The 69,309-nt window shown below is 39.3% G+C and overlaps 9 protein-coding genes across 12 annotated transcripts; 5 read left to right on the top strand and 4 right to left on the bottom strand.

Moving 5' to 3' along the window:
- The first annotated feature begins 5,796 nt into the window (after positions 1-5,796).
- Positions 5,797-6,936, top strand: LOC142371830 (inward rectifier potassium channel 16-like). The gene is given in 1 exon segment (XM_075454579.1): positions 5,797-6,936. A coding segment is annotated over 1 exon segment (1,140 nt).
- Positions 6,937-7,550: 614 nt separating this feature from the next.
- On the top strand, positions 7,551-12,869 carry LOC142371775 (inward rectifier potassium channel 2-like). Its single transcript, XM_075454510.1, has 2 exons — positions 7,551-7,700; positions 9,509-12,869. The coding sequence occupies exon 2, from the start codon at positions 9,746-9,748 to the stop codon at positions 11,066-11,068; it is 1,323 nt and encodes a 440-aa protein (XP_075310625.1). The 5' UTR covers positions 7,551-7,700; positions 9,509-9,745; the 3' UTR covers positions 11,069-12,869.
- Positions 12,870-30,066: 17,197 nt separating this feature from the next.
- LOC142371108 (dual specificity mitogen-activated protein kinase kinase 6) lies at positions 30,067-39,639 on the bottom strand. The gene is made up of 12 exons (XM_075453713.1): positions 39,317-39,639; positions 35,889-35,958; positions 35,328-35,376; positions 35,139-35,252; positions 34,848-34,967; positions 34,641-34,757; positions 34,225-34,276; positions 34,002-34,129; positions 33,581-33,658; positions 32,603-32,742; positions 32,290-32,335; positions 30,067-32,066 (listed from the first exon to the last, which is right to left on the bottom strand). Exons 1-12 carry the CDS (start codon positions 39,333-39,335, stop codon positions 31,989-31,991), a joined length of 1,011 nt encoding a protein of 336 aa, XP_075309828.1. The 5' UTR covers positions 39,336-39,639; the 3' UTR covers positions 30,067-31,988.
- A 146-nt stretch (positions 39,640-39,785) lies between these two features.
- btbd17b (BTB (POZ) domain containing 17b) lies at positions 39,786-43,909 on the bottom strand. The gene is made up of 3 exons (XM_075454033.1): positions 43,648-43,909; positions 41,983-42,268; positions 39,786-41,673 (listed from the first exon to the last, which is right to left on the bottom strand). Exons 1-3 carry the CDS (start codon positions 43,739-43,741, stop codon positions 40,599-40,601), a joined length of 1,455 nt encoding a protein of 484 aa, XP_075310148.1. The 5' UTR covers positions 43,742-43,909; the 3' UTR covers positions 39,786-40,598.
- A 2,661-nt stretch (positions 43,910-46,570) lies between these two features.
- LOC142371365 (G-protein coupled receptor family C group 5 member C-like) lies at positions 46,571-50,074 on the top strand. Its single transcript, XM_075454013.1, has 4 exons — positions 46,571-46,933; positions 47,743-48,747; positions 49,182-49,285; positions 49,374-50,074. Exons 2-4 carry the CDS (start codon positions 47,772-47,774, stop codon positions 49,473-49,475), a joined length of 1,182 nt encoding a protein of 393 aa, XP_075310128.1. The 5' UTR covers positions 46,571-46,933; positions 47,743-47,771; the 3' UTR covers positions 49,476-50,074.
- A 1,919-nt stretch (positions 50,075-51,993) lies between these two features.
- Positions 51,994-55,022, bottom strand: ccdc137 (coiled-coil domain containing 137). 2 transcript variants are annotated; one of them, XM_075453526.1, is made up of 6 exons: positions 54,864-55,022; positions 54,518-54,660; positions 54,165-54,390; positions 53,624-53,706; positions 53,037-53,116; positions 51,994-52,939 (listed from the first exon to the last, which is right to left on the bottom strand). In XM_075453526.1, the coding sequence occupies exons 1-6, from the start codon at positions 54,932-54,934 to the stop codon at positions 52,739-52,741; spliced, it is 804 nt and encodes a 267-aa protein (XP_075309641.1). In that variant the 5' UTR covers positions 54,935-55,022; the 3' UTR covers positions 51,994-52,738. The 2 variants fall into 2 exon arrangements, with proteins under 2 accessions (XP_075309641.1, XP_075309642.1); XM_075453527.1 differs by having other exon boundaries at positions 54,165-54,369.
- A 2,878-nt stretch (positions 55,023-57,900) lies between these two features.
- Positions 57,901-58,497, top strand: LOC142371431 (retinal cone rhodopsin-sensitive cGMP 3',5'-cyclic phosphodiesterase subunit gamma-like). The gene is made up of 3 exons (XM_075454096.1): positions 57,901-58,055; positions 58,143-58,183; positions 58,273-58,497. Exons 1-3 carry the CDS (start codon positions 57,901-57,903, stop codon positions 58,347-58,349), a joined length of 273 nt encoding a protein of 90 aa, XP_075310211.1. The 3' UTR covers positions 58,350-58,497.
- Positions 58,498-59,875: 1,378 nt separating this feature from the next.
- On the bottom strand, positions 59,876-61,072 carry tspan10 (tetraspanin 10). Its single transcript, XM_075454578.1, has 3 exons — positions 60,983-61,072; positions 60,275-60,867; positions 59,876-60,182 (listed from the first exon to the last, which is right to left on the bottom strand). Exons 1-3 carry the CDS (start codon positions 61,070-61,072, stop codon positions 59,876-59,878), a joined length of 990 nt encoding a protein of 329 aa, XP_075310693.1.
- Positions 61,073-66,527: 5,455 nt separating this feature from the next.
- Positions 66,528-68,543, top strand: LOC142371496 (uncharacterized). 3 transcript variants are annotated; one of them, XM_075454172.1, is made up of 4 exons: positions 66,528-66,614; positions 66,920-67,017; positions 67,111-67,240; positions 67,881-68,543. In XM_075454172.1, exons 2-4 carry the CDS (start codon positions 66,924-66,926, stop codon positions 68,158-68,160), a joined length of 504 nt encoding a protein of 167 aa, XP_075310287.1. In that variant the 5' UTR covers positions 66,528-66,614; positions 66,920-66,923; the 3' UTR covers positions 68,161-68,543. The 3 variants fall into 3 exon arrangements, with proteins under 3 accessions (XP_075310287.1, XP_075310288.1, XP_075310286.1); XM_075454173.1 differs by having other exon boundaries at positions 66,916-67,017; positions 67,114-67,240; XM_075454171.1 differs by having other exon boundaries at positions 66,916-67,017.
- Positions 68,544-69,309: the final 766 nt, after the last annotated feature.

Below are 69,309 nucleotides of genomic sequence, written 5' to 3'. Positions count from 1 at the left end.
GATACCAGCAAATCTTGTGAACGGTGTGTCATGGTTGTAAGTATTCTACACTCAAAAGAGATAAGAGATGGCACAGGCTAAGTGTCTAAAGTTCCAGAAATTGAGTTTGTGATAATACTTGGAAGCTTATACTATATTTGACAAACTTACCCATTTGTTACATGAATTTCTGGGGTCCAGACTTTATTTATTGGTAGAACCACTTCATCATACTTGTAAACTGATGTGTCCCATGCCAACGCAGGATCTATCCATCTCTGTGAGTCAACATCAAAGTCACTATGAGTGAAACATATTCTTTGCTTTCTCATGTTTGTTGTCTGAAAGCACCTTCAAACTCACAATATTGGCCAACAGGCGACTAATCAGGCGGAGATTCTTTGTGTCCTGTTAAAATGATAATGGGTCAGACAAAACATACAGAATCTTATAATCATGATGAAAGTGTTAAAAGTTGATCTCTGTTTCAGTACTGTGTGGTTGAATACAATTTCTAAGACATGTTTTTTTCTTAGAATTCATTCTGAACACATTCTCCAGGTTTGCGTTAACAAAACTTGTTTGGCTATCTTGAACAAAGGGCAGCCACGCGCAGTGGGATTTGAGTAACCTTTGTCATATCCACAGTGAAATATTTAAGATTGAGGTACTTACAACTGCCAGAGTTTGATACTCAATGAATGGCACAAAAATTGGAAGAGTGCAGTTTTCACCCTGAGGCTGAGCTAAATAACCTTTGTTGATTAACTTTTCAGCCAGACATCTGCGATCTCTGCATGTGGATTCAGCAAATGCACCCCCTAAAATTGAAGACAAGTGGGATCCAATTATTTTGGAAATATTTCTTTACATCTTCCTTTTGCTTTATGAGGTTACTTTAACAACTGAAGTATGTTTTAAAAAAATACTTACCTATAGTGAGTAAAATCAGTAGGAAGACTGCTTTCTCCATACTGTCCAGCTTCTCGCCGCAGACTTGCTAACAATTAGACTTCACATATAACCAAGGACTGCATAAATGTCCAGTTATGGGCTTTTTCTTTCTGTTGGTTTCGGACTGACACGACTCTTAAATAAGCCAGTCTATGATGTTTATACAGCATAAACTCCAGGCACACTATAAGACAATGCGACTGACCCACAATAGCTGAAGAGTACCTATAGAATATCATAATTGATTACAGAGTGGCCTCAGTAAGCCTGTGTAAACAGTGAGAACATTTAGTGCAATTATGCCCATTGTCTGCTTACCTGCCAGCTCATACAGGTTGCTCCATTTATCATTTATCTTCCCCGTTTTACAATGGGACTATGGCTGCCTTACAGGAGAGCGAGCTGAATCAGAAAGTAATTGAGACATGATCTTACGTGACAAGATCTGGTTGACCTGTCATAAAAGCAGAATAAACACCTGAGGCCGCTGTGGATTCTGGCGTAGTTGAAGAAAGGAGTGACATTTAAAAAAAAACCTTTTGAATGGACAGTTGGATGATGAATTCAGGTTTTATTGTGTGTTGTGTTTGCCATATACATTCATTTCACTGGTGGGCTTATTAAGGTGTATGGGTTTTTTTTTCTAAATAATGCAACCCATTATAAATCTCAGTATGTGAAAAGGTGGAGTATAAATGGAGTATATATACCTTTCCATTATGACACACAAATGTAATATTCTTCTGTAGCAGAAAAGATAGGGACGCTATAAGAATGAAAACACTAGATTAATTAAATAGACTCCTGGAATTAAATGGAGTTCATGAAAATATTTTAAGTTCCTGCTTTGTGGTGAATATTTATTAGCTCCATGGCTGATTGCCCAGAATACAGTTCAGATTTTTCACTTACTTATTATGCAAAATCCCTTTTAATAGTTTTATCTTTACATTCTCTCCCCTCTGAGCATCATAGAGGCTCATTTCAAGTGTATTAGGTGTAAACAGCCATTTCTGTCTGCCTGGTGATGACGTTTTAAATCTACTCTCACTCTACGACTGCAGCAGTAGAGGGCAGATTTACTCCCAGTTTTGAACCTTTTCAGCCAGTGCTGAGATCCTTACAGATCCTTACACTCTTTCACCTACACCCATACAGTCACACACAAACACACAGGAATAACTCCACACTGCTGTGGTTTCATGTTGTTTTTCTGTGGAAAGCTTGAGTGTTTTTTTGCAACCTTTTGACCCCTCGTTTGCATTAATTACATGTAATTATACAAGAAGTCGGCTTGTTAAATCAAATCTTGAAGCATGGCTGTCAGTGCAGAATGTCATTGCTTGACATTTTAGAAAAATAGATGAATTTGCCTGAATTTATAGATCTGTACATCATTCATGAGATTGTTTCATTTCAGTGTGATGTCTTGCGAAGGTAATTGAAATCAATAAAAATAATCAATTTGGTACCTTTTCACCATATTTGTGCCTGTAAATGACACACTATTTCCTGTTATCTCTGACATGCTATCTCCCAGAAGAATGTCTCTCATCTCTGTTTTCACCTTACAAGTCAAATACTGAATCCGGTAGCTTTCAGTTGTCCTGCTTTTGGGGGGTGGGAGTATGGGGATGGCTGCTACCTGATTCATGATCTATTTTCAAAAAACACGATAAGGTTGTTTTGGTGTTATTGAACTCTTTGTTCAAGAACACCTTTGGACTATCCTACAGCTGTAATAATAGTGGTTTAAACGTCAGTGTGTCCTGGCGGTTCAGGTGTGATCTTGTGGATCTTATGGTCAATTGTGGCTGTGAAAATCCTTGAATCGAATCCAATGGAAATGCCGTCTGATTGAGCAAAGGTTAACTTCCTGTCTAATGAATCATAGAAGTTCGGAGAAAAATAACTGAAATGGACATCCTTGAAAAAATAGCCTGCTAAATAATCCATATTTCTTAGCTTTTTTATAATGCGAAAGACTACTTTGATTGCACAACTTCTGTTTTATCATTCTGGGACTAACAGCTGGAGGACGTTCGGTTGTTTTTGTCTTGAGGAACTTCCAAAATATTCCATAGGTCATAAATGCTTCAAGTTGGTCCAATGAGGTTTCAGAGTGAAGTAATTGCAGTGATATCAGAACAAAATGGGGCTTTGCCTCAGGACCAGGCCAGCCCCCAATAATGTCATGTTCTTCAAGCAAGTGAAGGTTACTTCAGCCTGGGCAACACTCCGTCTAATGCTTGGTGGAATTGATGGACTTTTGTTAACCCTGACCCAAATTAATTTCCACTCTGCAAGTAAGTTGACTGCTCAAATATTTGTTCCAGTTAAAGACAAGTTTACTTAATCAAGGATATTGATTACAATATCATTTAAAATTCTAATGATCTTAATTATAAGAAATGTATTGTTTATTTCATCCACTGCTTAATATATGGTACGCTTGTCTCTACTTTTAGAAATGGAAAAAAAAGCAATTATTACAACCAGTTTAAATGGCATCAAGCATAAACCTTTCCTCTGTTTTCTTTAACAAGAAATGCAGCAAACTCATTGCAATACATATAAACTAAATCATGTTTACATATGTTGGTAATTGCATGTATAAGGTTGAGATCGAGATTCTAGCTCACTTTGCTCACATACAGCACACAAAGTATTGTCTGAAGCTGTTATTGTAACTGAATGCAGCGCCAGGTAGAGGGATTAATAAAAGACAGTTTGGGTTATCATGCCAAAAATATATGTCATTAAAAGTAAAAAACAATACATCTGAAAAGAAAGAAAGAATGAAAAATGAAGCAAAGTTGATATCCCAAAATAACCATACCTTAGCAGGAAAGGCTATTCTTGGCAGACCAGCTCTAGGCTGGGCAGACCTTCCTTATTGACCTTTTTCCTAACCTGGATTGTCCTTGTCCTTGGACATGCAGTCTCTGATTGCTGCAGCTCATGGGTTACATATTATCTTACTTGTAATGCGGGTTAACCCTGTATCTTGCACTTCTATCGTATGTTTCTTTCTGTTTTTTAGACGCTAAACTGTTGCATCAATATAGGGAAATAACTTTCACTGGAAAAGGAATAAGGAGAGGGACGAGATATGTCACTTCAGATTTTAAGGTGTATCACATTGTTATGTTCTGAGCATTTATCAATATGCAGCAACCAGAAGCTTGATTAAGCGTTAGGGCAGTTTTGCCACTAGATGCCTCATGTGTGTATTTTTATTTACATATTCTGCTCATTTATCGCAGTGAACTAGAATAATATCTCATATGAACTCACATTTATTTGGCTGACAGGAACTGCACTTAGCATTATTACACTAACACTACCAAGACAGAAGGCAGTAACACATGGCTGTTTAATTATACAATTAAACCCCTGAAGCTGTAAAATTAGAACTCTTGATAAGCCATTTGTCATAAACTGAGATTAACATCAGCTACATGTTCTCACATCTGACTCAGTTTTGCAATGAAAACTCTGACTGACAGGAGGATCTGTGAGGGAGAGTGCTCAACACTGTAACATAAAGTCTGGTTAAAGTTTGACATTTCAGGTAACATTTAGAGGTGGAAGCTGTTGGTTGGAGTGTAATGATTTACCCTCATGAGGACAGAGCATAACAATAACTGCACTGCGCCGAGGTCAAGATTTTGCTTAATTAACCGAGAAGCACGCTCATAGGGCTTGCAATGTAAGACATGGATAACTTAAACATTTTTGTACTTTTCTCTATTTTTCTGAAATAGGTAATAGTCAATGTATTGTAGAAAAAAAGAAATAAGCCAAACTGATTAAAAAATAGGGCCCCAAGGTGGTAATGTGGTTAGCACCGTTACTTCAAAGAAAGATGGTTCCAGGTTGGAATACCAGCTGGGGCCTTTCTGTGAGGAGTTTGCATGTTCTCCCTGTGTATATTCAGGTTTTCTCTAGGTACTCTGGCACCCTCCCACTACCCAAAAACAGGTCAGGTTAATTGGTAACTCTAAATGATCCCTGGGAGTGAGTGTGAGTGTGGATGGTTGTTTGTCTTGTTTGTCTCTGTGTGGCCCTGTGATGGACTGGCGATCTGTCCAGGGTGAACCCTGCCTCTCACGCAATGAAAGCTGAGATAGGCTCCAGCCCCACCGTGACCCTGAGTTGGATTAATCAGGTATAGAAAACTGAAAACAAACATCCCCACTCACACTCACTCCTAGTGATAATTCACCAATGAACCTAACCTAACCTATGCATGTTTTTGGGCGTTGGGAGGAAGCCGGAGTACCCGGAGAGAACCCACGCATACACGGGGAGAACATGCAAACTCCACACAGAAAGACCCCAGCCGGGATTCAAGCCAGGAACCCTCTTGCTGTGAGGTGACGGTGCTAACCATCGCACCATTGCGCACCTTGAAGAAATGTCTTTTCTTAAAGAAATGATTTCTGTCAGTACAGTGTAACAGATGAACAAATGCTATGTGAGTATAAATGTGATTTCTATTAATGTTATAAAAATAGTTTTGGTGCTGAGTTGGTTCTGAAACCTCCAACTTTCAGCATACGTGTTCAAAGAGAAACTTCTGGTAAATAATTCACACCCTGAGCCAGGCACTGCTCTTGATGATGCCCTGAGGCATAGGCCTACTGTGATCTCTACTGGTTGCTCAAACATGAGTGCTCTTGCTGAAGAAACAGGTTTGAGGGACTTTTACATTTTAGTAACTTGTAATGAGTAAAATGCTGCCCCTCTTCTTTATGAACACACTGTCAGGGTATTCAACTTGAAAAATACATCTGAGATGCTAATCTTGTGTTTCCCCCTCATCTTTCAGCAGGAGACTGAACAGTGGTCATCGTCAGAATGAGCACAGAAAGGGATGAGCAGGTCATTGACACGTACAGCACCACAGTCCATACATTGGGCCGACAAAGTGGTAAAGAGAGGAGGTTGCTGCGCTTCATGAATAAAGATGGCAGGTTACTTGTGGCGTTCCGAAAGGCCCCAGGGGACTGGAGCACATATTTCATGGACATATTCACCACTCTTGTAGAGATCCGCTGGAGGGTGGTGTTACTCTTCTTTTTCCTTTCTTACATTCTCTCTTGGCTGTTTTTTGGTCTCTGTTATTGGCTCATCGCACACGCAAATGGAGACACTGACACATTAGATAATGAACCATGTGTGGAGAACGTGCGTGGCTTTACTGGAGCTTTTCTCTTCTCGATGGAGACCCAGGCAACCATTGGTTATGGCTTCAGGGTAATGACTGAGAACTGTATTATAGCTATCATTGTGGTTACAATCCAAGATGTATTTAGCTGTCTTCTTGACACAGTTGTAATTGGCATTGTTGTGGCTAAGATGGCATCTGCTCGTAAAAGAGCTCAGACAGTGGGTTTCAGCAGGTTTGCAGTGGTCAACTTGCGAAATGGGGTTCTGTGTCTTTCATGGCGCCTTGGGGACTTCAGAGGTAATCATATTCTCGAGGGGGTCGTAAGGGCCCAGTTAATCCGCTATGTGAAGCAGCCACTGGGTTCTGTTGTGATGTCATACCAGGACTTGGACATCGAGGAAAGGGACATTGTCCTTGCCACACCAATTACTATAATTCACAAGCTGGAGCTGGGGAGTCCCCTTTACAGTTTGAGCCCTGATGGCCTGCCGGACGAGGACTTTGAACTGGTGGTCTCTTTCACCTACACTGGGGACTCCACAGGGATGCTGCATCAAACTCGTATCTCCTACAAAGCAGCAGATATCCGCTGGGGCCAGCGTTTCCAGGACATGTTGAAAATAGGCAAGAAGCGCTACAAGGTGAACTATGCCCTGTTTAATGAGAGCACCTGAGTGCCGGTACCCATGCTCTGCGCAGAGGCTCACGACAGAGGGAGATTTCCTGCAGAGGGAAGTCCACCCTTCCCATCAGTGAAGAGAAACGGCCACGCTTGCCGGGTGACTTTTGACATCACAGAGGAGGTGATCGTGCAAACATTTCTGTAGAAAAATAAATAAATGTACACATCAAATCAACAATGGACTGCTCCCCAAAGGACATTTTTTTCAGGGATGACATGATAAGGTCTTGTAAATTTGTTAATTTATCTTGTTTTTTTTTAATTGTTTGGAAATAAACAAAATAAAGCTCGGGAATGTACTTTTTGTTCATTTTGAGAGGTCTTCTTCACATTAATTAATTACAATAATATTGGCTTCAACTGTAGGTAGCCTCCTCCACACTCAGTTTAATTGCTGAAGTCTTATAAATAGAAGAAAAATCCCTGTTTCGTTCTCCACGCGCATCTGTAGTTCATTAATTGAACTGCTTTGGACCATTTTAGTAATGCCTGCACCTCTGCGACTCTTATGCTTCAGTCGAGTTCTACCGTTAGGCTACTCATTTCCAATTCCAACATAAAATTTCCAAAACTACGCGGAATCAACCCGTCTCACTCACTCCGCAACTCAAAGTAAATTGACTATTTGGGGACTCAGATCCTCAAACAGGCGCTGCAGCTTTCCATTGGCGAGCCCAGTGTCAGGGGCGTGGCTGTGCACACGTGTTTTTAAAGTCTGTCTTTGCAACCGCAACTATCTTCTCCAGTATCGCTGCAGAGGGTTATGGCAGAATTTACAGCTCCAGACGGGACAACGGGAGAGTATAACAAAAGAGCCGAAAGTGTAAAAGAGAAGAATTGTGCAAATCTGGTGCAGATCGGACTTATCACGGCAAGAGAGGATCGGATTTCCACTGCAAGCGCCAACAGGTAGATGTAATGTGACCTCTATTTGGAAGTATAATGGTGCATTTCCAGATGTCTCGTCTCATTTAAAAAAGGTTAATAGATAAATTGTTTCCACCTCTGAAAAGTGCAGTTTTACATCCTATGTAAGCCTAAACATTTATTCGTATAGTTAATATTTATGTTATTAATATGAAAGTGAAATCTGATTTAAAGGCTACAGGATGTGGAACGGATGGTCTGCACATCCTCTGCCTAATCTTACAAAACTCTGCAGCTCATGATGAAATAAAACTATGAATGAGTAACATTAATTAAAAAAAAAAGTTATTCTCATAGATATTGACAATATATTAATATAATTTGATAAAAGAACAAATGTTTTGAAAGCTTTTAATCAAAGTTACTGCTGGATGATTGGCCATAGCTATTGATTTGTGAAATGAAAAATGGAGCAGCTTTATGTAACCACTTTCCATCTGCCTCAGCTGTTGACTCTAAGTGAGAACGCATGCAAAACAAACAATCACAGGCTGTGCAGACACTGCAAGCCCTCATGTGCCACCATGTAACAATCTTCAGTAGTGGATGTGACATAGTGCGTAAAAGTAGCAAACGATGCAAATTTGAGAGTGGTTGTGATTGATGCAGTGTGAATCTCAAAAGTTAGAGATCGGATTTGCACAGACCATGTTATGTCTACACTCGTTAGACAGCCACAGTACACTATACTGCAAAACAGAGAGGCTGACTGAATCATTAGTATGCTCAGTAGATAAACATGACAGTGTAGTTTGGCGAATAAGTAGGCAAGTCTTTGTGGTCTTTTTTTCATTTGGTGAATGTGGCCAAACATTCCTGGATGGAATTATTAGGAATGAAAAAAACAAAGCTGATGAAGGGACACCTGCACATCGTTTGAGACTTTTAAACATTTTCATAACTGTGTAATGGTCTAGAAATAGGAAAATAGCATTATATATAGATAAGATATATAGATAAGATTTTCATTTCTTTAGTCCACTGTGCCTTTAAGGTTTTAACCTGTATTAGAAATTGAGAGCAATGACCATAGTTAAAAAAAAAAACTTTAGATTTAGTTTATTAACCTTTTCCATTTGGACACAATAATTAAACTCAGATGAGATGAGTTAAAAATTGGAAGTGGGGTTATTTTGGCACTAGCACAGCATATCGGGCAGTCCATAGCCTTTTGTAGCCTGTGGTGTTGTATTTTAATGGACCTCTCATGCCACATACACCATGTCAATATGTTTTCTAATTCAGCTGTCCTTGTTGCTCAGTTACATATAATACAAGGTTACTGGTTCATTAATTGTGCTTCATTGTAACTCTAACAGAAATGGCGACAGAGATAAAGTGTTATAATTAGTGCATGTGGTGTAAGTTTGTAAAATATATGCAACATGTTGCTTACAGTGCATTTGTGTGAAATTTAGAGATACATTTGTTCAGAGCTGCTACTTATATTGCATCTTTGTTGCAGAGGCTAATTTGAATAATATGAACTTGAACTGTAAATTGATTCGGCTCTTCACAGACGGCAGAAAACATCGCTAATTAATATTTACAATAAGTCACTGAAGTGGTGCAATCAAATTTTTAATCTATTACTGAGAATTGTCACCTGATACATTCACTATGCTCTTTGGCTGCCCGAAGTACCCTGTGCAAGAATCATGCCACTAATACGGAGTGTATAATGCATTATTTAGACAGTATGTAACCATACACCCACATGCACTTGTTCTTAGTTCTTGTTCTGCTAATTACTTTAAAACAGGTTTTCTCTCTGTCTGTAATTTCCACAGCCCACTTCACTGATGAGGTTCAAATCAAGCGTCAGAGAGGAGTGAGCTGCCCTCACCAACGGTGAAAAGCACTGCCAGAAACACAGCCCCAGTGTTCCCTCCCTTCCACAGGATTGAGTCCTGTTGTCCACATTTTCTTCTTGAGTTTGTCCACGGGAGCATTCAAAACTGTTTCTTCAACGCTTCTACCAAAAACTTAGACTGTTTTCCAAAGCAGAAGCGGCCCAGCCCCCCCAGATGGAAGTGATGGGGAGTGTGCGAAGCCATCGTTACAGCATTGTGTCCTCCGAAGAAGATGGTATGAAGCTGGCAACCATTGCCGTCCCAAATGGCTACGGAAATGGCAATGTCAACAAGGGGCATGCAGAACACCAGCGTCAGAGCCGCTTTGTCAGTAAGGATGGCCACTGCAATGTGCAGTTTATCAATATGAGTGAGAAAGGCCAGCGTTACCTGGCAGATATCTTCACCACCTGTGTGGACATTCGCTGGCGCTGGATGCTGCTCGTATTCTGCTTGTCCTTCCTGTTGTCCTGGTTGTTTTTTGGCTTTGTCTTCTGGTTAGTGGCCCTCTCTTATGGGGACTTAGAAAATAATACTCAAATGTGCGTTTCCAATGTGGACAGCTTCACAGCTGCCTTTTTATTCTCAGTTGAGACCCAAACCACAATTGGCTATGGTTATCGCTATGTGACAGAGGACTGCCCCATTGCTGTTTTTATGGTGGTATTTCAGAGCATTGTGGGCTGCATCATTGATGCTTTTATTATCGGTGCTGTCATGGCTAAGATGGCAAAGCCCAAAAAGAGGAACGAGACCCTGGTGTTCAGCCATTTTGCCACAATGGCCATGAGGGACGGCAAACTTTGTCTGATGTGGCGAGTGGGGAACCTGAGGAAGAGTCACCTTGTGGAGGCCCATGTAAGGGCCCAGCTGCTCAAGTCCCGCACCACTGCAGAGGGAGAGTTCATCCCCCTGGATCAGGTAGACATCGATGTAGGCTTTGATAGTGGCATCGACAGAATCTTCCTGGTGTCTCCAATTACTATCGTACATGAAATAGATGAGGAAAGCCCTTTCTATGAGATGAACAAACAGGAGTTGGAAACATCAGAGTTTGAGATCGTGGTGATTCTCGAGGGCATGGTTGAGGCTACAGCCATGACCACTCAGTGTCGGAGCTCCTATGTCGCTGCTGAGATCCTCTGGGGACACCGCTTCGAGCAAGTGCTCTTTGAAGAGAAGAACTACTACAAAGTGGACTACTCTCGCTTTGACAACACCTATGAGGTGCCCAGCACGCCCAGCTGTAGTGCCAGGGAACTGGCAGAGAAGAAGTCCAATGCTTCAAGCTTGAGGAACTCCTTTTGTTATGAGAATGAAGTGGCTCTCGAAAAAGTTGAGATGGAGGAGTTTGAGGACGAGGAAAACAGGCTAATGAGAGATGATGAGGTTGGTGGACTTGAGGACAGAAACACAGATCTGGTGTCAGACTCCGAATGCAACCTGGACTCTTTGCCTTTAGAATCAATGCCTTTGACGGCAGAATCAGAAATTTGACAGCAGGTGTAAAGAACCACAGGGTATAATAAAGTTTGCTTTAACTTTTGTCCTGGTTGCTGTTTAATGATACATGACAGTTTGAAGAGGACTATGATTTGAGAGTGAAATTCTCATTCCTGAAACTCATGCACAATACACCACTGAAATTTATTGATTTTCTGGTAAAAGTGGTGATAAATAAACTATTTGCATTGAGCCACAAGGATAAAGAGGGTTATATGCCACAAAGTACACAGTGAAGTTTGTTTCTGTCAATACAAGATCTGATAGAATAATGTTTTAGTTTTTGATTGCCAGTTTGGTTTAAAATAAAATAACATTTGTTTATTCAACTGCATATTTCTAGTTTGCACTTTTAGGATTAAGCATCCTGAACCTGATGCTTTTTTTTCTCCATTTTTTGTGGGTTAGATCAGAAAAAAATCAGTTGAACTCAGCAATTTGGTTTTAAATGCCAATGTAAATGGAAGAAATTTCATGACAAGATGACATTCAATCTTGTTTAAAAGGCTACTAAGTAAAACCACCGGCACAAAAATAGGTGTTGTTTGTTAATGAGCTGGTCTCTTAGCAAAGTCTACTCAGTCATCTTCGCTGTATTGGTGTCATGGCATGAAAATATTTTGCACAGATTATGAGTGCAATACACTCTTCAACCTATCATCTTGTGTGAAGAAATCTTTTGCAACGTGTGCCTTAACAAAAGTCTCATTCCCTGTAGAGGCAATCAGGTGGTTTGGCTTTGATTTAGCACACACTGCATTAGATCTCACAGGAAGAAGAAGCATTATGATGTAAACCATTGTGCAGATTGCTGCCACCTCTTAAAGGTTTTTCTGTTTTAATGTGCAATACTGTTCAGTGGTAGGAAGATGCAGGAAGCTCGACCCTGAGCCAAGGCTATGAATGTTGATGATAAGTGCTGCTAAGTTACATATTGTATGTTTAGGCAGTAATTTTTGAGCCAAAATGTATTATTTGTCTTTTTGTTTTCATTTTGAAGATTACAAATGTAGCATGTAGTGTTATTTTTAGCTGTAGATGAGCATGATTCTATCCAAAACGTCTTTGCACTTTCTTCCTCACCTGAAATTTCCCTTTCCTGACAGGAATAGAATCTGTTTTACTACCCTAAGGCAGATGTATATATATATATATATATATATATATATATATATATATACATATATGAATATTTGTACTGCATATATATGACACAAGTCTAACTTATCTGTTAGTTGATTTGAAACCTGTTTATTTGTTTTCCTCATCTAACAGTGGTTGGTTGTTGAAATGCTGAGTTATTTTAATTGATTTTAACATAGTTTACTTGATATAAACAGCAGTGTTCTTTGCAAATGAGATTTGGACACATCCTCTCAGTTCACTCCAGCTCTGATGGTGTAATTTTAGAATGGACTCTTCCTTTTCTTGTTAAAGATCCGCAACACTACTTATTATTACACTGACAATCAGAAATCCTGTAGGGATGAAATACACATTACTTTAGTCTTATGCAAGCTTTAACTTTACCAACTCTTGGTGTTATTGGGTCACACTCAAGCTGGATGATGTCAGCTGATGCCAGAACACTGCAGTGCTTCTGTTTTAGGTTTTTATTTTTCTACGACTGTCTTCCCATTGTCCTTCAGAAACCAGACTGTACAGATTTTTTTAAATGATTTGCAAATACTGTATAGTGATACTGCAGTTATTCAAAACCGTTATGTCCTTATTTTCAATAAAACACTAAAACAAAATCATCATGACATTGATGCATAAATAAAACACCACTTCATGATGGTATTGTGTGTGCAACTCAGATAAATGATTGTTGATTCTTCCTTTTGTGGTAGTCTACCAACCCCCACAAAAAATCTAATAACATTAATGAAAAAAAAAATTCCAATAATGCATTTTGACCCAGATCGTTTGACATCTGGAGCTGCTGAGTGAAGGCTTGTGTGACACAGATGCCGGTACTCTAATTTGGATCTGTGGCCCAAATTCCAGGCTAGTTGTCAGAGCTCACACCATAATTTACTATCATTCACCAAACTGACTCACCAGTCGTGTGAAAGCCCACAAAGTCCCCATGTGTTATCAGTCCACTCCGCTGGAAGTAATTTTCAGTGACAGAAATGGAAAGAATGTTTACTATGCTTTTCTCAATCTCTTTGAGTAAACAGTGGAAAGGAAACGTATTCTGCACTGCAGAGTTTTTTCAAGGAAGGTGGCAATGTTTTGAATTAGCTGAAGTGTTCAGAGCTATTCTCACATCCTATCCTGATCATATTATGTTTCATACAAAATCAGAGATTTTCCTCAGAATTCATAGATTATAGATGGTTAATGTTTCTACATAGCCATCTGGACACATTGTATAACAAACCAATGAGGATATGCAGCCTGCATTATGTGTTCACCCACAAGCTCCTCTAATTCATCATTAACATGCGTAAAAATGTTATTAATCAATGCATGTGATCAATATAGTCATATCACACATGAACCGATATTTAAAGTAAAATACATCTGTTTTCAATTTGAGTTATTTTCCATCCACTGCTGCATTCTGCCTTCATAAACTGTATGTCAGAATGCAAGTGATTGATCAGACACATCCGCAGGGAGACAGCCTGCCGATTTTATTTGTTTCTGCATAGGAAGTGGGTGCTGCCTCTGGGCTTTTTCCACATTAGCCAATGAAAATGCCACAAAGCCTTAGTTTGGGAAGAAAAAGAATGGGGCGTGTCCATTTTTCCATTTAGAAAAATTTGGAAATTTCAACTAATTCTTAGTAAGAGCCACTCTGCCTTATTGGGGAGGGGTAGACTTGGTCTTTGTAGCTATTCCTGCAATGAAAGTTTTCTCCAGCTTCCTTAAACAAATAAATAAACAAACAAATAAATTATTTAATCAATAAAATCATTATTTGAGCAATTAATTTCTAACTTAAATTTCTGAAACAATGGCAGAAACATTTACATGAATGACACAGTGGCCATTCGTTGCGTGCTGGGTGCATTGTTTGAAAGAAATTGACTACCAGTGTTGGCCGCCGAGCTCCTGTCGATGATGTCGATGACGTCTCTTTGGTGTATTCCCTTGAACTGGCTCATTAACAATAGGCTGACCTGTGTGACCTTCAGATTAATTAGGTGAATTTAAACACGAGCAACTCACCATCAGACTAAAGTGACACACATACATATATACATATCTGCTTTGTGTTTAATCTGTCTCGTGTCAACATTTAGAGAAAAAGAAAAAAACTTCCTTCACATTTCAGACCTCAGCATAAACCAATAAAACAACATTATATGACCAATGCCTCTTAGAGCTCATGAAAGCAGAGAAAGCCCTGTTTTATCTCAGTAACAGGTATTTAGAGATCGTTTATATACATGATTTAGAGAGTATCAAAATCATAGGCACATTTACTGCCCAGGAGGAAGTGAGTGAAGTCTGGACAAAGTCGCTCCTGAGCATATTTACAAAGAGCATTATATCAGAAAAATGATTTAGCCTTTTCTCTTGTGAGCCACATCCGCAGCATGTCGCTTTATGAATAGCTGTATGTGTTTGGCCTGAATTTATGTCTTAAGTTTCCTTTATTTTTGTGAGGACACATTGTCAAGATTCAACATTGTGTTCTCTGTTTCTTAAGATGGATGCTACCATCTCATGTCTCACAGATGATTTGCTGCATTATGATTTATGGACATGTTTGAATGAACTTGTTTTAAAAGTGTATCTGTTCTCTTGCAGGTGCCTGCTCAGGCAGATACATCTAGTCAGAAAAAAACATATAAGTAGGATAGAAAAGTATTATGTCCCTCTGTGTGGAGATTATCTGCCGTCTAGGTCCATGTAGGTTGCAGGATATCAAGTCAGTAACTCAAACCTGGTTTCCAGTCATGTGGACATAATCCGTCTATTTTGTCTATGCAGTTATTGTAAAACAGGGCATGGTGGTTACACTAGTGCCTCACAGCTAAAAAACAAGTTACTGATTTAAATTGTGGCTGAAGTATCCCTATGTGTGAGATCTGGTTTCTTCCTGCATTCTTCAGATATGCATATTCGAGTAAGTTGGAGATATAGCTCGAAATGAGTGTACATATTTTTTTTATTTTCTTTTTTCCTATATCTGTGATGAATGGCCTGGCAATTTGTCAAAATTGTACTCCCTCTATTGCCATGTGTCAGCTGGGATAGGCTGCAGCCCCTGTGCAGGATAAAGTGGGTGAGGAGAATGGACGGAACATGGAAAACATTTATAAAGTGATGATAATAACTTTAATTCCAGCCCTCTGACAAATGTGACTTCTGTTACACATAGCTATTTAACTTTTTGTTGCTTCCAAGTAAGCTTTGTGATCATTTTGAAAGAAACTGCAGCAGTGGAAACACTCACAACTTTGAACCATTAAGTTAAAATAACTTATAGTAATAACATTTTGGCAAATTTTCTGAAGCTGAAACCAAAACAAATCGGAGGGATGTGGTTGCTGGTGGGTGTGAGCCTGGTTTTCACACACACAACACACAGCACGCAGCCTGTGATCTGGTGCTGTTGCTTAGACTGGGAAAGTCTAGGAATTCAACGTTAAAATCCTCTCTTTTTAAACGTTGTCATCTGAAGTTTGATTCAAAGATGTGCAATTAAACTAGTGTAAATCAAATACAAATAATGATTTTTAAAAAGATTACAATTGTGTAATAGGATTGAGTGAGATAATTATATAATTTTGATGACATAGGTATTGCATAAGTCATATGTTTGGTCTGACAATGCAGTGGAGATGTACTGTCCAGCAAGCAAGTAAACAATGGCAGCAGAATGACTGATGAGGGTTGGGGACATATAGAGCAAAATGGTGATACGCACTTATCGTCTTTAATCTGCAGAGTTACAGCTGATCGTGTTGCTAAAATTCTTCAGCAACCCTGCTGATGCAGAAAAACTTACCAATTCGAGAAAAAAATTGTGTCCTAATTGTGTGCCAGTGTGCTCTGTGTAGTGGAAGCAGACACAGATGCAATTACACACAAATATCCATCCATCCATTTTCTATATCGCTTAATCCAACTCAGGGTCGCGGGGAGACTGGAGCCTATCCCAGCTGTCCTTGGGCGACAGGTGGGGTACACCCTGGACAAGTCAATTACACACAAATATACAGTACTTAATTTCATCAGCAAATATTAAAACCTTTTCTTTCTTTTCTGGCATGTTCCAGCCTTTCGTGTAAGCCAATATGCTTCAGTCATACTAGATATTGATGCATAAAACAAAGTGAGATATCAGGATACCCTTATGTACATAATCACTGACTTGTTTTTGTTGGACCCACACTCTGGTGTTGGACTGCTGATAGATGGATGTCACCAAAAACCCGACAAACATACCAGAACCTTCTGTTGGTATTTGTGAGTGTGTGTGTTCATGAAGGGGGTTCCTGGCTGGTGCTAGATAAACACATGTAGTGATGTGTGCTTTTTTTAACCAGACCTGGGTATTCCAACTATAGTGTCTTATGTTGACTACTTGTTTAAATACTAAAACACTTTTGTTTCTACCACCTGCCACTTTAATTATTAGGCCAAATCTCATTCACTACTTTTGCATGTTTATCCCAGCTAACTCTTATTTCTTGGTTCAGATTTTGAACTATAATAACCTTAAACTGCACGTGCCCAAACACACACACCAACTGACACTCATTTTGGCGGCATCTTCAACAGCTGAACATCTCATCACACTCAGGAGAGGAGAATCAAGAAGGTACAATATGTTGGATAGGATTGAGCCTTTTTCCATCCCCCTGTCCTGCTGAAAGACAATATGTATATTCATTCACACTTCGTGAGTGTGGTCACAGAAAGAAAAACACAGAAAAAATCCGCTGCACTCAGCTCACATATAGACATGTTTTTGGGCTGCTCTTTGATTTACCTTACTGTTCTCATTGGGTTTGTCCTTGTCATACAAATATACTTATATTATACTTAGTCCATTTGCAAACATTGTCTTTTGGTCAGACACTTACAATCCTGAAGTCACTCTGCTATTTCTATGTCAGTAACTGTGTCTATTCGTGCCACTGACCTTTTTGCTTTTGGCTCTGGGTCCTTTGATATGAACAAACACACTCTGAGCCAAGAAGTGATACTCTATGCTTATTGTTGGCCCTTGACTGTGTTTGGCTGTGTATAGTGCTGTACTCTGTTGTCTGTAATGGAGGTGCATCCGCAAACAGCAACATTAGATATCACAAAATGAACATAATCACCATTTATTATATGGCCTACATCCTACATCTGGATTCACTTAAAGAGAAGTTACTATTCATTTTGCTGAGGTGAAAGTGATATATCAGTAACTGAGTGTACTTTTTCCTCTAATCCCTATTTGGTCTGTGATTGTAGTACGGCTAATATATAAGCAAAATCTTGCTCCAAAATTTTAATCTATTAATGAATCTATTAAAGTCCCCCTTTGCTAAAAAAATCTGTCTCAAACTTTGTTAACCTGTCCAATAAGATGTTTTTGTGTTTTGAAATACCTTTGGCAAAATCAGCCATCAATGCTGTGGGGCAGGACAGCCTGTATGTGTTATATAGAAGATTGGACGCACCGATACCAACTATTCTGCACGTGGTATGAAGACCTGATGAAAAGAGAAGCAGGCTATGAGGATGAGTTAGCCACAGAAGTAAAAGTAGCTTGGCCCGACCGAATGGCTAGGTGCTGACTGCTGGGACTCTGACTGGTTGAGGTATCAGGCGCTAATTCCATTTGACTGGCTGATGAGCAGAAGTGTGGTTGTGGGTGTTGATTAGCCTGTTTATTATTTTTATGTTTATGCATTTGGCAGACGCTTTTATCCAAAGCGACTTACACTGGTAGGCGGGTCGGGTAAGGGGGTCTTGCCTGAGGTACTACTGGAGGTAGTACCTTTCATAAAGGGGTGTCAGGATTTGAAACCAGGTCACCCACATGAAAGGTGACAATCTTACCAAGACTTTTTGGTGTTTTGTCCAAGCTTTTTGGTGTTAAGCTGTGGTACACAGATTTCTACTTTGAGATGAACAAAACTGTATTCAGAGGACTAACTCGTAAATCTGGACTTAAAACATCAGAAAAGCCTTCAAAGTAACAGTGACATAAAATAAAATCACATACTATATGTATGACAATTGGGTGATATCAATGTTGAAGAATTTTTAGGACGGGGGATACTTGAGAGGAGCTTGTTTATGGGAACAGCTGAGAAGACAAAGATACTTCTGAATTGTGTCCAGCCCTTCAGTCACAAAGGTTACCATCAGTTTAGTATTGCCAATGAGCCACTGTATTCAAACATTTAACACCACATAGCTGCTGTTGCCGCAACACTAGACAGCATGTTGCTTCTTTATGTCTATTGACATAAACTAAATTGCCAAACTATAGACCTTTATCAGAAAAACATTTAAATTGTTTTGGGTTTTTTTTCAAGACTTGAATGAATCAAACTTTTGAGCTAGAAGACTGTCATGTGTGTCAGGTAACAGGAGAGATGCTCACTCTTTTTTGGCATCAACATATTCCCAGCTCTCCGCCGGGGATGATTCACTTCCACAAGCTTGTTTCTTAAACCACACAACGGTTGGATCCATGTTCAAAGAACCAAACTGCTCACTGCTCATTTTTTTTGTTTTTGTGAATGGAGTTGTCATCTTTCCACTGAACATGTGTCACATCCTCACCCTGAGGACAAAGTAGTTTACACATTAAAAAGAGCCAAGAAAAGCCTATGGCCATAGTTACAATAACGATATCTGGGCAACCAGCTACGTCAGCACCACTGTGGATTACACCGGAGGATAGACAAACATGAAATACACAAAGAAAGGAAACGCTTTAAATCAAACTATAGTTGCTAGTTCAGCATCCTCAGATAGATGAAGGTGATGGTAGAAAACATGTTTGATTATCTTAGAGGACATATTCAGTTGGAAAATGCACAGCCTGATTCTAATTCTCTTTGTTATTCCTTTTAACTATAACAGATTTAATCTTATTTGTAGTCAACATGATATAATGCAAGAATATAGGCTTAATGTCTTTGTGTGACATTTCTAATCAGTTTGTTTTAGGAGCCTTTTATTATTTCTTCCAACACACTTAAATTGTGATAAGATGTGAGCTTCTACCTTTCTTCTTGTGTCACTGTAAGGTTTAATTGTGTCCATATAAATATCCTGGAAACTTGTCTACAGAGTACAATGAAATATAGTACACTCATTCATGATCCCCCCCTGGATGAGTTGGAATAACTTTAATTACCTGAGCTCCAATCTCAGGCCTCGTATGGATGGAAATATGTTGACAAATGAGGCATGTTGATTATACTTGCTAAACATCTACAATTCCAGTTCCAAAAAATTTGGGACACTCAATTTGTCAGACCACAAAACAGTTTTCCATTTTGCCACAGTCCATTTTAAAGGAGCTTCGGTTCATAGAAGATGGTGTTTACAAAGTGTCTTTTCTTCGCATGGTTGAGCTTTAACCTGCATTTGTGGGTGCCATTCGGACAGAGAAGTTCTAGGAACGCAGTTCTAAGAACTGTCCAACTCAAATTTCATTCTATGAACTGCTCTTCCCAAGGGGAACTATTTCATTTTATATTCGCACATTCGAGTACTCGAGTCAGGGACCTTGTAGGGACTGATGTGACGCAACCGTCTGCGACAGTGACGTGCTACTTTAGGGCCACATTCAACAACAAAACAAAACAAAACCCGCGAAAAGTAAGGAGAGAAGAAAACTTTGTAGCCGTCTTTGTAGCAGCAACAGTAGTTTTTTAAAATGGCAGGACCACAAGAAGTGGAAATGAAGAAGCGGAAATCTGACAAGGGGCATTGCTACCAACCACCAAACACCTACATCATATGTGTTCCTATGGAACCCAGAAAAGACTGCCTCGAAGAAGGAGCTAAAGTGGTTATAGAAACTGAGGGCCGTGGTCCCTAGGTCCTGTATGTCCGAATGCCCAAAAACGGCCCTATTCCCGAAAAGGTTATAGGAGCTGTAAAAAGTTCCTACAGTGTGAATGCGCCTATTATGTACTACAGGTGCTAGAATATTTAAAGTCTTTGCAATTCTACATTTAGGAACATTATTCTGACAGTGCTCTAAGCAGATGACTGAACATCCGCCTATCTTTACTTCTAAGAGACTCTGCCTTTCTAGAATGCTCTTTTTATACCCAATCATGTTACTGACCTGTTGCCAAATAACCTAATTAGTTGCAACATACACCTCAAACTGTTTCTGTTAGTACCACTTACTTTTCCCAGGCTATTGTTGAGCAGATACACATTTTTGAGATCTGTTGCAGCATCAATCTCAAGATGAGCTGACATTCTTCACGAAGTAGTAAAATGTCTCACTTTTAACATTTGATCAAATTTTTATGTTCATATGGGAAATGATATTGGTTTATGGGATTTAAACATTATTTAATTTAAATTGAGGCTGTAACATCGTAACTCTACAAGTCATTATGAGCATGTAGCCAAATGTACCACTCACAAATTCAATAGAAAAGCTCGATTTGAATCTGAGATTCTTAAACCATATAGCATTAACTTTTATCATGCATATGTACACACACATGTACATATATATACATATTTAACTTGATTTAACTTTATGGATTTTCAGGTTTAACATGTGCTGTTGTGCCTTCAGTCAAGAGTCCGCAGCCATATTGGCACACCGACACAGAGAAGCAGGGAAGAAGGCAAAGTGAATGCAATCATCCTCCTCCCTACTTTAGATTTCATTCAAACAAAACAAGATTAGAGGATCCAATCAGTGGTGACATTGAGCCTGGCACTCCGTGGAATGGGACACCGGGGAAGCCTAATCATCCACATGGCTCTGCTCTGCTGCAGCTAGCCAATCAAATCCCTTCTAGACAAAACAGATGGACGATATCATCTTCTTTCTTTTCCAGGTGAGATTATCTCCCCTGCTTCAGACCTAACAAGTGGATATTTACTGCAAATGTGGCTACTCCGCCATCCGGTTGAGGGATGCAGATGAATTTCTTATGATGTTAATAGGAGACCCAAAGCAAACAGAGAAAGGTTCAAGTTGTTCCCTGTAAACTTCCCATCTTCAAGTGTATTTCTATGAACACCACTGATGTGAAGATTATTAGGAGGATTATTTCAAGTTTGACAACTTTTTCTTTAATCTGGATATCACAAAACATTTCAACTTATAATGATAAGACATGCTCTCCATTCTAAAAAAAAGTGATTTCTTCATTCTGCACAGGGCACAATTTATCCTTCCAAGAAGATTATTCCTTACGTCACAGCATAATTTTCTCTCTTGTCCTGCCTGTGCTGAGATTATAGAGGTAGCTTAGGCTTGGTTTAAGCAGGACTACCATAAGGGGGAAAAAATGCAACAGCATCTCTGTAGAAAATGACATGTGCAGGAAGAGAGAACATTACATCAGGTTGAGGTTGACATGTTGGGAAATGATGGTTCTCTATGGTTCATTATTAAAATCAAACATAGGGGTTTGTGCCACATGTTGATGTTGTAAGTATTATCAATTTAAAGCCAGGCCAATGGCTAAGCAATAAACTAAACCAGGGCCTAAAATAGCCTGTTGTATTGTAAAATAGAACTATAACAACTTCAGGAACAACAAACCCCTTCAGTATTTCTGTCAGCATGGTGCCAAAGAAAAGATTGGTTTCCCTGTGGGATCTAATCAATGTGATGTTCAAGAACCACATGTGTAATAGAAGCCATCTCTGCTCTAGTGGGGCATTGAAAATAGGGCAAGTTTTCCATGTCTAATAAGAGTAAAAGGTAACAGGAGAGGAGCGTCACACCTCTTAAGGACAACGTTGCACTAAAGAGAGGGTTCAGTGTTACATCCGAGGGCTCGGTTTTGTGCTCTCATCTGGCGACTTTCATTGTCACTAACAACACTTTGGAAGTAGCACAAAGAACTGACCTTGAAATTCAACCTGCTTATATGAAAATAGGGACAATTAAACCAGAGACAGGGTGAAAGAGAAAATAAAAGTCTAAAATCATAGTTAAAACAGCACTCTTGCCATACTATGACTCTGAGTGAACTGGCACATGATGCACCGCTTTGCCAGTTTGAGAGATTAGTTCGAAAAGGAGACACATACAACATCATCCCTTTTTCCCAGAAGTCCGGATTATTTGTGTCATTTAAACATTGGCAGACTTGGAAATAATCTGAACAAAAGTCAAACACTTTACCAGGTCTGTTTCAGACACAATACATCATTTTCATTCATGAGAGACGATTACTTCTCATCGCTAATTTAAAAAGAAAAAAAAACAAGTCAATGGGGCACATTAACGGATGACAACAGTAATCAAAGGCCTGCGGAGCAGGACTGACAAGCTGGCTTTGTTCCTGCAACCGAATCATATGATTGGAAAGAAAGCCCTTCAAATTCTCCATTGTGGAACTTAATCCTCAAAGCACTATAAACTTAGCCCTTGTCACTGCAAGGGCCAAGTCTTTATTTTCTTATCTACCACTGATGTCTCTGAAAAAGAAGTTTAACACAAAATTTATTCCATCAGTGAATCATTCCATCAAATTTGATCAAGCTGAGAGTCTGACCTGACAGCACTGCCGCAGCGTCTCTTTCTACAGAATGATGCAAAGGTATGGTAACAGTCTATAAAAATACAAAGTCCTTAGAGGCACAAATTAAGACCATGAGCTTCTTGATTACACCCGGCCTAGACGTTTTCAGAAGACTATAAGAGGTTTAAATATAAAGTGATGCCTCAGCGATCCGGTTCTTTTTTCATCCTGGTTGTTTTGCATCAGCAGGCACAGACTTGCAGCGGGGCACCCTTGATGAGAAGCATCTCTCTGCACTCACTCTCACTGGGGACAGGCATGTTTCCATTAGACCAGCTGGGTTCTGAACACATAGACTCCTCTTCAGGAAAACAGTCTGGGCTATTCTTCACTTCCCACTATGAGAAATTAGAGGCTATGTGATGGCAACAAAGAACACAAATACTGATTTTATGAATGCAATACAGGTGTGCAGAAGTGGAAAATCAATCTGTCCTGGATTTTTTTATTTTTATTTTGATATAAAGTTTGGAACCAGGGGTAAAAACTCCAGAAATTTAAGCACTTGCAATAAGTCAATGATTGTATTCATTTGCATTGGCATTCCTTCCAGTTTTTGTCATATCAGAGGATTGACTTTATCACCTATACCAGGACTTAATTGTGACTCCCGTGTGACTCTGCATGGAGGTAACATAGCCTAAGAACCGCTGACCTAAATATTATCATCAGCACGCCAACATATCTGCATTACGATCTGCAAACGTAATTGAGATTTTGACAAACCTAAGGAAACACTTAGATGAGAGACAACTCATCCACAAAATGACAGGTACAAAATATTATGTCAGTCCATGAACAGGTTTCAGTCAGAACTTTGCTTTGCCACACTGCTAGCATGGCAAAGAATTAAAGCATTCTGTGTGGTTTTGTGTGTCAGACTGCGAAAACTGTCGCACCTTCACTCATGTTGTTCAGGAATACTCTAGCAATTTGAGCATACTGAGTCTCACATTTGACCGGCTGCCCACCACATCACAATTGGTAGATCAATAGCTGCTTGTCATGCTGGAGGTCATCAATGGAAACATGGAAACACACTTATGTAATCAGGCAAATGGGAGATGAGAGGTCAGACAAAAAAAATCATTTTCTCGTTCTTTAGGTTCAGATTAAATATTTCCTGTGTGTTTAACAGGTTACATGAACTGCACTGAATGAAAGTTAATCAGTGAGATTATTGTGACTGTAACCTAATGCAGGGTGCTCAGCCTTCAGCTGTGAGTTGACAGGAGAAAGTCGCTTGACTCCCTGCAGCTGTTCCACTTGTTGACATCAGTCCACAGCACTTCTGCTCCAGAATGGGAAGATATTAACTTTCACCTTCTTTGGCCGTCCCAGGTTTTAAAATAGTCCAAATGATATCAATCATGTAGTAAACAACACACGGCCTCTTTGTTACCTCCGCAGTGTAATCCTTCATAGCAGCATTGGTTCAGACCATCACTGCTATATTAATGTTTCATACTGTATATGGTGGCTCGAGTCTCTGTATTTCCCATGAGAACTTTGTCTAAACAAAACAGAGTGGAACCTCGGCTTAAACGAGCACACAAAAAAAAAGCTGAAATAAAACTGTGTGACGCACCGCCCAGTTAACACAGTTACATCTGTATCTGCAAAGATTACACAGAGCATACGTCAGCATTGCCAGTTTGATTAACTGTGATGTCATTGGTTCTTCAACGAGGAGCACTGATCACAAATATTTACCTTCACATGATTTCCGCCCATTCACACGAAATTCATCAGCCTGCGTAAATGAAACAGCACAGAGCTGACCTGTCTCTCAGGTTTTGCTTTGGCGGTGCTATTTGTCATGGATACTTGCCATTGCTGACCCTTGGTTTAATTACATACTTTAATCTAGGTGAGACTTTCAAATTGCTAATCTATTCAGATATCACCTTCAATACAAGAGAGCAAAAAATAACATTCACAAAGGGGACTTTTCCACCATATACCTTTACTATTAAGCTGCTGTCAGATTAAAATAATGTAATACAATATGACCAATAATACAATATCCACAGTCACAAAATGATGAACATATCAAAGATGGTATTACCCAAGGACATGTCACCATGGGGACATGCTTGGGGTCAAACCAACAACCAGTTAAAGGATGACCATTCTACCCACAGCTGCATTATCTGGGTGTGTTAAGCTTTGAGCAGGTTGATTTCAAACAGTTTTAGTCGGTCCACTGTGTTCAAATGCATTTTAAAAGTCTAGTTTTGGTCGGACTAACACAATTTTAAGACCTCCATCATTTTAGTCTATAAAGCTCATGTTTGTTTGCAATGCTACAATTAATATACAGGAAGTTGTATTATCAATACATTAGAAAATTATTTCAGAAAAAGCTGATTGCTCAGAAAACTATCAGAAAGTAATAATTCAATTAATAAGTGAACTGTTGGAAGTTCTGCTTGTGCCCAGAGGAAAAATGACACTGAAACAATAATTGTCAACAAATCCCTTTGGGAGGTGAATTCGGTCACAGTTGTATCATATATGTAATCCCTCCTGTCAAATAAGTTTATAAGTCTGAGAGGCTGAAAAAAATCTAGTACAGTACACATTCCCAAGTCGCTGGCTCTTTTTAGTCTCATAGATCTCAACAAAATGATATTATATAATTTCCTTATTCTGTAGAAGCCCCCCTGAGGCATAACCTTTTCTGTAGAACACATATTCAGGGATTGGCTTCGTAACCCTTTGAAACCACATAGCACAGAACTCCCCCAAAGGCTTGTGATAGAAGGATGGAACTTTACATCCTGCATTATATAAGTATATAAGATTAATTTTAGCATTCATTTGTATTCATTGTACTCATTATGTTTCAGCCCTCTTCACCAAGTAATCTGTGGTAAATCATTAAGGAGACTAATAACTTTTCTGGAAATTAATCTATTCACATACATCTCTGAGCAATTGCATGTTTTTTGTTTTTTTTCCCTATTTTCACATTTTTTTTTTGGTTTGTTTGTTTTAGCTTCATGCGACTCTACTCTTAAAAACGTTGAAAAATATTAGTTCAATTAGCTTGAATTTGATGAGAATATGGAGACATCTCTGTGCACGACACACACAGCCAAAAATCAATATTGTATGCCTGTGATGTTGGGCTTATAGCACTGCATTAAGTACAGAGGAACACTCCCAGAAATCATTGTCTGCGGACACAATTAACTGTGCCCTGCAAAAAAATCCAGGTTAAAGCTCTAGTATGCATAGAAGCCATTTGTCAAAATGATCCAAAAATAACATCGTTTTCTCTGGGAAAAGTTGATTTAAGGTGGACTGAGGCAAAGTGGAAACACTGAGTGTTTTGGAAATGGGGTTGTAGTAGTTGTAGTGCTTTATAATGAAAGGATTAAAAGTTATAATTCAAAGTCTCACTGTGAATTAGTCATTTATCATTTATCATAAATGCAGGATATGTGCATAAAAAGAATAATCTAATGATGCAATTAAATAAAGTAAAATACAGAAAAAACTTATTAGGCTGCTTGACTAGTTTCTCCATCAGTGCCCATATACTAAGAACTTTTATGTAGAACTTGCAGGAATTGTTTGGGGATTCTTCCCCACTATTAGAGGAACATACATTCTTCAAATCCAAAGCAGTCCTGCAGCTTGAAAACAAAAATCTAGGAAAATCAAATAAAAGTATGTTCCTAATTAGTTCATAGCTAATTTGAATTCGATCTCAGTCTTCTAAAAATTGCTGCTTTCTACTTGACTATGTAACAATGGGCTGGTTTTTACCTACAATTATAGTTCAAAATCAATCAGTTTGGTGCTGATTATTGAATACATGGGTAGCATGTATTTGGCTTCATGTGTCATTTCATTCATTTTAATTTGCAATCTGACTCACTATGTTTCAAGGTGGAGAAAACAACTAAACCACAGTGCATTGTGTGCTCTGACATGATTTCTTCTGTGTTTCTTGTGTCTTGTATAAAATTGTTTGAATATGTATTCATGGGCTAGTTAAGGATAGCCTATATTTATGACTATATAGTGGCATTTCACCATCCACCACCCTGCGGGTCATCCCTTTCACACCGAAAGACTTAGTGGAAAAGGAGCCCAAAGAGCACAGTATGTTGCATAAGGCTGTGCCATGTCCGCCCAGGGCCAAGAAATATCTTGTTCCTTAAAAGTTCTTTATATTCTCCTCAGTAAAACAAACCCACTCCAACTTTTCACCACAGGCGAGCCCCGTATCATTTCTGTGGTAGACAAATGTAAACACTGGCATCTGCTTTTTGTAAAGTCTGCAGCCTAAGAGCTTGGTGATAGAGACATTGAACTCAAGAAGGAATAGACACACATGGATTCATGGAAAATTTTAAAGAGGGGTGTTTTCCAAAGAAAAAAAAAAGAATATCAACAGTAACAATTCTACCTGTTTGAATAACAAGTTAGGATTGTTATAAACAGGTTCAGCACAGTCACAGCCCAGCTGATTATATGGACCAATGTATGTGTGTGTGTGCGCAGCACCCTATTGACTTGTTGGATGATTTGCAAAACACTGCAGCTGGATTTCCATCTCCTTGACATGGGAAGGTCAAGAGGTCGTGAGATCTGGCTAAAGATTAAGGAAACATTTCAAAAGTGGAGTACACATACTTACGATGTCTTACTGGCACTCCTGTGTCCAACTAGGTCCCTTGGGGCAAAAGCAAGAGTTCCCAAACTTTGCTTTACTGGGCAAAAAATACGCACAGATTTAATCACAAGTGCTTGTTTGCTGGATGAGACCTTTCAAACGATGATTAAACAAGAAAGGGAAAACAGAAAAAGAACACTAAAGGATGTCAAAACAGCGCTTGAATTCTGCTTCACTCACACCTGGATTGATAGGTCAGGGCAGTGGCTAAATAGTCAGAACTGTGTGAAACTATGTCAGCATATGTTTGATACTGGAAAAAGAGGTTTTGTTGATGTTGCACAGCTCATTTGGAATATATAGCTATCAGTTGGGATTTAATGACTGTTATCAATCGATATAATTGCACCTTTCCACAAATATTTTTTACGTCTAACGTTTCCAATTGAACTATTTACCTTGAGGACTGAGATTGTGCATAGTTTCTGAAAATAATCATGTTAATAATAGCGAAGAATCAGCTTTGACTGCTGCCCCGCTGGGCTCCCACAATGACCATTTACAGTTCAGACAAGTTGTAATTCACTTCTGCATCACAATCCACATTCATCTGAGCTCAGACAGCAATTCAGCTGGATACTAGCTCTTTTCCTTTACATGTTAATCTTTTTAGAAGCATTACTTTCCAAAAAGAATGTCCTTGATTTTGGCTGAGTTGCCCCTCTATTGCATAACACTAGGCCGCTGCCTGTAGTCTACTTCCATTGAGTTTACTCATTCTGGCATGAAGCCATTGGTCTTGACTGACACGCAGAGTAGTCTGCTCAAAGTGAGCTTTTGTGCTGTTTAACATTCACAGCAAAGACGTTTTCAACAAAAGAGCTCAGAAATAGCCATCAAAATGAAATTCTTTTATTCATCACAGAAGAATCATGACTCGCCAGAAAGTGTGCATTCACTGTGTACTTACATAAGGATGTTTACACAGTGTAAAAAGAGCCCAGAGCAAAAATCATCAGGGCCCACGTAATTCGGTAACATTTGGATTATTAGCACCCGTTGACCTCTCTGAGCTCTTAAAAAAACACTACGTATGTGATTTGCCATTTTATCGACACGTCGAATATTAGCAGCTGTGAATTAAAAACCCAGCAGCTTTGCATCCCCAGAGACAATGACTTGCAAACTGAGCAACTGATGAGACGTGGTTTTCCACACACCTTTAAATGCAATTTGATGATATCACATGTGTAAACCTGGAGTTTTAGTCTATCTAAAGAATTACCAACAGATTAAAGTTTTGCATCATAGCAATGATGTGCATGAAGGACAAATAAACAGTAAAATTGTGAATTTGATGATGATGAAGCATGAACATTTAAACACAACCTTTGAAACATGCAAATCTCAATTTTGGGAGCTGTAGAGACACACGTTAATTGATCTTTTTCTTTTTATGAATATGGAGTTATGGACTTCTGAATCAACCACAAGTTACACTGAGGCAAACAGTCTTCAGTCACTTTACATTAGCCTCTTTTTAGGACATGCACATAGAAACTCACTTTTGGTGTGTATAAAGTTTTCAAATTTGGATTAGAATCAAAATAATGGTGACATTAGAACATTTAGATTTGCTCTTACAGGCCATTTCTACTTTCATTAGTTATCGTTATAGAATCTACTTTGTCATAGCCTTGGACCATTTAAAATGAGCACAACTTCATGAAGCCAGTGATAAAACCAACTATATGCATTTTCTGCTTCAAATATCAGTGAGATGTCTAAAAAAAAAATCAGTTGGGCAGTAAAATCGAAACAGACTGACATATCAAAAGTTACTAAATGACTTAAGATAAGCTAAGTCTGTGATCTTGAGTCAATCTCTTAACAACCGGTCTAGTATTTCCCAAAAAAACAAAAAGAAAAGAAAAAGAAAAACATTATTACCGGCAACAATTATACGCTGTAAACAAATTAACAGCAACAGCAAAGTCTAAAAACTGACTGCAGTAAAAGCTGTGAAATATTTAATCCTGGTCTTTCTTTTCCACTTATTCTTAACTTTGTTTGGGGTATAGAGATTAAAAGAGTTCAGGCATAATATTGCATGAGACAAAGGCTTTAATTTGCTGAGTAAGTAGGTTTTAGTTAGTGAGACAGGGCGTGCATTAAGGCAGGGTGCACCACTTCCTTCTTGCATCAATCGCATTTTCATTACATTGAACCTTATTTAAATGATCTTTTCGATTGAAAACTAAGTCTCTCTGAAGGTTGTGTAAGAGAAAAGTCAGACGGAAACTTACCAATGTGTCTTTGTCAGCAGATCAATCTGTTTCAGTATCACTCGTCTCGTATAAGGTGTGCGGTTCCAGGAATAAGTCTTAATTGGAACGGTCGCTCACATGGGGGCAAGAATGAATTGCACTGTGGAAAATCTTGAAATGTGTACTGAAGCTCGCATATGGAATGAAATGCATTAAAAAGCATGACTTCAAACGTAATTCAAAGTAGATTTTACTACAACCCTTTAAAAAAAACAAAAAACTATTTGAAGTCTAAAGGATTGTCGTATTGACAGCACAAAAATACACAAATACTTTTTTTATTGCTACAGAAGCAGGAATAATAAAAGCACTGGACATACATACTGAACAACGAAGCCTTTATTTTTTGCCTTTCCATGGTTCAAGTTTGTCAGTCCCACCCAGTGAAAAGGTGGCGAATAGAGTGAAGGAGTAAGAGGTAGAGCAAGTGTTCCATTCTTATTGTGATAAGCGTAAAAACTTACTTTTACACACCAAGGGAACGGCCATGCAAAGAAGGCCCACTGGAGAGAAAAAAGAAAATAACAGCAGCTTCTTTGTGGTGTTGCTAGCTTTCCCTTATTATTCACAATCATAAAAACTCATGACTTTTGATAAAAGGTAGCACTACAGTGTAAACCAGAGGCAATGAGTGCTAGGCATGAACAGACACACCGCAGTCATCACACCATCATCATCAGTCTCTGAACACTTGGAGTGGGGCAACGGCCTCGAGACAAGGGCCTTTCACTGTGTGTCCAAGGGGCTCTGCATAGTATGGCCTGACAGAAGCGATAACTGCTGCCTGACATGGACTGAAAAAAGGATATTGGTCTAGCACTCAAAAAGAGCACAACCTGGGGGAGAAAATGATAAAAGAAAAAAAGAAAAAAGAAAAAAAGCGGGGGAAAAGGGAAAAGAAATGGGGCCGTCTCTGCATACTGTATTGGAGAGCACAGAAACCTGAGCAGAGAGCATGAGTCCAAAATAGGTGTCCGACGGTCATTCGGCCCTGTGCGCACAGTTTGTGTGCATATGTCACACTGCATTAAAACTATTACCAACCACTCTACCATTCAGCTGCACTGGGACAAGTTGGGACAGTGCAACGTTACATTAAAAAAGTAGATAATATTTACATCTTCACATAAATTATTTCCCAAACATACGGTCTCTGTAAGGCAAAATAAGCTCTCTTAAAAAAAGAAAAAAAAAAAATAGACGTGCCTCTTACAAAAAGACTATGCTGAATCCATATTGGAGAACATGGGCAAAGAGTGGAGAAAAATTAAATGGTGTTGAAACAAAATCATAATGCAGGGAAGAACAAGCCCAAGAGAGGAAAAACACAATTAATGCAGTAATAAATGAGAACAATTTTCAAAATGGCACATAGAAATAGATAAAGCTTTATGCTTGATTAGGCAACCCCTGAATACTTCCAGGTAGTAACAATCACAACACTGGAGCTGACTCTTTGATACTCAATAAAGAAGAATACAGAGTGGTCACGGCATGGAGGGCAACGCCTCTGATCACTAATGACATGGGACGCCTTACATTCCTGCCACACACCACCAACAGCTCTAGGAATGACTCCTCCTGCCCAGAAAGTGACCTTTGACATTTCTTACATGTTTTGTCTCAGTTCGAGAGCCTCCCACAGGCTGGCCTATGAAAACTACAGCTGCTGTACTGACCAATCACATTGGGGCAGAAGCAGGTCAATCCTGATGTGATCTGACAAAAAGGCTCTAGTCCAAAAAATATTCACACTCCATCTACGAAATACAGTATCAAAACTCTGTATAACGAGAAAACATACAAACAAATATGCAATAGCTTTCAGTACACATCAAAATACATGTTAACTGTTGGTTTCGCAGATGAAATTCAATGTATGCAAACAAAATGTGTCAAACAAACAATGGCTGACTCTTTCTATTCTGAAGAGAGACAGGAGGGGGTGAGGGCAAAAACAAAACAAGACAAACAGCTAATTAGGTTCAGTTCATATTTGTCATGTGGGATAACTGCTCGCACAGGAAGCATGGAGGAGTGAATAAAACCTCTCCAGTTGACCATACAAGTTCATATTATCATCACTCTCACACTCCAGTGCTGCTGTCAGTCTTTAGGTCATCCCCCTGTTGTGTGAGGGTGCATGAGAGTCTATCATTCCAGTGAGTTTTAAAAAAGGTAGGGCCATTGGTTGGTTTGCTGACAGGTCCTGTCCACACTGATGAGGTGGAGCCTGGAACCCATCAGTCATCCAAGATGACCTTGACAAAACTGGCCACGTCTGTGTCTTTGGAGTCATGCAGGGTGAAAAATGGATGTTCCTGCATGAAAAGAGGAATAAAAACGTTAGAAATGTGTCCCGGAGCATGAAATCATGATTTAAATTATACCTGTGTTGTTATTTACAAGATTGGTAAGCGGGATGACCCTGGCCTCTTGTGGTCAAAAACAAGAACCAGAGACAAGCACACAAAGCTTTGTAGACAAAGCAGATAAAATGCATTTTGGGTTTTTGGAAAGCAATGAAATGTAAAGAGAACAAACCATTAATTCTGTATATGCTGGTCTTTCATTTGGCTTCTTTCTTAAGCTGCAAAAAAAAAAGAAAAAAAAAAAGAAATAAAAATAAATAAAAAGATAAATGGGAAAGGGAAAAACAACAGCAAATACCAACATTTTTATGCATTGTAAATTAAATATCTTAAAGTAAATGTACACATTTGTTTTGTACCATAAAATACTGTGCTCAGGGAACCTCTTATTTAGTAGGGCAAACACTGACCCCTGCTGGGCTTCAGTGCTATTTCTCTTTAACAAATAAAATGATGAGCTTGAAATCGACTTGTGGGCGGCTCACCACTGGGAGATGAAGTCTACAAACTCAGGGGAGAAACGATCTGTGGGCAGCTGTGGAGACGGTTCATCCACCACCTGTTTAAGCTGCTGGAACGGGGTGCCCCATGAGTCGTAGGGGAACTTCAAAATGGCCAGCTCAATCTGCGAAGCAGAGGAAGGTAGACTTAATGAGGACTGTGTATGTTGAAGATGGATTTCAGGAATGTGATACATGGATTTTGGACTGTTTTACTGCAGGGCTTCTCATATACATTTCTATATTTGACGTAATCATAGATGATTTCATGCATCAATTTTAGGACAAACTGGAGGAATAAACACGATTTCACTTTCAAACAAATTCAAGCCAAGCTAAAAATGAACAAACAGAGATTCTGACCATCTGTAAGCCATGGTATGAATATTTGGAGGCAGCATGAGCTCCTAAAAACCTGGCATCCACGTGGCAGAGTAATGGAAATTGTCACAGGTCATCATGACTCAGCACAAGCAACGGCTTGGTAGTGCTTTAAATATGGATTATAGTATCTAATTAAATATACTTTGTCCAGAGGCAGACTGAGATTGTATTCCCTAAAACAAACATTGTAAGCAACATGGTGAACAAAAATGATCATGTCAATATTGTCTTTAAAGAATTACTAATGATTAATAGGATTATGGAAAAGCTGTGAGATTATATAAGATAAAACTAACATTTCCAGTTTGGCGTTAGCAATACCTGAGAACAACTCTAAGTAACAAAACACTGAAAACATAAAATGACTTGTTACGTAGAAGGCAAACTTTTATTGCATATTCTGCAAACTTCAGTTTTTATCTCCGTTTAAACTGTAACAGTGTTTGAGTGGATAACAAAATAATTACACAATATCACCTTGAATTCCTTCCAAATCAAAAATAGTGCTGACTTCCCCGAGTATTGTTTTGTCATTAGAGGGACCAAAGAACAAAAATATCTTTACACAACCTTACTCACCATAGTGATACCGAGACTCCATATGTCTGACTTGACACTGTAGCCTTTCTGGTTGAGGTCTGGGTTTATCCGCTCAGGCTGAAAGGTAAATCATTTGCAGAATGAGTTTTATAATTAGAGCAAAAAACTTGTGGTATTTGTTCTGCTCTCACTTATCAAGGCTTTCACTCCATCTGCTTATATTGGACCCAAAAAGGCTGTGAAAAATTGGAGCAACTTGATACAGTGGCCAGCCTTTGTCTACATTCAGGCAAAATGCTTGAAAGCTCAAGACCAAATTTGCATGTTTGAGATATCAAAATGGTTGTGGAGTTTGTGGCTTTCCTGCGACAGATGCACAGCTTATTAGGCACCTGATTCCTTCTTTCCCTACGATTAAGATAGCAGATTGCAAGGAATCTCTTCCCCGGCTCCAACTTACCGCCATGTAGGGCTTGCAGCCTGCATCCATTGTTTTGGCCACAGAGTCCACCAAATGGCCACTGATGCCAAAGTCACACATTTTCACTTGGCCCTGAGTGTTGATCAGGACATTGGAGGGCTTCACATCTGGAGACAAATAATATTGGAGATATGAGACCGAATACTGGAAGCATCACTGGCAAGCTGAAAAGTACATTGGCATGATTTGATCTTCTAATTACCTCTATGTATCACTGATAGGTTTCTGTGCAGATGCTCCAATGCCTTGACAATCTGTGGAATAAAAAGAGAACATAGAGGGCAAAATGCTGAGCTCACCAAGTGCCAAAAAGTTACACTTTTTTTCATTTGCAAGCTATGCTAGCAAACCAAAGAAACAGACCCAGAATTCAATTTGGCAGGATAAAACTCGTTTCAAAGAGAATGAGCAGGGAGAGCATTGATGCCTGAAACATGTCGGCTATATGTGAATACGGACAAATTTACTACCATTCTGCTACTAGAAATTAAATATCACAAATAAACAACAGTAACAAGCAACAAACTGATATTGTTCTTATCTTACAAAGAACAAAAAAATAAAAAATACATCGTCCATATCTTGCTTTTAGATAGAATTATAGGGGACAGGACGTACCGCTACTGTGATCTTGCCCAAGATGTCCTCGGGAATGGTTTTGCCTTTCTCAATAACCTTCTTATAGAACTTATCCAAAGATGTGTCCATCAGTTCCATGCAAATCCAAACATCGCCCTTAAAAAAAGAAAGACGATGATTAGTAACATGAGAACAAGGCTATAGTGGGAATAATTCCTTTGATGATCATCTGCATATTGGTCTTACCTCTCTAAAAAGGGCCCCATAGAAGGTCACAGTGTAGAAGCAGTCCACTGTCCTCATAGAAATGTCCAGGTCCATCAGAAGCCTCTTCTGCTCCAGAGTGTTGACCGTGGCACGAATCCTCTGGACGCACAAACATCACAGAATGGTGATCAGTCACAGAACCACCCACCTCATGTCATTATCTGGATGTAATCCAAAGGTTTGTGAGCTGAGATCACATACTGAATGCACGTATAACTTATACGGCTATTAAAGAAATGGAAGTCACACAATCGGAGCACCCCAGGCTACCTTGACAGCCATGATGACACCACTGGGCACATGTTTCATCTTGTCCACCACTCCATACGCTCCCCTCCCCAGCTCTTCAATCTGCTCCAAGTCATCTGCCTTTATCACAAAGTTCTGGACAGAGAAGGTAGAAGTTGTAATAATGTACTGCAGAAACCAGAAGAGCGTGACTTAGACAAACAACCTTACCTGATCGCCAATCGTGACACAAGCCTTAGAGTCAAGGTCTCGAGGGGGCCTGCGGGAAGAAAGCAACATTTGAAAAAGAAGTAAATAATTTATCAAAACACTGGTCACTTAGAATGACACAATTATCAGTCATAGCAATTACATTTATTTCACATAACACAAAAGCACCCATTGTGGTTTTAAGGGAGTTTATGCAACAGACAATATCTAAGATGGACTTTTTCACAAGCTGCTTCGATTTCCTGAGAACACACAGCAAACTATTTATGATCTGGGGTCTCTCTCCCTCATATATATATATATATATATATATATATATATATATATATATAACACACATTAATACATATATTACATATTTGTATTATAAATATACATATACATTTAATAAGCAAGATATTAAACCTGCTAATACTATTTGCTGGACAGGATATTTCCTATATTTCTTGTGTGTGTGCAGTAATTTATTGGAAGGAAAATACATCTATTCAAATAAACCAAACTAACTGATGTTACTGATGCTGTCACAGGTTCACAACCCCATTGAAAAATTAGGCTTACGCTGTAGCAGCTGGTGGGGGAGTACTAAACACTTCTTTGGGCAGCTTCAGCCCAGGGCTCTTCTTCTTCCCTTGAGACAAAAAAATAAAAAATAAAATAAAATGTTACCATCTCAGCTCTATGACCCATCCACAACGAATAACAAAGCCGCTCCCACAAGCTAGTTTATATCATTATACAAAAACCTGCTCACTAGACTTGCCGTCTACAGACTTGAGACAGTCTGCCCCATTACTTTGACTTCAAATCTGATTTCTGTTCACATTCAGATCACATACGCTTACCAGTATAGGATCTATTTATATCCCTTGGGAGTTCTTTGAAAGTCATGATAAATTTGCAGTTACAACTGAAACAAATGATAGGAAATTATAGTTTCCCTGTTGTCTGGAAATTAAATGTGGTCAATGCCAAAGCCCTGCAAGAAGAAGATGAACTAGCCTAAATGACTAATCGACCTTGGTATGATGACCAAAATGGAACAGGGGTGAGAGGGAAAGAGAATGATTTATTTTCTAAGTATTATAATCATTGCTAACATATAAGCCATCATATCCCCTTTATAATCCTGACTTTCAAGGTTTTAATATTGTTATAATATCTTGAATAATGTACTCTAAAGTGTGCATCTCTGGAACCTTTCTGTGTTAAAGCAGTCCTATCATAAACACGGTTTACCAGCAGACTCTGGGACTTCCCAAAAGGCACTGAAAGCCTCTGCCAAAATGACACAGCTACGAACAGCAACTCAGGAAAAATGGCTCAACTCTCTTTGGCATTCACACTCATATGCATGCTTGCTCTTGTTGAAAGGCTGAAAGCAAAAAGTGAACACTTTAGATGAGCTTTATCTGTGTGTGCTGGAACTGCTTGGCCTCAATTTCAATCACTAGGACATGATGAAAAAAAAGTTCAGACCTGGTTAGTTGCTACATACCAGCCCGATGAGGATATGTAACAACTCCAACATTTCAGACAAGTTTGTTCAATGTGCAGGCAAGACACAGGTCACTTTCGCTTTGACCAATTTGTTTTAAAACTAGGATTTTAACCGTCATCATAACTTTCCGTTTGCATTTGCCACCAAGTGAGTAACACCCCTCAACTACGGAGCAAGTTTGATATGGGTAAACCCCTCCTCGTCAGAGTTAGCTGGAAGGGAAGTGAACTTTTACAAAGATTTTAGAAACTGCAGTCTACCAATGAAACGTAGACACATCCTTTTTGTGTTGCAAGCCTAAAATAAGCCAACAGTGTCTGGACTGACGAGGGTAGTCTCATGTGGTAGGGAGAGATTGAGTGTGATTTACTCACACATGCTCAGGCAAAAATAGATTTTGCATTTCCACCGTGTGGGATAAAGCAAGCGCACTCAAAAACTTCTGATGACCTGACAAATAGACAGCCTTATGGCATGCTGCAACGTTATGGCAGCAGGCAAATGGAAGTGCAGCACTGCAATAAATTTCATGTTTGTTCTTTTTCTTTTACAGAGGAAATACCAAAAGTATACTATGTGCATGCAGTCACTCATAGTTTCACTAAAGCCTGAGTTACTGCTTCTGTGATGTAAAGTATCAATGGCCTCGAAATACTATCTTCTGTCAGCTAGCAGTCCCAGTGCTTGGTGTGTGCAGGGACCCTGTTAACTGGGATATGACTCACAGCCAGTTAGACTGGACACATCCGCTTAAAACACAACAACTGTCAGTACCCTTTGGGAAATATGATGTCACTTCACTTGGCTCACTTGCTGTCCCTGTTAGGGCAAACAGAGGCCAGCCTTCCAGCAGCTTTCTGCTGCAGAATCTCCCTCGTCTTCAAAACGAGCCTCATAGAACACAATAGAGCCATGACATCAGCCACAACTGCAGTCAAAGTTTATCAAAGCAGCACAGGAAAAATACATGACAGCAGATAACCATTTTCAAAGAAAAGATCAGTGTAGTGAAAATTTGCTTCGGAAAGGGTTAGGCTATGCAGAGTAGCTTCGCTGAGCTGGAATTCAATTGTCAGTAAAAGAAACAACGGGTCATAACAGACACAGGGCAGACGTTTTCTTTTCCCCTTACAGGGAAACAAGTTTATTAATCATGCAAGAAATGCATAAATTCTCGGTGAGGGGAAAATGTTTAGTGGAAAATTCCCAGCAGCCCGGCAATACATACGTAATGTGAACAAGAATTTCTGGATTGTGCATGGGATCAAAGTGTCAATAGCTGTGTGGCGAGTCACCATCAGGAAGCACCAGCCTTAGAAAAGGTCCATATACAGACAATGATGACTCATGCACAGATAATCTTCCACACCACCCTATCAGCCCTGTTAGGGAGAACCCAATCTCCAAACATGTTTAGCAATGCAATGATCAGCACTGCAAAGCACATGGGCCTATGGTGGCCAAAGAAAAAGTACACAAAAAAAAAAACCCACCTAAAACGTAATTTGTGCTTTATGATAACAGCAGTAAATAACTAGTGTAGCAGCTAGAATACCTGCTTGCAGCCAGTGCATTGTCAACAAAGGGCGGCTGCACTTGGTATTGGTGCAACAAGTCAAAACATGCCAATGTAGGCCAAAGATTGCCCGAGCAGCATCCAGCCAACCTACACAGCCCTCTCAAAACAGCGTGTACTCTCGACCATGGTAACGCTAATGATTGTGTAACTGCACAACCGGTGAACTTGAAATGTAAATTGACATCATCATCATCATGTGCGTGTGACGCAGAGGAAGAACCTTGATTTTTTTTCCAAGAAGTGCATTTTATTCGGCAGCGTAAAGTAATTATACAGAACAATCTGGTAGCCAAGTGTGTGTTTGAGATAGTGGCGCGGTTCCTTATCATTGCCGCCCGTTTCAAAAATGAAGAAATTTCCGCCGTGGAAACTGTTGCCTTTTAATGAACATGGGGCTAAAAATACGTTTGTGCTAACACTGTGCGCAGCAATAGCAGCCAAACACCTGTGGTCCCAATGTGCTTTACTTTATCGTGAGGCATAAACTAAACTCAGCGCAGAGGTTTTCAGCGGAGGGCAAGTTGGTTGATAATTACAGCTTGGCAAAAGTCTTTTATTGTCGTGAGAATGATGTTAGCTAACCTCTAGACGGGAACCTAAAACGAGGCGCTGTGAGTGCACTCTTTTAGCTCAAATATTAATAAAAACTATCAATAAAGCACAACACAGGTGGGTCTGTGATGAATAAGTTGTGTATCAGGTTGTCTACAGACTTTGTGTTCTCATAAAAAGCAGGGAAGGCATGCTGGCTAGCTTCGTTTTCCTCTTCCCATACGTGCAGGTTTCCACCTGGCAAGGTTACATTTCTTACACAAAGCTAGCTAAATTACTTCCACTCACATTGCATCTCGGTAATAACAATATATGCACGATTTTTTTTTTAAAGAAAATGGATGAAAAGATACTTACCTCCTTTGGATAGAGACATTTCCCCTTTGCTTTGATGAGGGGGAAGGGAAGCACAAAGACTTTTGCCTTTTTTTACTCCCTCCCTCCCTGCATCTACCCTTACAACCCGCTCAGGATCGCTGGCTTGCGGTGCAAGATCTAGCAGCGATTAAAATCAAGTAGTGTGTCCTCGTGCAGCCTTAGTTCACCAATAACCAGCTCACGCGCTCAAAAATCGACCAGAAGATGAATGCACAACTTTAAGTAAGGCTAAACAGTTCGCTTTAGTTTGCTAACAAAACCTGCACTGGGGTGGTCAAAGTCTGACAGCTGAAGGTTCCAGCGACGTGATGATGTATTTCCTGCCTCGCTAAGCCTTATTGGAGATGTAGTTTCCGTCGTGTGAGCAATTTCACTGCAAACAAAGAAAGCTTACTGTAAGACAAGAAAAATAGCACTCACGTGCCGTCACACATTTGTTTTTGCACTATCAAAGTTTATTTTGTAAATATTTTACAGGTCACCTCTGACATTTTTTTCCTGTATCCTACCGTATTTTATCATACTTTATTCTTATACTTAATTTGATTTTGTAGAATCACCTAGTGAGTTTAAATAAAGGTTAGATAAAATGCATTTCCAAAAAGAAAGATAAAAGAGAAAAAATACACTAAGGAAGAGTAAAAGCAAAATGTGGGGGGCTGCAAATAGCCTACAATTGCAAAGTCTTGCAACACAATCATATTATACGAAGTAACGCAAAATAATGAGATACACTTTTATATATTTTTATATGCAAGATTACAAAGTGTGTATGTCACAGGGTATAAATGCCATAAACTAATAATCTATATTTGACTGCTGGATGGAAAAATGTAATTGCAATACAATTAAATTTAAAGCAAATGCAAAGTAAAGCAAATATGGCACCTATTCAAATAACATTAACCATTATATAGATTTATAAATAAAATATAATAACAACTAAACTATAAAATACCTGAACAAACACAGTAAACTCAAGTATTTAGTACACTCTTAGTACACATGTAATATTAAAAAATACCATTAATGTCATGATAACAGTGCTGAGCTGTCATGTTATTTTCATTTTATTTACTTTTTACAGATACCACCTTGCTTAACAGCTGGAAGACATAAAAATGCACAAACCGATGACCATATCACAGACCTGACACACACACACACACACATGTGCTGTGATATGAGTGTACTTTGGAATATGTGCATGGAATTGTGTGGTTGGATAACCAATTAGTGAAGTTGAAGCAATCTCCTGCTTTTACTTCCTGGCAACAAGAAGGGTATGGTAGAGAGGTTTGATTACGATGTGCAGATAGAGTGAGCTGTCAATTAGATACTCTGATACACGGCGCTGAAGGTCAGCATCCACTAAGAAATCCCCAGCCTCCTCTGTACTTTGGTGGAAGTTGTAGACATGGCGTACAACCACTTTTCCTTGCTGTCTTGCCATCACAATTACCGTTTTCTGGAAGCTTACACCAGCAAAATCTGGGCTCGAGGTCGCTGGTGTTACAATGATGCGAGGTCTACCTCCCTCTGTGCGAGTGGGCTGCATGGCACCCAGTTCAGTGTAAGTGGACCTGGCACTGAGTGGGATCCAGCGAGGGGAGAACAAGGCATTCCATGTCACTCTCTTGCTGGAGTCATGGCCACTGGGCCCAAGCTGGGTCTGGAAGCTGAAACTGCGGTCATCACGTGTGGGGTTATTGATGATCCACGGAGAACCCCAGGAGGAAGACAGGTAGTTGCGGGGAGTGAAAATACTGCAGTTGACATCAAAGTACTTGGCCAGTTGAATAGGCGAGGCAGAGTGAAACTGGAAAGCTAGATAGAGGAGATCACGGATTGACTCATAATACTTCACCATGAGGGGTGATTGCTTCTGAAGGCGGAAGAGATGCTGAGGGGGGATCATGCCATATCGAACAGCCCTTAGGGCACTCTCCACTGTCATGCTGACAGGCTGGTTCTGGTTAATCCAGCCCTCCAGGGCCTCATAGAGCTCGAGCTCACTTTGTAGAATGAGGTCCGAACGCTGGAGCAAGGAGAGGAGCAGGTCTTCGCTGATGGAGACCCATTCTCCGCTCTGCAGCACAGAGGACAGGTTCCAGGAGAGGTACTGCAGACAGCAGTCCCGCAGGGTCGTGTCCCCAATTTGTAGTGCATAGTTGTACCAACTAACCACATGGCCTGTGGGTGAATCACTGGAAAGATGCTGAGTCATATATTGGGTCAGACCTTGCTGCAAGCCCCACACGTGGTACTTGCTGGCAAGCTTATGTAGAGATATAGCCTGATCTAGCCGTACTGAGATGTCACCACAATACAGGTATCTGCAAAAGATATTTTTGAAAGCACTGTTAGAAGGAAAAGGAGGCGTATCATATTATGAGATTTTTTTTTACTTCACATCTGAGTCACTGACACAAAAAAACAACCAAAAAAATCACACACTCTGACTGTGTGCCTCACACAGCAGGTGTAATTTTAGAATATTTTATAGATGGATAAGTCCACTTCTCCAAATAGAAAGGAAAGAAGTAAAATGGTGAGTGCAGAGCTACAGATTTTTATATAACTGCATCTGCAAATAGCTCCACAGCTTCTTGAGAAGTTTAGTGTTAAGTAACAAATTAACTCACCTGACAAATTTATCAAAGACAGCTGCACAGTGAGGGGTCTCTGTTAAAACCAGAGCACTGTTGTTGCGGTTAAGCAGCATTTCCTCAAATACGTCACTTTGTAGGGTGAGAACCAAGCTGTGGGCTTGGATCACCTTCACCTCGTCTGTGTTGATGGTCTGCACCCGCAAAGTGACATCACTACTGTTACCCATGGACAACAGGGTCTCCATACGCTGAACCAAACTCATGGAGTGATTCAGCACTGTGGCACCATTGTCCAGTGCTGCCTCCTGCTTCAGTGGAGCTGTGGAAACAATTATGATATTTGTCTCAGAAAAATAATCGTACAAGAAATTTTGTGCAAAAATTGATAGACTCTATTAATTCACCTCTGAATTCACATAGTCCCTCACATTTGTTTAGCTTTCATAACTGTTACCTGCTTTTAGAGATCCTATAGCAGGATTTTTCATTTGCATTTTTTTTTCTTCTGCTGAAATCATATTTGACACAGCGAGAACTGGAAAAGCACATCTGAACCCTTCAACAAAACCACATCTGATAGCCTGTGCCTAAGGGAAAAGCAGACTTGCATTTCTTTTCTCTTCTTCTGCTCTCAATTGATAGAAAAGGAGAGCAGCAAACCAGGTGGCTGACTCAGAAAACCTCAGATTGCCAGGTGCACAGAAAAGAATCCTGAGTTTGCACTACCATTGCAGATGGTTGCTTCTATGTGCCCTCTTGAGCATAAGTACAAGTGGCACATACTGGAGAATCCCACATGAAAGACTCAACACAGAAAGTCGCTGTTTCCATTCTGCTCTTCCACAGCCATCAGCAGCCTTGTTGGTCTGCTATTGAGGGTTTAATGAGACACAGAGGGAGCACACTTGGCTCCACGGGACGGCTCACAGTCTTCATTTCTCCACCACAATCAAGTGCCCTCACTTCAAAGTAATGTTTCTCCAATTAGCTAGCCAGCGGAGAATAGCAGTGTGTTAGGACGTGTACGGCAGATGTTTCCGACAGTGTGCCTAGTTGAAAAATCACCAAACTCATTTTGGGGGATACAGTATAGTCTGTATGTTACATAATTAATCATTGTTTTACATTATGAGGACAAAAAAAAATCTGAGGAATTCAATTTATAGCAGACATATGAACACTTACACACTATGCACACACACAAACTACAATACGGAATGTTCCATTGTCTCTTCCACTCCAGCTGAGAGGAGCTGGAAACATTGAATAAAACATTCATATACATTCCTAAATATCTTGGATTTGATGAGTCTGTATTAAAAAAAATTATCTGACAACAGTGTAATGTGGTCTTTGAAAGCTTCACTCAGGTCTTCTTTTCAAGATAAGGTTTCCCTCTGCACTTGTACAGTATTACTGAGATGGCACAAAGCTGGGTGACAAATGGACTTGCTTGTCTTTCCCTGAACCCAAACAAACAGATGAGAACATGATGAGTAGAATAAATAAATATCCATCTCTTGCCCTGAGGTTCGGCACGAGCCACACATTCCTGCTCTACAACTAACGGTATGGGGGAGGCTGGATTGAAATAGAACAATACATCTTCCCCCAACAACATAAGATAAAATAATAAATAAATAAAATGAGTAGACTTTTTAGAAGCAAAAAAGTAGCTGATAGCATTTATTATCTTACCTCCGCTAACTGTGACAGAATGGAAGTGGATAAAGGGAAGCAGGATGCCCACAGAGAGCCAGGCAAGAATCTCGTGTTGACATGAGCGTACCATATCTTCTCAATTTTTCACTGCTTCTCTTCCTTTGTCCTCTCCCTCTGTGTTCCTCTCTCAGTGCCACTCCTCTTCTGATCGTTTGCAAGCAGAAAGGTGTGCTGCCCTGTGTGCTGCCCGGCTCCCTGTCCTGGACTCTTTATGTAGGACGCTGGCCTTTCCCTGGCGCATCTCACAACCCCACGGACTCCATTGATTGGTGGAATCTGGCAGGGGCGTTGCTATAGCGACAGCTTTGATTTTGAATTTCTCTCTTTCGATGTTACATGGCATTGATCAGTGGCACTGGGCCAGCCAAGGACTCAGCTAAATGTTTTTCAGTTTAAAAGTCAGTGGGGGTTTGATGCTACCAAGAATCAATAATAACACACTTTTCCATTTTAATGGCACTCAAAATGCTGCAGATCTCTGGGCCACCAAAGAACTTTGAGTATGATGCATAAGTTAAACATGATCAGTGCCTTAATTAGTCAGGTAATTACAACAGTTGCCATGGAGACTATGAGCCAAAAGTAATTAGGGCTTTACATTTGTGACCAACTGCAGTCAGTCAAAGTTCACAGATGGCATGTTAATCTCACTAATGTGAGGATAATTTAATTGGTTCTGGGCTCTCTCATCAATTTGAGGCTAGCCTTGTCCATCAAACTTACGTGCACATCAAGCATTTATGAAGTTTTACAGAATTTGATGACATTAAAACACATTTTTTATTTAATATTCACTTAAAACACTAGACTTTTGAGACTTCTGCATCATTATGGACGTTATGAAATCTTTTCTTAAGTACACTTTTATATCACAAACCATGCAGAGTTTGGACGACTAAATGAATGTGTGCAATACAAACTGCAGCTGGATATGGAGTTAATGGTTGTAAGGAACACACTTAACTCCAGAGTATAACAATCATTAAAACCCTATGACGATTCAAAGTAAGCTGTACAGTAAGAAGATCCTACATTTTGGAGTACCATGTCGGAAGTGGACTGCATAAAAAGTATGTTACAGTATGAATAGCCTTGACAACAATACATAATGCCTCAGGTCATGGTCTCAGAGCTCAAAAAGATGTTTACAATATCTGTTGAATTAACCTCCAATCACCACAAACTTCATTGATCTGTCATTCAGAGATACACGATTCAATTATGAGATTCCTGTTAAAATCTTTATGATAGGTTAAAGGCATGGATCAGATATCTTTTTTTTTTTTTTTATCAATGCATCTAACTGTGCCATCAACTCACTGACTATACTGTTCTTATACTAACATGCAGCAACCTGATACATGATACAATCTACCTACTTTGAAAGAGGCAAGAGATATATTTTCAGGGAGATTTAGGTTGTGGCAAAACCCTGAGGGCTGCCAGCCTGCAGTAGAAATGCAGGAGAAGAAATGTCCTTCGAGACCCCAACCTGAGCTACTGCTATGAATAACCCGGCATCTTCTCAAAAGAGAGCAGTGCTGCTGAGGTGCCCTGATAAATCTGGCTGCAACAAACTGGACCAGACAACACAGACAAGGCACAAAATCATATTTGGTAGTATCCTCAGGCTGTCTTAATTTTAGATGCACATAAATAACATTTCTGTGGCAATGCAGATACAAACGATGAGACTTATCCAAAACTGTCTCCCCACATCTGAACAGGACAAATCAGTCATTTAGGTCATATTGCTTTCTTCTTTGATTTACCCACCTAATAGGAATCTAACAAGACCATAATGCAAGGGAAGTGATTGACAAGCTGCTGGATTTTTTAGACCACGCCTCCGGATGAGATCCATTGAGGGATCAATGCACCACAGGGGGCCCCATCATGCAGTATAAACAGCACGTTAAGTACGGGCTGAGTGCCAGAGTTATGCTGGATGAGCTTTCTGTAGTGCTGAGCCCTGAGGGAATGCATCAGTTGACCTGAACTCCAAAACATACATGGCTTTTGACTAAATACTTTTGTCAAATGTTCAGATGCTTGTAATAAAAAACGGTATGAAATATGCAGAAATGCAAAATTCTGTTATGTCCAAGAGTGAATTATTTCTGCGCAAACCAACTGTGGAGACAATAGCGTCTTTGAATATCAAAGACTCACTCGCAAATTCCACTCAGCAATTGTATTGCTACAACAACATGTACAACATTTCTGGGTTAAAACTATCAATGTTACAGAAATTGTTAGAAAAGGAGGGCTAAAGGTGACTTTATTGAGAGACAAATCAGAAAAAAACGAGTTTGAGTGTAATATTTTTTGCAGCAGTTTTCAGATTTGGAAATATCTATTGATAAATGGCCTGCTGTAAAACAAATCAATACAAATATCTATTTTGTTGTGTAATCCAATTTGACTGTGTTCCACTGAGGAAAAACAAACAAACAGAATAATAATATTTCCACCAGGTGGCTCTGCTCTAACACACATCCCCCTCTGATTGATGATGGTTGTGATGTACATATTCTTTGGCAAGGTGGCGGCAACAGTGATTAGATTACAGACACTTGATGTTTATAGCCTATTTAGTTCTTAAGGGAGCACTTAATGGTATTAAAACGTAATTACCCCCGTAGACTAAGAAATAAGCAACAAATTATTTCTGAAAACACACATCAAAGACCAAATCAAATCAGTAGAAAACTCTCGAATGTCCAAAAAGTCCCATTTCAATTCATAGGCTTAAACCTGCATGCAAGTGCAAATATATTTCATGAGAGGTGAGTGGTCCCATTGTTTGCTGTAAACTCTCTCAGACAAAAAAGTAGGCCGAGCGCTAATCTCACCGAATATTCAAAGCTGCAGAAGCCACAGTGGCTGGTAAGAGTAGGTGAAATGCAGCATTGAGACAAAGTATTAGGCGCAGGCCTACATTTACAGAACATAGACTACTAATATTAAACGTTTTCCGCTACTTTAACGGCACAGGCGGTGAGTCAATTATGAGATGGATGTATAATTGAGGAGGAGTGGCGGATGGATCGAGCGGAGTTTTTAATCCCGCCCGGAAAACCAAGTAAAAGAAAGCTTTAACTCACCGAAACATTTCGAACCCTAGGTGAATGTGGACCTTAAAAGGACAACTATAGACTTCGGTACAAACAAGTTTGTTCTCAAAAGTTTCTCTCACGGGAGTGAATCTACCTGAAGCACCTGTTGGAGAGGCGGCCAGTTGCTCTCACTGTCAGTCCTGGTAAGAGTTGGAAGGCTTTGAGTTACACTCTATAAGTGTTATAATGCCATTGTTTAATTGAAATGTAACCTTTTCATCTGTTAAAGTGTTTTCCTGAAGTATTTCTATGAACAGAATTTAGAAGTGAGTTTTTTTTTCTCATCTGTAAACATTGTTACAAAGCTCGGAAACACTCCATACAGCATGCTTAATGCTGGACAATACGTATCCGATGTCGACATAACGTCGTAATGTTATCACTTTTTTTTGCGATAAAACAAACAAAAAACTCATAAACACGAGGTTTCCACTGTACATACTCTCGGTGTGCTGTGGTACCGAACAATAATTGGGTTTAAAGCGTTATATGTGAACCAATTCAACAATAAAACTGTAGGCCTATGAATGCAGAATGAAGGTGCTTGGGAAAGAATGTTGGATGAAATAGGATTAACATGCTTAAAAATATTCTAATAAGAAGGTAGCTGTAAGTAAAAGTAATTGTAGAATGCCTCCAGCTTACAGCCTAATTAAAGCCTTTGGGAAACATTGTGTATTTTCTAGATTCTTCAGAGACGTCATTGGATTTATGTTAATAGACACTAACTATGACACTAAGATTTCACTGGGTTGGTACAGTATGTGCATATTCTGGCTTTTTAGTGCATTATGACACAATAGTGGTGTATAGAATTATGTTTAGCCTTCAGATGCTTGTAAAGTCAGTCATTTGTCTTTAAGTGTCCATTTTAATAATCAGGGACGCAAATAAAGTTTGCATCTTGAGAATTTGCATGCATGTTTAAGTGATCAGGATATTTGTGTTGCAGCGTTCAAAGAAAAAATCTGCAGTGAAGCAATGGATCCAACTCTTGCTCCGAAAGGATGTGGTTCCACCATCAGCTCCATATATTACAACCTGTGTGACCTGACCATACTGTGGGGGGTTGTGGTGGAGGCTGTTGCCGCTACTGGTGTGGTGACTTCCATTGTCCTGTTTTTGATTCTCATGGCCTCCTTACCTTTTGTGACGGACAAGAAGAGAAAAGGCATGGTGGCTCTACAGGCCAGCATTTTAGTCTTCACATTGGGGCTCTTTGGACTTACTTTTGCCTTTGTTGTGGGCCAGTACTCCACAAGCTGTGCTGCTCGGAGTTTCCTGTTTGGAGTGCTGTTCTCTGGCTGCCTGGCCTGCTTGGTGATGCATGGGCTATGGCTTGCCCTGCTTCAACGGAGAGGCCGTGGGCCAAGGAGCTGGATGTTATGGCTGGGAGCTCTTGGTCTCTGGCTCGTCGAGGTAATCATCAACACAGAGTGGCTTGTCATTACTATCAGGAGTCCACCCATAGGAGTCATTTTACCTGACCTTTCCTGCAGCATTGCTAACCAGGACTTTGTTCTGGCTCTCATCTATGTAATGGTTCTGGTGCTAGCTGTTGTGGTGATACCTTTTCCCTCACTAACGCACAAGCAAAAGCAGTGGCGCCGAGATGGAGCTTTCATCTTGGTGACAGGGCTCTTTACCTTAACTATCTGGGTAGCTTGGATTGTCATGTACACCTACGGAAACCGAGTGGCTGGGACTCCGAGTTGGGACGATCCTACTCTAGCTGTGGCCGTTGTGTCAAATGCCTGGGTATTCCTCTTCTTCTACACAATTCCAGAAATTTGCTTACTGACACAAGAGGACCCAGACCAAGAGCAGCCCAATGATGGGGAGAATGTTTATCCTGCAAGGAGCATGGTGTACGACACCATCCTGAAGGAGCCAGAGCCTACACAACAGAATATGTACATGGAGAATAAAGCATTCTCTATGGATGAGCCCCCAACAGGTACGATATTTAACATAATAAACTATTGTTGATCGATTGTTATTTTTTTCAGTCTATTGGCAATAGTTTTTACCAAGCATAGGTTACCTTTATGACATGATCATGTGCAACAACGTAGCCAAAAGAAGGGGCTATTTGTTTTATAATCGGGGTACTCCCTATTATTGCTTTTGCATCAAATGCATTGATATTTCCGTTTTGGACAAACAAGCACAAATATCAAATATTTGCTGTTTGTCATACTCTAGCTTAAAGTTTTAAGAAATCCAGCTTGTCTCACGAGTTTGACTTTATGATTATATCAGCTACAGAATATATGGCTTGAAGGACTGTTTTCCAAGTATCCAAAGGTGTTAAAAGTGTGTTGTTTCTGTGTTAGTGTATATCTGACCAAACACCATTCTTTCATTTCACCTTTACCTTGTGTTAACCAGAACCCACAAAGCCTGCATCTATATATGGAGCTTATAATGGTCAGCTACGAAGTTGTGTATACCAGCCAACCGAACTTGCCTTAATTGCCAAAGGTCTGACAATGGTGAGTGTGTTAACATTATTTTATGGTACAAAACATGTCTTTAGCTTCATCACATCTACAGCCGTCACTTCTGTGCGTCTTTCCACAGATGGACCAAAGCAGGATGATTCCCAGAGCGTCAGTCCCATCTTTGAACCCAGGAAGTGGCAGAAGCTCCCTGTCTCGTTCACTGGAGTCGTTAGCATCTTAAGGACTGTCATAGGTTGGCAATCTGTCACCAACACAACTGTGTGATACAGCTATGAAATAAATCTCCACCATGGGTTTTGTTACAACACTTCCTGTACTATACATAATCAATCCCCTTTCTTCCTTCAAATCAAGTTATAACTCTCCAGCAATACTATTTACAACTTCTCTCACAGAGCTTTTCTTACACTTATTAAAGGCCAAGTGTAACAAGTAAGGTTATTAGTAAGGCTCCGATAACACCGAAGACTTTCATGAAACAAAAGTTGTTACTCAGCTTTTCTATTTCTGTTTGATTAAAACCAGCTCTTTCTAACATCTACTGTATAACATAAACAACCTGTGATCACTTGTTGCTTCACAGGCTTAGGTAATGACTTTACCTACTTGCTAAAACAGTGCCCTTTTTGTTCTGACTTCTTTGAAAATCTAAAGTGGAGCAATAAGTAAAATGTTAGGATTAGAAATTAGGTTTCTCCACCATCAACATACACTTTAAGTCGGCTGAGAGAGCTCAGAGTGTAATGCAGAGTGTTTGAAGACTTAAGTTGTTTGCTGTGATGTTTGTAATTTACTAAAAGTTCAGATATATACAACCAATACCATTTTTCTTGTCATAAATCTGTGGCCTGCAGTTTGTTGCTCTGTTCACTACTCCCTAACATACTATGTTCACGTGACACTGCTTTTTTGACCTCTGAAGGCCATGATTATGTAGAGCTTTGGATTCTTAAAAAGCCATTTAACATAAAGGTGGCAATTCTAAGTTATTAAACCTATAAAGTTAACTTAAATCCTGTGAGCAAGCTGATTTTGTTCACTGGTAAAGGCAACAGCTCAAAGGGGACCGGGAATACAGGATGAGGAAATTACTGCCAGTGCAGATATTTACATGTTGCTCAGATAAATCTGACCTGGCACCACAAGCCGAGACTCGCTGTCACATTGTGGTGAGGGGTTTTACACTGCAGCAAGGAAGGTACCTATTTTCGATGGCCTTAAGATTCATATCGGCGATTATGCCATACTTAAATGATAAAATCTTTGAGTAACTCCGACTAATGTGCTTTCAATGTAATGAATATAAGGCTGTAATATTCTTAGAACCACTAAATGGACAGTAATGTATTCACATTTGGTCTGTTGCTATGTTTAAAAAATGCTTTAAGAAAATAAGCATTTACAACTGCTTTGACTAAGAATGAGTTGTACACTTTCTCTGTAGGGACAAGTACAATTGTTTATGTATAATTAGTTTTTCTCACTCTCAGGCACACATGCATACACTTCACAGGGAGCTGTGGCTGCCTAGCAGCATGATGAATCGGCTCTCGACCAATTACTCCCACCAGCTTGTATTGTCAGCAATCATGAGCACTTGCTTGGAAGAGATATGGATCATGAACTGGAAAGCATGCAGAATTGCAAAAGAGAACATAGGTGGAAATGTCTGGGTGTATTGTCGAATGCGCCCCTTGATCCAAGAGATGATTCAAACGTCAGCAAGTCATGTGCAAAAGCAGTAAACAGTTGTCTATCAATTCCAAAATTGGAAAAAAGTGTGTAGGCATTCAGAAATGAGTTATAGTTTTCTTTGAGTTTCAAAAGAAACTACCTCTTCTCAAGTTGCTCTCTTGACTTTCAGTCGATGGACAACATTGCAGGGTGTCTAAGAGGAGCTTTATCTAGACATTACCCATCTTATACAGGAGCAACTGGTGAGAGTTCACTCTATAAATGCATTAAACAGTGCCAGCAAGGTTTTGGGTGTATTGGATGTTAATGCCTGGTTACTTACAAGAGCTGAAATCCAAAACAGTACAGGCAGCAACAGTAAAACCGTTGATAACATAAGTAGCTGTCTTGCACACATGACCGGTGGTGGATGTGCTCTGCTCTTGGGAGTCAGCCCTTCCAATCACGAGCAGCTGTCCCCACTTAGTACGTTTTTTTGTCACCGTGACAACACTCAGTGGACAAACGGATAAAAAAAAAACCAGCCAACTTATTAAACAGACTCAACCTGCAGACCGGACAAAAGATATTTAGAATAAAATGGTAACACTATTTGGAAATTTTAAATCGGCTGATCACGTCTGTAATAATTTCAAGACAGTGTTTGTTTTCAGACCTAAGGTGATATAAATGATCACTAAGTCAAACAACACATCTGAATTTGCATCCAGGCCAGTATTTAGACAAAGGTCGTGTTCATGAGAATTCCTTTAAAGGATTATAAATGCAAATGCCTGTTGTACCAGGCTCACATAGGAGGTCGGCATTTGGAAAGGCTAAAGTGACTTAGTTATTACAACACTTAGGTTCTCAGAGAGGAAAACAACATCAGTGCGTACTTTACTTGTCAAATATATCAATGTTAATTGTAATTATTATTAATAATAATATTCTCATTATTGAGGTTCAAACAGCTTGGAAAACAAGCCACATGATCATAAAATATTTGAGCCATAAAACTAAAAACAAAAGAAAAACAACTAATAGAATCTCAGCTTGTGAAGGAAAATTGTGGAGACTTTTATTTATCCAAAGAAAAAAAATGATGAGAATCCCCTCTGCTGATAGAGGACGAGTGGAATAAATCTGTGTTTCTAACCTTATATCTAATCATTTGATAAAATGTAATCCTTTCCACTCATTGAATACAAACCGAGACCATATCAAAGACTATACAAATGAGCTAAAGATGCATTGACATAACACTGTGTGATGTTCAACCAGTGCTACACCTTTACCTGTTCTGTCAGCTCCATACAAACAGTATGAAACCGGCTTTCAACGGGGTGACTGCCATCTAGTGGGACCTCGGAACCAGAAAAGTACCGCCTTCACTGGAAAGAAACTTCAAAATTTTATGATCCACTTTTCACAGATGGTGCCTCTGTGTTTACCTGAACATGCAAAACATCCAGCATGACAACAGTGAGAATCCGACAAAGGCTCCCTGTGTGCATGTTATGCAGTAGTTAAACAAATCTGTCCCTTTACAAGACACTTTCGCTGTGTCATATTTAAAAATAAATGTGGTCATGAAGGTGAAAGGAGAATGTTTTTAGTACTCATGACATATGGGGGCCTATGGATGGAAAAACCTGCATTTTCCCTTGAAAGTAATCATAACTGTGGCAATCTTCCCACCCGAGACATCAGCTTCAGAATTGGTCTGGAGGTTAACTGTTAGTCACTGTTAATAGTGAATGTAGTTGAGCCATCAGATGTCTTTCGATTGAGTGAGATCTTGTGAGATCAATCAAAGTCCATGGGTTTTCCCCGTCTTGCAGTCCTGGCTTCATGTTGCTGCTGTTTCTGTTTCTTCAGCTGACGGTAGGCCTCCACTGCTCGCTGCCTCTCCTCCTCCATGAGTCTCTGTCTGGCCATGGAGGGCTTGGCTGTGGAGGCTACGGTGTGGCCAAGCAGAGAGTTGAGAAGTAGCTCCTTTGATGGCTTCTGTATAGAAGAGTTAGAAGCAAAATAGCACAATTAATCGCCTTCTCGAGCATCACGTATGGTAAGGCAACAGGTAGTCACTGCATAGGAGGGTTACCTGAGATTTGACCAGAGCCTTCTTTGGTTTGCTGCTCAGTGATGGTGGGGCCAATGCAACTTCACCAAAGGGAACATGATCTACAAATCAAAAACAATCATTTACGTATATGTAAAATTACTGAACTTAGGCATGTTTAGCTGCCTTTATCAAACACACTTTGAGGCAGCCCAACAAGACAGAAATAAGAGTATGTGACATATTATCATCTTTTAGAACAGTGATGGGGATTTGGGTTATCCAATAATGACGAGTTGTCTAAAAAGCAAAAAACTAAAACAGCAATTCAAAAAGAGCCTGTGTAGTCTGCAAAGTGACTTTCACTAGCCTATATTAGATAGATATATATAATATATCTATATAGATATAGAGATATATATTATTCTCAAACTGATAGCATGTAAATTACTGAAAGGCTCAGAGACATAATTCTTTAAAGCAGCACTCGGTGGGCCTAAACAAAGAGAACATACAGAGATGTAAAGATGATCAAATCCATCACAATGCTGGCCAATGCACCCTTCAGCTGAACTTCTTTGAAACTGGCTACTAGTTCTAGAAAAAAACAAAAGACATTTGTTTCTCACCTACAAACATTTCTTTCTCTAATTTGGCCTCTTGTCTGTGGAGCTTTTTCAGCTGCAGCCTGTTCAGTCTCATTTTATCATACCTGTAGTAAGACAAAAAACAATTAACACGAACCAAAAGCAAGTGGAAAGAAATAATTTTTCCATTCAACAGTATAAAAGAAAATTTTGAAAAATGTACTTCAAATAAAGGTTAAAAGTTTCATGGAAGGAACTTTACCTAAATACTTAAACAATCAACAATTAAGCGGAGAGAGACCAGTTTCACATGCATTACCATGCAAATTATGGACCCAAATCCAAAGTGGACAGCTCTACTTTAGATTTCTAGAAATATGAATGCACTTTGCTGCATTCGGATCTAACTCCTCAAGTCACAAAGAGATGGCTGATGTGTGTGATGTAGCATACATGTTCATTTTAATACAATGCAGACTGATGTGGATATCGGGAGAATAAATCCTTTCCTCAATGGTAGATTCAGCGACTCATTAATAATTAAATTTTGGGCTTAGCTATTTACAAACCACGACATACTCACTCCTTCTTCTTGTCAGACTTGCCCTGGTCTGCAGACCTCTCCTGTTTGTCAGCATTTAGTTCAGGCTTTCTGTCCACTTGGTTCTTGGTGAGGAAGAGGACGTGGTTTGTCTCGTTCTCCATGCGCCGAAGATATGCTTTCTCACTTTCCTGCTTCCCCCTCTTAAAATGTGGGACGGGTATGTCTCCATCCGGGGTATCCTCTGCTTTAGAATGAGGGGAAATGTCTGTAAATATAGAATCACAGTAGATTTTTCACTAGTTATAGACAAAGTCAAAATAATATAAACTAGCTATAACAAAGTATTTCACTCTTTAAAAAAAAAAAGCCATGTGGAAACCATCTTTACTCACCCTTTTTGAGCTTTTTTGCAACAGATCCTTTTTTCATTCTGTTCTTGCTCTTCATTATCTCTCTAAGTCTGAATGGGATGTGTTGAATGTGGTCCTCTTGTGTTGCTCTCTTGGGTTTGCCATCTTCTTTGAACTTATTTTTGCTGAGATATTACGATACAGAAAAGATGCAGGATAATAAAGGAAGGCATTTGATTGCAGACACATATCCTCGCGTATGTACAACGGTTTCAACAAATCATTTTGGTGACTCGCCTCTTACTTACAGAGCTAATGCCAACTAGCTGAAGTTGCTAGCTAGCTTAACAACCGTTTTTTGTATTACACAGTAGCTTCTGTATCTTACCTCGGGTGCTGTCCAGCTTTACCCGCTTGTTTTTCTGATTTATTAATTTTGTTCTTCTTACTCTTTCCCATGACACGACGTTTAAAATTAATGCGTAACAAAAATCACACGTGGGACATCATCTAGCCATCACTGTGGACATCAACCTGAGCCTTAAGGAAGCAGAATCCTCACTCTGTGTTTTTTTTCAAGTACCAAATAACTTGTTGATGTGTACTCCTTTTCTTCATTAAACCATATAGTTTAAAAGTTAAAAAAATGGTTTTGATATATTCTAAAGCAGCTGACTGTTTGCAATTAATTTATTTAATACATATGCATAGAAGGCATAACTTGTTCCGGATTCCTCAAATATATGCAATGATTTTACATTGAGATTACATCTTAGAAAGAGACGATCTTTGCAGACCTTCCCCCTTCCCTTTGCTAGAAAGATGGTCACGCCCAGTGTCTTACGCCTACCTTGCGCCGCTAGAGGGCGACAACACGTAACCTTTGAGACCGTGACTTTCCTGGGTTGTTCTGATGCAATTGCGAATTTAATTTAAAACACGTAGTTTCAGTTTGCAAATTAGCCTCTGGTTAATTATTTCAAAATCAAACTAAAATATGAGATAAACATCTAATTATTGATAAACATGTAATTTCTCATATCAGATAATATGTTTCCTATAATTCTCTGCTGGATATCTTTGAGTTTTGAATAAGAGCCTGACAAAATAAGCTCTACTACTACTACTTCTACGACTAATGATAATAATTATTCTTATAACCCATGACACATTTTACGCTATGATGGGGTCCAGCTTATGGGAGGAACCTCACTAAAATACTGCCTGAAACTATGACTCCCAGTCTAAAAGTTCGACAGAAGAGGAAAATTTTTGTCATGCCAGCATTTTTACTGAGGAAGAAAAGTACAAATAATGATCTGGCCAAGTATGTGGCCTGATTTAACCCAGTTCAACACCTTTGAAGAAAAAAAGTAGAGCCACAATCAAGAGAAACTGAAAAATCTCTGTAGAGCAGCAGAAATTCTCTTCATGTGTGGCGAGGACAACTGAGTCTGTAACTATGAACATAAAATATTGAAAGGAGGACATATTATGATGACAGGTGTACTGATTTTTCACTGCAATAAATTTCTACGTTAGGGTCTGTAGTTTTAACATCTGAATTGAATTATCTGACATTCAAGCGATACTACACTGTGAGATTCTCTTTTCTGCTGTAAAAGGTCATTCATTCAGCATCTTGCTTCCATGTAGTTTTCAGCTTGTGTTATGAACCATTATGAGTGGGAATATATGCATCAAATGCATCTTGTAACCTGACACAGGCTTTTTTTGGGGTACAGAATATCAGCTGAATCTGCCTTTTAGGGAGAGAAATAGGAAGTGAGTGTCCACACATGTGCCAAATACGTGCGCATGAGTATGAGTAGGACAGATTACAGAGAGAAGCTGAAGTCTGCTATCACATGAATGGACCAGGCGTGTGTTTATCTGTGTGTGGGAAGATGGAATGGATTACCAGCTATAATGCAACTCAAGCTGAGAGAATTGCTGATGAAAGGAGAATGTCCACAGATCACACACTCATGTTCCCTGCTGCAGGTGTTACATAACATTTGTAGCTACTGTAGCTGGAAGATACTGAGGATCAAGGCTCAAATTTTGGAGAAAAACACACCATTAGTACCAACACAACACTTCTGGAAGGTTGTAGAAATTTGCAAATGACTTAATGTTGCTCCTCTAACAAAACATTGCACATCTCTGATCTCTGTTTGCCAGGACAGTGTCAGGATCAAGGAACTGGTGTCCTCCAAAATGCCAGTAAGCCACTCCCACATGAACGTACTGTTCCATATATGATGTAAATGACGTATGTATAAAAGTGATGACAGCAGTTTCTTGTCTGGCTGCTTCATAATCTTCTCAGAGCCTGAACTGTATAAAAAGGCATCACTTAGTGCAACACCTCACCAGACATAAAGCAAGATCTCAACACTCGCAGGAAAAATACAAGGCAGCACAGGTGGTGAGTATCAGCAGCATCTTATCCTAGACAGGACTATTTTTTTTTCATTTTGGTGAGTTTAGCTTTAGTTGGACTTATAATGAAACGGAATTGGCTTGCAGTGGAGCTAAACTTGGCAAAATGTTAAGATTTAATTTGATTTAATTTATTTCATCAGTGCACACGTTGCAATCTTATTGCCAACCAGGAAAATTGCTTGATTAGGCTTGTGTGAACGCTTTAAAGTTGAAATCTTTACTGACTTGATTTATGAGGTGTTCATCAAGTCTTTTAATTTAGCATTGAAGTTATATTTGATGATGCCTTGTACAGGAGAATTTATAGTCAGAAGCATGTTTAATATTCTCTCCATCTTCACGTATTTAAATCGGAAAGAGAGCAGTCAGAACAATGTCAGCTTTAGCGATGACCTGAGTAATAAACATTCTTCAATGTTCACATTTCAACAATATACACAAAAACTGAATATGACAAATTTGGAAATTTAGAATGTATGGCAGAGCTGTTTACTGCTTTTGAGTGCATGTCGACCCTAATACCTTATAACACTTTGCAGAATTTATCCTTTACATGAGCTACAAATAGAGTTGTTGTTTTGCAAGGTTTCCTGCCACAGATATTCACACTGAAGAGATGTTTTAAAGCTGTTGTCAAGTTAGATTCTTAAGCAAATTCAGCATGTTCTCAGAGTAATCTTATAATGATGGTGTGTTGAAGATTAAAGGTATTGTGGGGGATTGATGAGAGATTATAGGAGCCATGGCAGCCTGTACATAAGTGCATTTCTTTATTACTCAGGATTTTTAGAATTGTTTGTAAATGCATGGTATTTCATGAGGAGACTTAATTTTGATTTTAGTTTACCAAAAAGCAAAATTCACAAGGCCCATAGTCTTGCAAGGAATGTTATCAATATTTTATTTTGTAATTTAAAAATAATTGGAATTATTTGTGACACTATGACTTTCTCAAAACTAGTTCAAGCAACAGAAGCATGAATACAGAAATTGTCAAACCTGAAGCAAAGACTGGCGGGAAAGCTCCCCTCAGAGCCACAGCCACTGGATCCCCACGCAAGAGCGCCCCCAAGTTCAAACAGAGGAACACCCGTCAGTTCAAGAGCAAGCCTCCCAAGAGGGGAGTTATTGGGTACGCCTCTTTTATATTCAACTTCACAGGTGTCATCAATGGATTCTTTTTTTTTTTTAAAGTTTGCTAATTTTTCTTCTTTACCAGATTTGGAGAGGATATCCCTGGAATGGAAGGACTTGGCACTGGTAAGCAAAAGTATAGTAGGTCGTCCCTCATAACTCATATCACATGGCGTGTTCCTTTTTTAATAGCTATCTTTATTTATTTCTTTTAGATTTTAATGTGATCTGCCCATGGGAAGCCTACAGTCATCTAGAGCTTCATGAGCTTGCTCAGTATGGCATCATCTGAGTCTCTTCTTCTGTGAAATTACTTTTATATGTACAAAGGGAACTAATGGGACATGTCATTTTTGTAATCAGTTTAATAGTCATCAACAATGGCTCCTTTTGAATGGCAAACACCACACTTAAAATGTGATGTCTTTGTGAAATATATGTCTGCATGTTGTAAATTCTGTTGTTTGTCTGAGATATTTTGTACAGTATATATATTATAGTAATATATGTATATATATAACTCTCAAGCTGCCATTTCCATGCCCATAAACACTGACGCTGAGCGGGTTCTTGTGTCATTGCCTGAGGCTACAGCGGGAGCTGAAACTGAAAGCTTTGTTACTGTCCAGCAGGAGATTCTGCACAACTGTCAGCACTGTGTTTTTTTATACTTAATCAAATGCAGAATAAAGCTTGGAATTCTTAAAAGTGAATTGAAACTTTTTGTTTACTTTTTTTCTAACAAAAATGTGTGCTTGAAACGTCCCATTGTCTGTTACCAGCATAATTATCTGAAGAGAGCATGAGTATTTCAGGGTTAATAAATAATAATAATAACAATAAAAGCTTTGTTTCATTGAACAGAATTAGATTTTTACAATTTGCTAAAGGTTAAGGTAAAATCTTATTTAAAATCGGTATTTAACCTCAGCCTTTAATTGAGTTGGTTGAGCCTTGGATTGCTGTCATACTTTTGCTTTCTAGTAAACAAGCTGTCTCAACCTTAGTTAAGCAGAAATATTGGCTGTTTCATCTTAGTTGCAAAGCAAACCTTTGAAATTCTGCCTCCTGGAACATATGTGTTAGGCAAATCTCTAGTTACATGTTTTGAGCAATTGAACTGAGTTGCACTGTGTTAATAATGGGTGGCAGTGGAGACTTTGTGGCTGTACAAACAGCGCAGTAGTGACGGAATGGAAACTAAATGTCAGTGAGGAAGACACACAAAACCAGCCACCCTTTGGCCATGTGATGGCAAAAAGTGGAGAAACGTTTTCAGGCATTCTTTATAGGGTCGGTTGTGTTTATTCATATCAGTGGGTATTGGCCATCTTTTTTTCTGAAGAGTGGAGAAACAGCTGAACCTTCAGTTTGGTGGACTAAAGGTATAACTGAAAGTAAGAGCAGCTCATTTCTCAAAATGCCTTTATGATAACTTTAGCTCCTTTGTTTTTGTCAAAGACTCACATGGCGTATTTGGTGTGAAAGGAACTTCTTCGGGTTAACTTATATTTTCCAATCAATAAGTTTGGATAGCCATATGTTTAAAGAGGTAACAAATATGTTTTCCATAAAACAGCAGCAGTGTGAGTCATGTAGTAAAGATATACAGGCAGATAACGTATCCTCTGAAACGTATTCTCCTCTGAAACTTTTGGTTGAAATTCTTGATTTTCCTTTAACGACTCATTTTTCATTTCATAAGTCTTTTGGGTCAGTCTTAATGAACTCAGACAAAAAAAATACCACAAATAGGAAAACAAAAAGAGAAACATAAACGGCTCGGATCCATTTCATTGCTATTTTCATCACACTTTCTTATGCATGGACTTTATGCCAGTTGATACTCTCCAGCACTCGTGTTGTGATGAAGACAGCCAGAATCTGGACACCAACAACAACGATTCCGATAGTCCCGATCAGACCGTCATACTGCTCAATCCAACGAGACATTCCCCCCAGACAACCGCCTAGGAAGATCACACTTTGAGCAGTGAACTCATCGAGCAGCTGGGCACCTACACCACACTGAGAGTTCCATACGGTGCCGTTTTCCAAAGGGTCCACGCAGCATGTTGCAGGGACACCACAGGCCAACACTCCTGGAGCTGAGCAGTTGTAATATCTAAAGAAAGGGAAAAAAAACCCAATAAAATCTTTATTTACTACCTTTAAGATGATTCCTACATCAAGACCAAAAATGCACATTCCACTCACATGTTGATCTCCCAGTCACGGTAGGTATCTGCCCCACAGCACTGCAGACTTGACTGAATCTCATCCGTGATGAACCTGAGATCCAGATCATCTTGATAGCGTGCCATGGCAACTAACATGCCTGACCGAAGGTACCCTCCAATCTGATCTTTCATAGTGTAGGCCATAATGGTGGCCAGTACCTGTACTGACAGTAGCACCAGAACTGTAGCTGAGAATATCCTCAGTAAGCAGCAGTTCTCTCTCAAGGCACCTACACACCCTGTCAGGCAGAGCAAAGTGAGCAGGAAGCCCAGAGTCATGAGTATCAGCATCGGGTCCGTGCCGATACTGCCAATCTTCTCCTGGGCGAACGATTCTTTGCTAATGAGGCCCCACATTCCCAGACCAAGAACGACCAGGCCCAGAACTGTAAACACCAGGTTGCATAAGAACAAAAAGTATTTTAGGAAATAGTCCATTAAAGAATAATTGTAGGAGGGTTGGATCCTAGCAAATGCAGAGCTGTTGGGGTCCTTTCCATTGTTTGTCCCTGTTTGAAACTCACTGGTGACACGACCAAGCTCTTCGTCATCCTCTTTTGAAGCTCCTGCCTTTAGACACATAGAAATAGCAATGTTTCAGAGCTGATATTAACACAAAAATGTAACTTCTCTTCATCCAACACAGAGACACGACTGTCTAAATCAAACTTATTAAAAGACTTACTTTTGGCAAGAGAGGGCTGGACTCATTCTGCGTTGTGTCTCCCTTTGACCACGGCCAAGGTATCCCCTTTACTACCAAATATCTCCACATGTTGTCAGCTAGTGGGAGATGATCCTCCCAGTGCTTTTAGCTGGTCAAAGTGGTACAAGCTAAAGCGAAACATAAAGGGAGTATTTGCAACAGCACAGAGGAGTGTGTGAGCTGGTGTGGAATAAACAAGCTGTGCTGAGCCAAAGAGTGCTGTGAGGCCTGAGATTTTTTCATCATGTGATAGTCACAGTGAGGGGATTAGACATTAGACATCAGAGCCTAGAACAAGAGACTTTTGATATGAATGTACTCGCATAATGATCGGACACAATATGTGTTTTGTCTCTAACTGTAGCTCACCAAATAACAGAACAGAAATACAAATGTTTGTGCAATAAATTACTGATCAGCAATAAAAATGTGAAATTCAGATGTTCTCGGAATAACAGTACAGGTTAACTTGATTTTGACCAACAAGATGATTTATTTCTAACTTAATAGACAACAAAGACTGTCCTGCATGTAAAAGAGCGGTAACTTCTTGTAATTTGGCTTTAAATAACATGAGTGCTTCACTTTAATCCAATACGTTCATTAAATAACTGCAACCTCAAAATGTTTTGGTTAACAGCCCACTTAACAAAAAAATATGTCAGTGTCCTAATATTTCCAGATCGGAGTCTGCAAGCACAGACCGAATTTACATTTACTGTTTTAAGTTTGAGAGAACTTTTAATAGCTAGCTACCAGGAAATTATTATTATTATTATTATTATTATTTTAATAGATCAAGAATACAAAGTGAGATCCAACATGATAAAAAAAAAGAAAAATAACTAAATAATTTATAGTGTATCGTATTGGTGACAGTGAATTTATTTGGATGACAAAGGCAGCCTGTTCTGCTGGCCTTGATATTGTGGAGAGGAATTTGATTTGCCAGTTGGACCAAAAGACATCATTCAAAGTGTAAAAATGTCTATCAAGAATCTAAAAAGGGGTCCAGAAACCCTTGGCTGTTCAGGTGTAAATAAAAAGAAACTAATCACTGACAAAGAATAAAAAGAGGAAAATAAGTAAAAAAAACAAACAAACATGCAATGATAGAAATAATAATGCATAAATTCATGTTCATGCTTTTCAGGGTAGTTGATTTACTCAATTCTTCCATCTCACAGCTTTGGCTTTGATTGCAAACAACATCTTTGGTGACACACGCTTTGTAATGATGTGTATTTTTGACCTCTGTTGAACCGTAGCTGTGTTTAAGCAGAAACAAAAATCACTTTACAGCAATAAAGTACAGTTACTTCATTATCTCACCACTACGTGTTTTACAAAATGTCAAACCATGATGATTTCGACAAAACTATTTCTGACAGCGTATCATTTATTTTAGTATGCTGTAATTTCTGCCTTGAAGCTGCTACGTATGTGTTTAATTACACTTACAATGACACTATTCTGCACAGAAATCGCTGCAACTTTGCAGTTCATTGTTGTGGCCACTGGTGGATAGTAAAGAGGAAAGTTTAAGTACACAAACATTGACCATCAAATTCATAAGTATCAAAACAGATGCTACAACATCGCATAAAAGCCTTCAAAATAAGATCTCCCGAGCAGTCAACCACTGTTTTATTCATCAATTTTTGTATTCTCATTTTTTGTCTGCCTCACTTGTGTTCATTAGAGTGCAGGGGTTTATGTTGCTTAACAACAATTTGTAAGCCTTTGTTACACAGATATTAATAGTTTCAGTACTGGTATGACTGTGAACACTAATATTAATAAGTTAAGGTAATACAAAGAATACTATTAGGATTATATAAGGAACTTTCCCTCCAAAGTGCACTTTTCAGCCGGACACTGCCCACATCAAACAATAAATGTGAATGTAACATTTTATTTGACTTTTTGCAGGGTTCAGAAGAAAAGTTTAGCCAAACATAGGTCAAACACTGGAGGCAATGCAGCTTGCCAGCTATATGTATGTAGGTGTGGCATTTTAAAAGCTAGCAGCTATAAAGTAATACATGAAGATTTACACAAGTCTTGTTAAAGCTAATTTCACCGTAACGGCAGGGCCTCTGGACTTACAGTAAGTGCACACATGAATAGCCAAAGTTAAATGTCAGCCTCAATAAATGAAGCATGTTTGGTCCAGTTGTTTACAGGATACATCTGTCATCAACCGCAGACCTTTGTTGAAGATGCTTTATTTGAAAAACAACAAATTGGATCCTTGTCATTTTTTCTACCTGTCAAAATGATCTATGTGACTGTTCATGGTCAAATGAGATACCATCTATCAAATGATCTACTTTGTCATTTCTCTCCTTTAACAATAAACTATAGAAAAAAAATAGATTCCTCATTGTGTTTACTTTGTTTGATTTCCGTCATTGGATTTAAGAGCTGATGTATTTTTGTCTAACCAGCTTCTTAATTTTGCTCTGATAAAGTCATTAAAAAGTGATGTGCTGCTCAGAGTCAATAACAAGTAGCATACGAGAGAGCAGATGTAAAACTGAGCTAAAAGACAGAGAGAGGCAGGTCTGGTTATCTCAGTCTCTGGCTCTGTGGCACCACTGGAGTCATTCTTTCCTCCAGCTGTGCTGGACTGAGCTGCAAGGTGCTGGAAGCTAGTTAGTCTCCTGCTGCAGGAGATCCAGAAACTGACTGGTAGATATGCATCAGTTCCTTTATGCTTCTGTTTCCATTCTAATGTCTTTTAATGGAAAAGGCTAATCATAACATGTCATGCTCCCTCACACTCTCTTCCCAGGTTATTCTGTGTGGACATGTTGTGAAAAGCTCTCACATCTGTTAGTTTTTGCCATTTTGACAGTGGAAACTAACATTTTTAATGTGATTGTAGATAAGCACCTTTACATTAACATAATTAGTGACTAATAGTGAAAAGCAGCAGTATTTCCAGTTTATGACTTTTCATAGTCTAACATTTGATCCTTCCCAGGTGATGGTAGTGTTTCTATGCCAGACATAGTTACAGAAAAGTAACTAACATTTGGTAAAGGGACAACAATAAAAATGGCAGTTGGGAACATTTACTGTTGTGTTGATCAATAATGCTTGAAAAAACCCCCACAAAGAAACAAAGATAAATGTATTAACTTTAGAAAACAAAGATATACAGCTATCATAGAACCATGTATGGTGAAGAATCAGCACTGAGAATCCAATAATATGCAAAAAAAAAAAGAACAAATACCATAAATTAAAGAGGCACTCCGCTCCACATGAGACTTCTTCTGCTCCATGTTTCCACTGAGGTAGTGGAAACTAACAACAGGGGAACTTTGAAATACAGTTTGCAGTTCAAAAGACAAATTATCACCATTGAACAATATTTTTCAAGACTTTACCAGATTTCATAGAGATTGGTTGTTGACAGAATCGGAACTTGGATGTTTAATATTTTTTTTTGCTGACAAATCTCACAGCTTCCTGTTAGATAAATCTTTTGGGAAGATGGGATTTAAAGTGCATTTAGTTCCTGAGAAACTAGTTTCTTCTGTAGTATCGTCAGCATTGAAAGTGGACGGACATATGAAAAAGTAAGTACATCCCATGGGAATCATTGGCTAGTCCAACAGATTCACCTGTTAGTCTGCCTAGGACTTTTAAAATGCCTCCAAATTATTAGAAATAAATAATTCCACTTTGAGAAATATTACTTGCAAGCAGTATACTCAAACATCTGTCAGTTTATTCAGGTCTGGCTGTCAGAGCCAATTCAACAGACGAGCAGACATTTTGATACAAAAACACGTCTCCAGAAACCCCCAAAATAATTACACAAAATCTGTGGGTTACGCTTGTAACTGTTGATGCCAATGTGCATGTGTCCACAGTCAGAAAAAGATTGAACAAATTTAATCTGAAAAGAAATAATGCAAGAGAAAAGACTTAATTACGTACCTTAAAGGATTTGAACATTGAAAGTATAGTTTTTTAATAATAGCAGCAATACACATATGAAGTGCAACACCTTTTCAGCAAAAGAACCTCATACCAACTGTGTTACAGTTTGGGATGAATTTGCTGCCCAATGAGCTGAGCAGCTGGCTGTCATTGTTTACTGCATCACGTTTTCAGACTGTGCAAAGAAAGTCTGGACCTTCACATTGGTTTTCCACAAGAATAAATACTACCATCTGAGGCCAGGGGTGTACTTACTTTTCTACAATTCAGAGAAGAACAGCACAGGAGTTTATATTTTCGTTGAATGCATGATAGAAAATGCAAATTTTCTTTGGAAATTCACTTTCATCTGATCTTCAGTCGATGTTTTAAAGAGGATCAAAAAGTTTGCTTGTCCACACATGTTGAAAAGGAGAGCATTTTACATTCAGTGTAGTGACTTTCTCAGATGACCATGAGGTCGGTAACTCTATCTTCATCCCACTTACACCATCCTTGTTGAGTTTAAAGGTGATACAGATGGTTGGGACTGTTGCCAAGGTAAATTCCTTTTCAGTCGAGATTGTCTCGCCTGAGCCCATATATCACTGCAACTATCTGCAGACATCAGCACAGTCTTTTAGAGGTGATGGGTTGTGGTAATTTGAAGTAGAGTAGAGCTGGAGTTTTTTTGCATCGAAAGGTATTTCATTTTAGAAATGAAGGAAAAAGTGCAGTTGTGATTGATTTGTCCCTGCCTCTTAAACAGCCACCTTCCTAAAATGATGCAGATAATAAAATCTGTCTTTGTACGGAGACTATTGACAAGGTGTTACTGTAAGGTTATTTCCGCGTAAATAATCTACAATTATTAAGGATGGGTTAATGTTGAATCGAGGAAATTGATTTAAATCACACAGCAGCTTATCTGAATTAGGGCTGAAGGCAGTTTGGGGCTGAAAGAATCTCTTGGGAGTTGTATATTCTCTCCGGCTATTCTCACACTGGCTGTTTTAGAGCTGAGTACAAACAATAAACTACTCTATTCATTCAAAAGAACAACACTAATCATGTAAATGTACATTTTTATCGTTTACTGTGTATTACTCTCCAGGTTTCGGTCACCTCTGACAGCGCCAGCGGCCAATGCTGGCTGGCTACATCTGTCAAGTCCAGATGTTTAGCAGATTGTATTACAATAGGCAGTAAGAATGTTTTTCTGGAGCCATACTGCTACGTCAAACACCTCCTCTGGATTAGAGCCCTCTGGGAGTGATGTTGCCCTACACCAGTCGCGGCAGCTAAAAGACATGTGGAGGAGAGACAGGGGATTATCAAGACCTCCCAATGAGACTGTGAGTTACTTATCATTGTAGCAGACATACATTCTGCAAGAAACATCAAACAAGAGACTTAAATGGGATGCATATGTGTGTTTTTGCTTTGGTGCCATGTAATATGCACATGAATTCAGCCGCCTGCCATATGCTAAAGGATTGGACTGTCACCGCCCTGCATCACTGACGTAGATGGGAGCAGGTGGGGGGGATGACTGCATGAGTTATAAGAGATTGCTACCCAGGTCATGTTTTTTCAGTCTGTCATACTTGAAGGATTGTATCGCATGTTCTGCTGCTTTGACCTGGAAAGACCTCAAGCACTGCATCACAAAAAGGTAAAACAAAGATTTTTGACATTGTATTCAGCCTTCAGCTCAGTAAATCTGTTTAATTACAGCAAATACAGTAAATCGCGCTTAATGAAATATGTGCATGTATCAATCAGAAGGGCTGTCCGTTGTTTTGGGGACAAATTTTGCTGTTCAATGTCAGTAGCATAAAAAAGTTTAGAGTTTGCATATTTAGTAAAACTATGTTATTTTATCTTAGAATATTTTCCTTTTTTTTTTTTTGGCACCACTCTTTAATGTGCTCATTTCCCAGAAGTATACCCACACATATTTTTGCTTTTACAAGGTAGAAACATGAAGATCAAACTTGTTTTGGTCCTGCTCTGCACGATCTTACTCTGTAGAGCTCAGAAATGGAAACAAGAAACCTCCCCTTGGGATCCTAAAGGTCTGGATATATGTGTCGTCATACTCAAAAATCATAGATGCATTAAATTACCATAAAATACGTTTCATGCTTACTGGGAATTTCTGTGTTCAGCAGAGCACACGAACGACAAGACTTGCTCAAACCTGACTCAGGTACTGGACAACTGGAAATATGCTATTCTAACCCAAGTGAAAGACCTGCTGATCAATGATCACGCCTCTGTCCTCCCTGAATATAACAGGTGAGTAACACAGCGACGGTGACACACAAAGAATCTCAACCAGAGAACAGTAACTTTAAACGCTGACGTAAAGAGATGTGAAATGTCCAAGAATTACAACACACTATCTTAGTGTTCAGTGGAGTTATTATTAAAATTAGAAATGACATAACTTGCTCTTGCTTTTGAAATGAGCTCAGCACAGAGACTGTGCCAAAAGAAAACGGGACATGTTTCAGCCTCATGTTCTGGCAAATGCAGAGTTTCTAGCACAGCACTCCAAATCAGGGACCCAGGGTCACGATGCCAACAGCTAGGAGCAAAGTTAATGTGGTTAGTCCAAAAGGAACCATTTGTGTTGACTTGCCAAAAATGATGTAATATTTGTACTATATTTTTTAAACTTTTATAAAGAGACCTCTGTTGTCTATTATTGCAATGTTTCCTGCTTATTGGGAGTCTGGTTCCACTTAACAGCATGTCATGAGTCTCATGTTTGTATTGTTAATTTGACTTGGCTCAGCTTATATTTTGCTGGTAAACAGTATTCACGTTTCCAGGGAGCTCATGCAAAGCGATACCAAAGTTAATTGAATTGCCATTCAGTGACTGCAATCATTTACTCATGTGAACTTCCTCACATGTCTCTGCATGTGACCAGGATCCAGCCTCTTTCAGATGCTTTGGGAGACCTCTACCGGCAGTTTAACTCTCTGAAAGATGAGCTGGGCAGACTCACCACAAAGTTTGACAAAGTGGAGGGTTTTGTGGACGATCTGAAGGATGGCAGATTCACCGTGCCTCAGCGGCCCGTACAGAGGATCCACCCCAGCTTCGGTCAGAGATCTCCACTGGGAGCACAGAGGAGGGCTCCTGACAGGAGAATTATCACTCAGCCAACACTGGTCAGAGCGAGGAGGAGAGGGCCACAGAGATCGTAGACCTGTGGCTCAGTGGTTTTCTTTGATGTGGCCACTTATGTATGAAGACAGTTTACATGTTTGTATATTTCTGAACATGATTATATGTCAGTATTTTATATAGGAATGTGATGTGAGAGACGATTGCTAAAATAATACTGCAACAGTGATGCATGTTGTAGAAATGCATGAAATGATGTGCGGAATCTATTTATCCTCACACCACTATGCTTTTTCACATTCTGCCACAAGGCGGGGGCATTTATCAAATCATCTGTCATCCTGCTGCTCTGTGTACCAACAGCTGGACATGATGTAACACAGGTACTGAAACAGTGTTACAAAGTGCGTCACAATCAGGACTGAAAGAAGTAAAACAGCAAGTTTTGTCTGTATATCACCGGTTATCTGCTTTATAATAAACATTAAAGATTTATATATTCATTATTATCGGTGGTGTGTCTCATTTGTGTACCCACACAATTATCAAAAACAGATATCATTATGTGCAACTCTACATTTCATACTCTACATTTGTATGAATATGCTGCATTTGTAAAGAAGTTGTTACCAACACTATGTTAATACACTTAAGATTTTAAGAACAAGGTGGCTTTGACAGAAAAAAAAGCAAAAGAACAAACTACCAGCCCTGCCACTACTGGTATCTGGTATCCAAGGCTGCGGCCAGTAAAAATGACAGTTTTAAACGCAGTTCATTTTATTTCTTTTTACAATGTAGGCCTGATAAAGATTACAGCAGAACAAGTTGACGTACAGTAATATATTTTGTTAGAAATAAGTAAGATTCCACAATCAAGGAAGATTTTTACCAAAAAAAAACATTTCTCATGAATGCAGGACAGTAAAAACGTATGCGTGAATCTTCCTGTCACAGACATAATGACGAATAGACACTTATTGTGACTGTAGTGACAATACTATTCTGAAAGTTAAAGCAATTCCTCCAACACTGAAAAACTTGATTTGATTATGAACAGCCGCTGGAGAAAAGAATGAACACTGGATTAGCTGATTAGATGTTAAACATCTTTAGATATAGTGCTTCACAGAAGACAGGATCAAATCAGAAAGTAACAATTGACAATAAAACTGATGTTATTACATTATTAAACCGAGACCGCTTCCTCAAAGTGAGGGATACAGTTA

This window comes from Odontesthes bonariensis, chromosome 21 (assembly GCF_027942865.1).
Source record: "Odontesthes bonariensis isolate fOdoBon6 chromosome 21, fOdoBon6.hap1, whole genome shotgun sequence".
In the NCBI taxonomy this organism is placed as follows: Eukaryota; Metazoa; Chordata; class Actinopteri; order Atheriniformes; family Atherinopsidae; genus Odontesthes; species Odontesthes bonariensis.
This window is presented reverse-complemented; position numbering and strand designations above follow the sequence as displayed.

What these genes read in the sequence shown, in the direction of transcription:
- LOC142371775 (XM_075454510.1), top strand. Translation starts at nt 9,746, where the DNA reads ATGGAAGTGATGGGGAGTGTGCGAAGCCATCGTTACAGCATTGTGTCC.
- LOC142371108 (XM_075453713.1), bottom strand. An exon ending in GTGTCATCATGGCTGTCAAG is followed by an intron (nt 34,968 to 35,138) that starts GTAGCCTGGGGT and finishes TTGTGCGTCCAG; the next exon opens with AGGATTCGTGCCACGGTCAA. An exon ending in ATGGGGCCCTTTTTAGAGAG is followed by an intron (nt 34,758 to 34,847) that starts GTAAGACCAATA and finishes TCTTTTTTTAAG; the next exon opens with GGCGATGTTTGGATTTGCAT.
- btbd17b (XM_075454033.1), bottom strand. Translation starts at nt 43,741, where the DNA reads ATGGTACGCTCATGTCAACACGAGATTCTTGCCTGGCTCTCTGTGGGC. An exon ending in TTCTGTCACAGTTAGCGGAG is followed by an intron (nt 42,269 to 43,647) that starts GTAAGATAATAA and finishes TTGTTTCCACAG; the next exon opens with CTCCACTGAAGCAGGAGGCA. An exon ending in GTCTTTGATAAATTTGTCAG is followed by an intron (nt 41,674 to 41,982) that starts GTGAGTTAATTT and finishes TATCTTTTGCAG; the next exon opens with ATACCTGTATTGTGGTGACA.
- LOC142371365 (XM_075454013.1), top strand. Translation starts at nt 47,772, where the DNA reads ATGGATCCAACTCTTGCTCCGAAAGGATGTGGTTCCACCATCAGCTCC. An exon ending in TATGGATGAGCCCCCAACAG is followed by an intron (nt 48,748 to 49,181) that starts GTACGATATTTA and finishes TGTGTTAACCAG; the next exon opens with AACCCACAAAGCCTGCATCT. An exon ending in TTGCCAAAGGTCTGACAATG is followed by an intron (nt 49,286 to 49,373) that starts GTGAGTGTGTTA and finishes GTCTTTCCACAG; the next exon opens with ATGGACCAAAGCAGGATGAT.
- ccdc137 (XM_075453526.1), bottom strand. Translation starts at nt 54,934, where the DNA reads ATGGGAAAGAGTAAGAAGAACAAAATTAATAAATCAGAAAAACAAGCG. An exon ending in AAGTCTGACAAGAAGAAGGA is followed by an intron (nt 53,707 to 54,164) that starts GTGAGTATGTCG and finishes GTCTTACTACAG; the next exon opens with GTATGATAAAATGAGACTGA. An exon ending in AGAGAAAGAAATGTTTGTAG is followed by an intron (nt 53,117 to 53,623) that starts GTGAGAAACAAA and finishes TTTGATTTGTAG; the next exon opens with ATCATGTTCCCTTTGGTGAA.
- LOC142371431 (XM_075454096.1), top strand. Translation starts at nt 57,901, where the DNA reads ATGAATACAGAAATTGTCAAACCTGAAGCAAAGACTGGCGGGAAAGCT. An exon ending in CCCAAGAGGGGAGTTATTGG is followed by an intron (nt 58,056 to 58,142) that starts GTACGCCTCTTT and finishes CTTCTTTACCAG; the next exon opens with ATTTGGAGAGGATATCCCTG. An exon ending in AATGGAAGGACTTGGCACTG is followed by an intron (nt 58,184 to 58,272) that starts GTAAGCAAAAGT and finishes TATTTCTTTTAG; the next exon opens with ATTTTAATGTGATCTGCCCA.
- tspan10 (XM_075454578.1), bottom strand. Translation starts at nt 61,072, where the DNA reads ATGTGGAGATATTTGGTAGTAAAGGGGATACCTTGGCCGTGGTCAAAG. An exon ending in CCAGCCCTCTCTTGCCAAAA is followed by an intron (nt 60,868 to 60,982) that starts GTAAGTCTTTTA and finishes ATGTGTCTAAAG; the next exon opens with GCAGGAGCTTCAAAAGAGGA. An exon ending in CGTGACTGGGAGATCAACAT is followed by an intron (nt 60,183 to 60,274) that starts GTGAGTGGAATG and finishes CCCTTTCTTTAG; the next exon opens with ATATTACAACTGCTCAGCTC.
- LOC142371496 (XM_075454172.1), top strand. Translation starts at nt 66,924, where the DNA reads ATGAAGATCAAACTTGTTTTGGTCCTGCTCTGCACGATCTTACTCTGT. An exon ending in CTCCCCTTGGGATCCTAAAG is followed by an intron (nt 67,018 to 67,110) that starts GTCTGGATATAT and finishes TTCTGTGTTCAG; the next exon opens with CAGAGCACACGAACGACAAG. An exon ending in GTCCTCCCTGAATATAACAG is followed by an intron (nt 67,241 to 67,880) that starts GTGAGTAACACA and finishes GCATGTGACCAG; the next exon opens with GATCCAGCCTCTTTCAGATG.